Source organism: Sphaerodactylus townsendi, linkage group LG11 (genome assembly GCF_021028975.2).
Source record: "Sphaerodactylus townsendi isolate TG3544 linkage group LG11, MPM_Stown_v2.3, whole genome shotgun sequence".
In the NCBI taxonomy this organism is placed as follows: domain Eukaryota; kingdom Metazoa; phylum Chordata; class Lepidosauria; order Squamata; family Sphaerodactylidae; genus Sphaerodactylus; species Sphaerodactylus townsendi.
The window spans coordinates 71,036,066-71,108,154 of record NC_059435.1 but is presented as its reverse complement, the minus strand read 5'-3'; the positions used below and the strand labels follow the sequence as shown (position 1 = coordinate 71,108,154).

The window sequence follows — 72,089 nt, the reverse complement described above, 5'->3', positions numbered from 1 at the left end:
TCTCTGTGTGTGCCAATACGGGAGTTCCTCGCCTGATGCTCCTCGGGGACTTATAAATCTAGAGAAGACAGGATGTCTTGTACTTCACTCGCTGCCAAAGCCTAATTTGAACTCAAATTAGATAGGCATTACTAATGTATACAGTAACTCGAATTGATTAGCCAACTATTCGGAAGGGTTTGGCTCGAGCGAGGTGCCTCCTTTTTCCTCTGCGGCAGGGACGGGGTTGTTCGGGACGTGGCCTCAAGAGGGCCAGTTGTGGGGAGGACAAGAAATCCTCAGGTTTATTTTTAACGGCCAACGTTTACGACTGCGGTGGGGAGAACAAATGCCGCATTCTCCTATGTAGGGGATCGGTGTCCTCGCTTACTCCTTCCCCACAGAGGATTTGATGTAGTATTTGCTGCCATTGCGAAAAGGGAGAAGCGGCCTTCGCAAATATCTGGGGAGCTCCCATAGGCATGTGACAAAGAGCAATTTTCTGTGCTCGTGTGTAGGATTACACTCTGTTTTAAGCATAAGGAGTATAGTTTGGAGGGTCAAATAGCATATGTTGCATGGAAGGCCTTCCCACTGGGGCTGATGGGTCAGCCATAGTCCTCACTGTCTGGGTCGGAATTGCGTTGCTACGATTATCATAAGAACATAAGAACATAAGAACTAGCCTGCTGGATCAGACCAGAGTCCATCTAGTCCAGCATTCTGCTACTCGCAGTGGCCCACCAGGTGCCTTTGGGAGCTCACATGCAGGAGGTGAAAGCAATGGCCTTCTGCAGGTGCTGCTGCTCCTGAGCACCTGGTCTGCTAAGGCATTTGCAATCTGAGATCAAGGAGGATCAAGATTGGTAGCCATGCGCTGGTAACAGCCAGGCCAGATCACAAAAAAATATTTGGAAGATTATTTATTTATTTTATTTTATTTATATATTGGATTTTAAACCGCCCATCCCCGAAGGGCTCTGGGCGGCGTACAGCAAGCTGTCTGGTTTCCGGGCTGTATGGCCGTGTTCTAGCAGCATTCTCTCCTGACTGTCTTGACTCTAGTGTTTTTCAACACTGGCAGCCAAATTCTGTTCATTTTCATGGTTTCTTCCTTCCTGTTGAAGTGGTCCATGTGCTTGTGAATTTCAATGGCTTCTCTTCTTACTTTCCATTCCTACTATCAGATCCTCTGAAGATGCCAGCCACAGATGCAGGCGAAACGTCAGGAGAGAATGCTGCTACGACACGGCCACACAGCCCGGAAACCAGACAGCACCCCAGTGATTCCGGCCGTGAAAGCCTTCGACAATATATTTTGAAGATTGCTCAGAAATCTCGGCAGATCCAGAATACAGGGCCGGGCAGTTGATGGGAACCAGCGTGGTGTTCGTGTGAAATTGGATATTCTTCCCCAAGCAAGATGTTAGAAGGATCCTGAACAAAATGATAATCCAAAGTGTCAGCATGACTCATGCCATTCCTGAGGAAGTCTCCACATGCCCTTAGTACTGTGAGTCATGCCACAATAGCACTTTTCTTGGGGTTTTGTTACACGTGACGTTTTCCCCAGGTCTGGATGAACAAGGCCATGCCTTGATAAAAGTTTTTTCTCTGGAATTTTGATTGGGACCACAGCACATGGGGACCGGGAGAATAAGCCGTTCTTCTTGAGCCATTTTCCTGACATGGAACAGTTCTCAGTGGGCCTTACCATAGAGTATTGATAAATCCTAGAGCAGGGGTGTCAAAAATGCAGGCCAGGGGCTGAATCTTGCCCCTTGAGAGGGCTTATCAGGCCCATGAGCCAGCTGATACTGAGGCGGTTCCCCCTTACCCCCTCCCCCCGCTGCAGGCTCACCAGTCCTGTTCCCGATCTGGCCTCACAAGACTGCTGGGGGATTGACAGCCAAGGCAGTCCCCCTGCCCCACCCTGGGCATCTATGCAGAGGTGGGATCCAGCAGGTTCTCCCAGGTTCCCGAGAGTCGGTTACTAATTATTTGTGTGTGCCAAGAGGGGGTTACTAATTGGTGGTTTTGCCACGTGATTTTTGCCTTAGTTACGCCCCTCCTCTCAGCAGTAGCGCGCAGAACTTGAAGCAGTCTAGCAGGAGGTGCACCAGCGTGCGTGGCAGCCTGCACCTGCGTGCATTCGTTTCCCGCCCAAGGACCGGTGCAGCGGCTGCGTCCTAGCCACAGCCCCGCCCAGGAATGCCTGGCCACGCCCCTGTCGTGCCCCGCCCAGCCCTATTGGTGCTACACCACAGTTTGAATCCCACCGCCATGGGAACCTGTTACTAAAATTTTTGATCCCACCACTGCATCTATGTCTTATCCAGCCCTTGTAACAACCGAGTTCAACACCCCTTTCCTAGACTATCCACTGTCCCTTCCAGTTTTTACCAGAAGTGACATCAGCAAGCCAGCATGACACCTGTGCATGTCCTGTTCCTCGCCTCCCCATTTTTTTTCACCAGAACCTCAGGTGGGCAAAGCACCTGGATGCCAAGAGGTCTTCTGCTACGGCAGGAGACCGGGAATACCCGAACGAGTGTTTCTATTGTTGAACTGCTCTGACTCTTAAGAGGTTTCTCCCACTGTTCATCCAAATCTGCCTTTCAGTAAATTAAACCAATTAGACCTACCCTTGCCCTCTGCAGAGAACAAGCCCTTGACTCTCTTTGGGAGAACCAGCATGGTGTAGTGGTTAAGAGTGGTGGACTCTGATCTGGAGAACCGGGTTTGATTCCCCACTCCTCCACATGAGCAGCGGACTCTACTCTGGAGAACTGGATTTGATTCGCCACTCTTCCACGTGAAGCCCGCTGGGTGACCTTGAGCCAGTCACAGTTCTCTCAGAACTCTCTCAGCCCCACCTGGTGTCTGTTGTGATGAGAGGAAGGGAAGGAGTTTGTAAGCCACTTTGAGACTCCTTAAAGGTTGAGAAAAATGGGGTAGAAATCCAAACTACTACTCCTCTTCTTCATGACAGCCATTCGGGAATTTAAATAGTCCTTTCCCCCAATTCTTTTAAGCCAGAGGTGGCGAACCTATGGCACGGGTGCCAGAGGTGGCACTCAGAGCCCTCTCTGTGGGCATGCGCAAACAGAGTGCCCCCTCCCTCACACATTTAGGCTGGCCTGGGTCACTGGGCTCGATTATTAGCATTAAACCTAAGACTTAGTTTTGGAAAAGCAGTGTAGGTAACCCTGTTGAGCACTGTTAAATCCCACTGATTTTCATGCAAAGAACTAAAGCACGATCCTTTACCTGGGAGTAAGCTCGGTTGCTGGCAATGGGGCTTGCTTCTGAGTAAACCCTCCTAGGGTCGTGATTCACCCATTGGAAGAGTTGCACGGTTGTTTCAAAGCAAAGCCACCAACTACCACTAAGCTTACTCCCGAGTAACGCATGCCTTAGAGCCCACCGTTTTTTCTAAACTAAACGCTCAGTATTCAGGTTAAATTGCCGTGTTGGCACTTTGCGATAAATAAGTGGGTTTTGGGTTGCAATTTGGGCACTTGGTCTCGAAAAGGTTCGCCATCACTGCTTTAAGCCCTCCTCATAGGATTTGTTTTCCAGATGCCTGACAATCTCTGCTGCCGCCTTCTAAAGCTGCTCTAAGTGGGAATGACCACACCGACATCTGCCTCCTTCACGAGGCACGCTTCAGGAAGCTAACGTGTCTTCCAGCTTTTCTCTTCCAGCGGACAAGTTACCTGGAGCTTTGCTCACACAGTGGAGACGAATTTGCATAAATCATGACGGTTTGCATAATTTGCACAATTTGTTTCAAGGAGAGGAAAAAAAGTCTTTTTGAACAACGAATGCCAACGCTCCGGCTCAGAGTGTCTCGTTGGCTTTGCTGAGAGGGGCTCTCTGCCGCTGCCTGTTCTTCTGTGGAAAAACTCGTTTGTTTCGGCACGATTCCTGCACAAGAGGGAATGAAATTAGCCAGTCAACCTGCCTGATTTTGCCCCGGGCTCCCCTCTGCAGTCAGAGGTCTCTCTCTCTCTTGTCTCACTGTTCAAGCGCATCCATCTGGATGAAAACACCCTATGAGATCTGACCAGCACCTGCTGGCCCACTTCTCCCTTCCTGCTCAGAGCTAACCAGGTCAGATCAGTCCCACTTGCGCAGGTAAAGGCTTAGCAAGATGTCCCTAAAGCATAAAGTGGCTCTAGGGGTTTATAAAAGAAGAAGAAGAAGAAGAGGAGTTTGGATTTATTCCCCACCTTTCTCTCCTGTATGGAGACTCAAGGTGGCTTACAAGCTGCTTTCCCTTCCTCTCCCCACAACAGACATCTTGTGAGGTAGGTGGGGCCGAGAGAGCTCTGAGAGAACTGTGACCAGCCCAAGGTCGCCCAGCAGGAATGCAGGAGTGCGGAAACACATCTGGTTCACCAGATAAGCCTCTGCCACTCAGGTGGAAGAGTGGGGAATCAAACCCGGTTCTCCAGATTAGAAACTTATGCATGGGATAGAAAATGTTGACAGAGAGAAATTTTTCTCTCTTTCTCACAATACTAGAACCAGGGGGGCACACATTGAAAATGCTGGGGGGAAGAATTAGGACTAATAAAAGGAAACACTTCTTCACGCAACGTGTGATTGGTGTTTGGAATATGCTGCCTCAGGAGGTGGTGATGGCCACTAACCTGGATAGCTTTAAAGGGGGCTTGGATAGATTTATGCAGGAGAAGTCAATGTATGGCTACCAATCTTGATCCTCTTTGATCTGAGATTGCAAATGCCTTAACAGTCCAGGTGCTCGGGAGCAAAAGCTGCAGAAGGCCATTGCTTTCACCTCCTGCATGTGAGCTCCCAATGGCACCTGGTGGGCCACTGCGAGTAGCAGAGAGCTGGACTAGATGGACTCTGGTCTGATCCAGCTGGCTTGTTCTTATGTTCTTAGAATCCACCTGCCTTTACACAGTGCTGGCTCTCAGATGTTGCCACCTACATTCTTCCCAGCTTTATAATGGGCCAAGGCAAGGCATATGAACCTTTAGGAAGCCAGGTGATAAGCCCAGCCAGGAGCAGCACCGAACAATCCAAGGTTGGTTCCGATGCTCAGCGTGAGGCTGCCGATCACAACAGCCCCTGCGGGGTGTAGCTCAGCTTTAAATGTTGATCCTGGGTGATCACGTGCCTCACGGCTGCTCTGCCGCAGCTGCTTCAAATTGCTCCACGATGGAGCGGCCCCACAGAGAACATCCCCACCTCTGTGCACTGAAGTGTGGTGTACTGGTTAAGAGTGGCAAAACCTAATCTGGAGAACCAGGTTTGATTCCTGTTAGGACTTTACAAGTGCCTGTTTCATTCAGTCAAGTAAGAGTTAACTACGGCTGATTTTGCACAGGCAACACAAATAGGTTAGAGCAGGGGTCTATAACCTGTGGCTCTCCAGATGTTCATAGACTACAATTCCCATCAGCCCCTGCCAGCATGGCCAATAGGGTTGGGGTTAGGGTATGCTGGTAGGGGTTGATGGGAATTGTAGTCTATGAACATCTGGAGAGCCGCAGGTGGCAGGCCCCTGAGGAATCCGTATTGCCTATGCTACCATTTGTACGGTGGGTGCAGGGGCCATCTGGGATCGCTGGCATCTCGGTGTCAGAGGGCGGCATGGTTCACACAGGAAACAAGTTTCCACGTGGACCATGCACCCGAGAATACCCACCCACTCACTTACCGGCACAACATGGCGGCCGCCGAGAGAGTCCACTCTAATGGCGGCCGCCTGGGGAATCCACCACAATGGTGGATGGAAGGAGGTGGGAATCAAGTTCTTCCTGCTTGCCGTAGTTCACACGAGAAAGCAGGACGCAACTGAAACCCAGGTTGAAGGGGAAAAGTCGCTAATTTAGTGACTTTCATTTCACCCGGGTTCAGTCAAATATAACAGGTCAGAAGCATTTGGAGAGCAAGTTCTGTGGGAACTTCTCACCCATAATGCTTTTAAAAAGAGTCTGAACCCGTTATATTAGAGTCTGTTGCCCATGTAGAGGAGTGGGGAATCAAACCCAGTTCTCCAGATCAGAGTCCACCACTCTTAACCACTACACCACACTCACTCTCACCTTAGTAGAGCAAAGGTCTCGGAACGGGACTGTTCTAGGATTTCCATCTTAGCTTGCCAAGTGGTGGCGGGAGAGGGGGGGGGTCTGTTTGGCGGCACTAGTTCAGAGTTAGCGTGGTGTAGTAGTTAAGAGCAGGTGGATTCTAATCTGGAGAACCGGGTTTGATTCCCCACTCCTCCACCTGAGTGGTGAAGGTTTATCTGGTGAACCAGATGTGTTTCCACACTCCTACATTCCTTCTGGGAGACCTTGGGCCAGTCACAGTTCTCTCAGAACTCTCTCAGCCCCACCTGCCTCACCAGGTGTCTGTTGTGGGGAGAGGAAGGGAAAGGAGTTTGTAAGCTGCCTTGAATCTCCTTACAGGAGGGAAAGGTGGGGTGTAAATCCAAACTCTTCCACTTCTTCTTCTCAGTGACACCTGAGCCCATCCAACCGGATGTCCGGCTCTGAGGCGATATCCTTCTGCCATGTCCTCTCGAGTCCTGGATGCTGATATGACTTGGGCTTTGTAATCTCGAAGTGACTCAGCAAAATTGCTGGTTTACTGGAAAAACCACGCTTGAGGCCTTTCCAGGAAAGAAATGGTCTATTGAAAGTTGCTGCAGACATTAAGAGTCAGGTTACATGTAATGGCAGCGGGCCCGTGTCTTTAAACGTGCAAGGATGAGCTGGGGGAGGGGGAGGGGGAGGAGGGAAGAATTTAATTTAAACACAAAAAGGGACTTGAGGACAAGGAGAATCCTGCCATTCCCTCCGCACACGCCCTGCAGCTGTTTCTCCCCCAAGGGGTCCCCAGCCGTTTTCAGCCTGTGGGCACCTGTCGGAATCCGGCCACAAAGTAGTGAGCACAATCACATTTTCCTCCTGTAGGTCTGAGGTTGGAAGTTGAGGGTTAAAAAGGGGGCAGGAAAAGAAAGGCATTTTTTTGCATCCCTATTTATTGCACATCCCTATTTGTTGCACAGGGGCACAAACCTGTATTCACTTTGACCCGAGACACAAAGGCTAATTTCATTCTGGGGGGTCCCCAACCATTTTTATCCTGTGGACACCTATGGAATCGTGCCACAGAATGGTGGACACAATCACAAAATGCCTGCCTGAGGAGGAGGAGGAGGAGGAGGAGGAGGAGGAGGAGGAGGAGGAGGAGTTTGGATTTATATCCCCCCTTTCTCTCCTGTAGGAGACTCGAAGGGGCTGACAATCTTCTTGCCCTTTCCCCCTCACAACAAACACCCTGTAGGCAGGTGGGGCTGAGAGAGCTCCGAGAAGCTGTGACTAGCCCAAGGTCACCCAGCTGGCGTATGTGGGAGTGTACAGGCTAATCTGAATTCCCCAGAGAAGCCTCCACAGCTCAGGCAGCAGAGCTGGGAACCAGACCCAGTTCCTCCAGATTAGATACATGAGCTCTTAACCTCCTACGCCACTGCTGCTCCCTGACACAAAATGTCCAGAACTGAGGTTATACAGTGGTACCTCGAAAATTGCTGATAATCCATCCGTATTTCGAGGTACGCCGTTTGCGTGCACGCAACGGCGTTTGCGTACCTCAGAGGCCGCCAAAAATCGAGGCGGCCGACGATTTTCCATGGCGGAAATCGGTGCCTGACCATCGATTGTCGAAGGCACCGAATTTCGAGGTACTACTGTATTTAACTCTGATCGTAGCTGTTCATCCTTTCAGGCAGAGCGCTCTGCTCCACAGGATCTCTTCTGATCTGCAGAGCCAATCAGAAGTGTTGCTGGGAAAAGCTGCACCTGGCCCACTTTTTAAAAGCTTTGGATGGACACCAGGAATGGCGTTGGCAGGTGATGTATTCATACCACTCTAACCTTTCTCCAGGGCCAGCTGTACCCTAGAAAAGGGAGAGAAAGACTGTGCTTTTAGGGATAAATCAGACAGGTTACAAAATCTTTGTATTTCCCAGGGCGTGGGAACTCTCTGCAACTCCAGGCTAGGAATTTCCTGGAGATTTTGTGGGTGGAGTCTGGAGAGGGCAGGGTTTGGGAAGGGGCGGGACCTCTGCAGAGTATGATGCCATAGAACCCACCTTTCAAAGTGACCATTTTCTTCAGGTAAGTTGAACTCTTTCATCTGAGATCACTTGCAACTCTGGGAGATCTCCAGGTAGAGGCGGGGCGCTCACGGGGACATGTGGGGGTCACATGTCCCTGGGTGCATGCCAGCTGGTCAGGTGGGGGTGGAGAGTCGCCCCCCCCCACACACCCCTCCCCTTGGCCTAGCCTTGCCGGCTGAAGGAGCTGCCTGGTGGGGTGGGGCATGGGGGTGCCCAACCAGCTAATACTATTTCTCACAATACTAGAACCAGGGGGCATTCATTGAAAATGCTGGGGGGAAGGACTAATAAAAGGAAACACTTCTTCACGCAACGTGTGGTGGGTGTTTGGAATATGCTGCCACAGGAGGTGGTGATGGCCGCTAACCTGGATGGCTTTAAAAGGGGCTTGGACAGATTTATGGAGGAGAAGTCGATCTCTGGCTACCCATCTTGATCCTCTTTGATCTGAGATTGCAAATGCCTTAGCAGTCCAGGTGCTCGGGAGCAACGGCCACAGAAGGCCATTGCTTTCACATCCTGCACGTGAGCTCCCAAAGGCACCTGGTGGGCCAATGAGAGTAGCAGAGAGCTGGACTAGATGGACTCTGGTCTGATCCAGCTGGCTTGTTCTTATGTTCTTATGTTCTAAGTGGGGCAGAGGGTGGGGGGCTCCTGGAGCAGGTTTTGCTGCAGGCGCTATTTCCTCCCCTATGCCTCTGTCTCCAGGCCTCACCCAGAGGCTGGCACAGTTGTTAACAGGACCTGTGAGGGACACGAAGGCTTCATGGTTTGTAATGACACCTACACGTCACCAGGATGTCAGGAAGTCTGTGAATGGATTACCGGTGGAGCTTGAAGCATTTTTTTTTTGCCTGCCCAGTCTATGTCCCAAACAGGAAGTGAGCCAGGCTGGTCGAAAACATGGGGAAATCAACCAGAGCCGAGCCGAGCTGCCGGCAGTCTCTTATTTAATTTCTCCCACCCACGGCTTTCTTCTCTTATGAATGAGAGGTAGGCTGGCAACAGCTTGTGGGAGAGGGAGAGGCATTATTTCGTGAAGAAACAGAGTGAAGGGGAAAGGTTACACTCCACACCAGCTCTGTGGCATTGGCTTTTAGCAAACATTTTCATTGCTGGAAAGAAGAGGAAGAAGAAGAAGAAGAAGAAGAAGAAGAAGAAGATAATGTGACTTCTTGTGCAGACCCTTTTGCCTCCATTTGGATGACATCAGCCTTTTGCCTCTTGAGCTATGGTTGCTAGATCTCCCCGGGTCACAGACGGGGGTGTGGTGGGTAGGATTGCCAGATCCGGGTTAGGAAACTCCTGGAGATTCGGAGGTGGATCCTGGAGAGCAGGAGCGCACCTTCTAAAGATGGTGCCCCGGTGCATTGATCTGTGTGCCCCCCAACTACACATGAGAAGAAGAAGAAGAAGAAGAAGAAGAAGAAGAAGAGGAAGAGGAAGAGGAAGAGGAGGAAGAGGAGGAGGAGGAGGATGGATGTATACCCTGCTTTTCTGAACCATAAGCAGTGACATTGGCCTTCTCCCTTTCCCCCAGTCTGCTGTATTGCCTGCCTCTAGAACCTAATCTTGTCAGATCTCAGAAACTCAGCAGGGTCGACCCTGGTTAGTGCTTGGAGACCACAGAGGAAGTCCCGGGTCGCTATGCAGAGGCAGCCAATGACAAACCACCTCTGTCCTTCTCTTGCCTTGAAAACCCTACAGGGCGGCCTTTCCCACTACATCTGTCAGAGCCAAATGAATGGTCTTTGAACACGAGTGAAAGTGTTGCACCCCCCTTGTATCTAGATGGGCTCTAAGATGGCTTCTGATACTCACACAGCCCGGACTGCCACCATCAGCAGACACTTTGCCCCTCCTCTTTTGCCTCGAGGGTCTCCCTCTGGGACACTTGCACCTCTTCTGATAGCTACAGACCTCGAATAAGAAGGAGAGTTCGGATTCCCACCCCACCTTTCTCTCCTGCAAGTGGGGCCGAGAGAGCTTGGAGAGAACCGTGACTAGCCCAAGGTCACCAAACAGGCTTCATGTGGAGGAGCAGAGAAACAAATCCAGTTCACTAGGTAAGAATCTGCCACTCATACGGAGGAGAGGAAAATCAGAACTGATTGTATCCAGATTAGAGTCCACTGCTCATGTAGAGGAGTGGGGAATCAAACCTGGTTCTCCAGATTAGAGTCTACACCATGCTGGCTTGTCAATCTCTTGGGCGAGCGTGTGAGTCATTGTTATTTTTAGCCATTGCTTCGCATTTCTCAAATTCTTTGCGTAACAACAATCCTGGGTGCAAAAAGCTTATCTCCAATACCCAGTGATGCACAGGCAGCTCTGGCGATGTGTATGCTGTCAACATTCGACAAGGTCGAAGTGTGTTGCGAAATGATGGGCTTTTGTGCCTCCGGGATAACAAGGGTTCACCCTACCCCACCTTTACAGCGCATCCCCCTTTTGTGTTCCGTGAGCAGCGCTGAAGAAAACGACCTTGGGGAACTTTCAGGCTGTTTCTCCATCCTGCTTGGCTTCTTCCATCTCAAACTCTGAGGTCAAAGGTCGATTCCGCCCTTGAGTTATCGACCTAAGTTCGAGCTGCGTTCGACCGAAGTGCTCCGCACAACCACTGGGATCGACGTGGTTTTGTACCAGCTTCGCCCCGTGTAACGGTCCAATTTCCGACTCCAATTGGGAACGACTACTTTTTCAGGGAACCACGCTCGAACTCAGCTCGATTCCAATAAAGTGCGGAATCTCTGGTGCCAGGAGTCCCCCATTCAGCCAATCACAGCTGAGTGTTTCAGGCATGCGTACAGCTGGCCAATCACAAAACGGCACCTTCGTCCCTCCATTCCTGTGGCAGCTTTTTTAATAACATGTGTGGGGATAGACGGAACATGGCCGTAGAACAGTAGCCAATCAGAACGGAGCGGCAAAGAGGCACTGGATGATCCCGCCCACCGAGCTGGGATCAAGCTGGTTGCAGTGGGGAACAACAATGGCTTCAACCTAGGTCAGTACCCTTCTCAGGGAACTGGGTCGAACCTATTTTACTCATGTGCGGAATCGCCCAAAGTCAACCAGCACTGATGTTTTGACAGTTCGGCAATAGAGCAGAGCAGTCCTCCAACTGACAATTCTGGCAGCTACTATGTCAGACTACACAGGGAAGCCATCGACATCCACAACACTGGGGCAGTTTCAACCAAAAGGAAGAGTCTGAAAATCAACAAAACCTGGCTACCGGTACTAAAAACACCAACATCAAAAACCAGAGACATTCAAAGGAAATTGCAATTGATTTCCACCCAGACACGTGCTAATATGCCTCAAACCTCCCCGCCGACCAGTGAGGTGGACAAAACAAACACCCTACCATATAATCGCTCCACACTGCCATGGAGAGAAACACATGCTTCTGGAGATGCCAGCCATAGATGTGGGCAAAACGGTAGGAGCAAAAGACCACAGCCACATGGCTCAGAAAACCTACATCATCCAGTCCAATTCCTTAATGAGTCTCAAAAGCTAGGAGGAACAATTTTGGTAGAGTTATCCTTTCAGCAAAATGTGCATCCTCCATCTCTACAATATGTAGACAAAGGACTTATCCTTGAACAGGTGTGGTGGAAAATACCATCAAGTCGTGGCCAACTTATGGCAACCCTGTGTGGTTTTCAAGGCAAGAGAGGAACAGCAGTGTTTTGTCATTAGCTGCCCCTGGACTTCTTTAGTAGTCTCCCAAACAAGATTGGCCTGGCCTGGGCCATCCATCAGGGCAAAAGCCATGCAGAGGTTTTGCCATTGCCTGCCTTTTCGTAGTTCTTTGGTGGTCTCCCATTCAAGTTCTAACCAGGGCTGGTCTGCTTAGCTTCCAAGAGTTGACATTACTGGGCTATCCATGTCAGGGCAAAAGAAATACAAAGGTGTTTTGTCATTGCCTGCCTCTACATAGCAACTCTGGACTGCTTTGGTTGCCAAGGGGCATGAACTACTCTGCGGAGTCTTCCTTGGTGGTCTCCCATCCAAGATGTATGGTGACCCCAGCAAGGGGCTTTTAAGGCAAGGGAGAAGCAGAGGTGGTTTGCCATTGGCTGCCTCTGCAGAGCCTTCCTTGGTGGTCTCCCATCCAAGATGTATGGTAACCCCAGCAAGGGAAGCAGAGGTGGTATGCCCTTGCCTGCCTCTGCAGAGCCTTCCTTGGTGGTCTCCCATCCAAGATGTATGGTGACCCCAGCAAGGGAAGCAGAGGTGGGAAGCAGAGGTGGTTTGCCATTGCCTCATAAAGGGGAAGCAGAGGTGGGAAGCAAGGAGTGGTGCCATTGCCTGTCTGCAAGGGGAGTCTTCCTTGGTGAATACTCCCATCAGTCTTATGGTGGTGACCCCAGCAAGGGGCTTTTAAGGCAAGGGAGAGGCAGAGGTGGTTTGCCATTGCCTGTCTCTGCAGAGCCTTCCTTGGTGATCTCCTACCCGCCTGTTGGACCTGTTTAGCTTCTGAGCTCTGATGCAATTGGCCAAGTCAATTTAGGCTGCCCAGATCTACCCCTGCATCCTGCTCTTCCTCACAGGAGCTGAAGACTCTCTATGGGGCCTATTCTTTTCTTCACTGTGATCCACCAAAGAGCAACCTTTTGAGGAAAATGAGACTGAAAGCAGCTGGCTGAACATCACCCAGTGGGCTTGCCCAAAGAGTGGGGCCTGGACAAAGAAGATCCTCACACCTCACTTGACTAACTTTACTGTTGTTTGATTTCTACCCCACCCTACTGCAGCCAAAAGCCAGGCTCAGGGCAGCTAACAGCCTATCAATACACATTCATAGATCAATACCGCTGGGGGGCATTCATTGAAAATGCTGGGGGGAAGAATCAGGACTAACAAAAGGAAACACTTCTTCACGCAACGTGTGATTGGTGTTTGGAATATGCTGCCACAGGAGGTGGTGATGGCCACTAACCTGGATAGCTTTAAAAAGGGCTTGGACAGATTTATGGAGAAGTTGATCTATGGCCGTAGTGGCGAACCTTTGGCACTCCAGATGTTATGGACTACAATTTCCATCAGCCCCTGCCAGCATGGCCAATTGGGTACGATGGGGTGCGCCAGTCCTAGCATCTGGAGTGCTGCGCCACCACTGATCTATGGCTACCAATCTTGATCCTCCTTGATCTCAGATGGCAAATGCCTTAGCAGACCAGGTGCTCAGGAGCAGCAGCAGCAGAAGGCCATTGCTTTCGCATCCTGCACGTGAACTCCCAAAGGCACCTGGTGGGCCACTGCGAGTAGCAGAGAGCTGGACTAGATGGACTCTGGTCTGATCCAGCAGGCTAGTTCTTATGTTCTTATGTAGGAGTGCTGTGTGGTTTCCGGACTGTATGGCTGTGTTCTAGCAGCATTCTCGCCTGACGTTTCGCCTGCATCTGTGGCTGGCATCTTCAGAGGATCTGATAGACATCTGATAGACAGAGGATCTGATCTATCAGATCCTCTGAAGATGCCAGCCACAGATGCGAAGCTATGCTGCTAAATGACCGCGCAAGCTCGCTGCCTGATTCGACCGTGAAAGCCCGACAAGACATTGAAATACCATGCATTAGTTAATATAGCGGTAATGCTTGACCAGGCGAGATTAATCAATAGACTGTTAAAAATATAAACATAAGAAGATGAATGTTGCGTCATTCTCCATTCTGTTTCCTGAACTGGGGATATACCTAATAGCCGGCTACATTCGAGGTACCGGAAAGGGTGAAAGCGGGGGGGGAAGGACAACAAGGGAGGGCGGCACCAGTTTGGGGAAAAAGACATAAGGAGGGAAGGAAGGGGGAGTGGGAAAGAGGGAGGGAAGGCCAGGAAGTGGGCGATGCCAACTGGCATGCTGGAACGGGTCCGGAGGAGGGCAACCAAAATGGTCAAAGGTCTAGAATCCATGCCCTATATGAGGTGAGACTTTGGGAGCTGGGGATGTTTAGCTTGGTGAAGAGAAGGTTAAGAGGTGACATGATAGCCATGTTTAGATATTTGATGGGATGTCATGTTGGTGAGGGGCCAGGAGGAGCAATCGCTCAAAGGTGCGGAAAGGAGTTACACCTAAGCGTCAGAAACACTTCCGTAAATTGGAATGAACTACCTCGGAGTGTGCTGGAGTCCATCTACCCCACAGGTGTCAAACTGGTGGCCCTCCAGATGTTATGGACTACAGTTCCCATCATCCCCTGCCAGCATGATGCTGGCGGGGATGAAAACTTAGTCCGCATCAACAGCGGTTGTGCATATATTCTACCATTACAGAATCCTGGTGCTTGCTGGGGGTACAATGCCAGGACATTGTTGCACTGATGAAGGGTGTGTTTTGGGCCTCCTGGGCTCTTGTCTGTTTGCAACCACGGCATGCACAGAGGAGCAGTTGTGGCATCCCCACCCCCATGCCGAAGTCATGTACTGGGATTGCCAGCCTCCACCCGAGGCCTGGAGATCACCCAAAATTATAACCAATCTCCAGATGGCAGAGATCAGTCCCCCTGGAGGAGATGGCTGCTTTGGAGGGCGGACTCTGTGGCATTATACCCAGTGGTGGGATCCAAAAATTTTAGTAACAGGTTCCCATGGTGGTGGAATTCAAACTGTGGCGTAGTGCCAATGGGGCTGGAGACGCGATGGAAGTGGCCGGGCATTCGGCGAGGCATTCCTGGGGGGGGGCTGTAGCAGGATGCAGCGTAAGAGATCGCAAAGGCGGGGAAGCGAAGATACCCGCGCAGAGGCGCAGGCTGCCACCGCAGCAGTGCGCAACCTCCCTGCTAGACTGCTTCAAGTTCTGCGCGCTACTGCTGAGAGGAGGGGCGTAACTAAGGCAAAAATCACGTGCCAAAACCACCAATTAGTAACCCCCTCTCGGCACACACAAATAATTAGTAACCTACTCTCGGGAACCTGTGAGAACCTGCTGGATCCCACCTCTGATTATACCCTACTGAAGAAGAGTTTAGATTTTGCCACCCTGTGTTTCTCCGGCGTGGAGAGTCGAATTGACTTACAAACTCCTGATCTACTCCACAGCGGACACTGTGTGTGGGGTAGGTGGGGAGCTGAGAGTTCTGAGAAAACTGGTGGCCCTCCCCTCCTGCATGCCACCCCTCCTCCATCCCCTCCATCCCTTGCGCTGGCCCCCTCCCTCCCCTCCCCCTGCTAGGGTTGGGCTTCATGTGGAGGAACGGAGAAAACAAACCTGGTTAACCAGATCTGAGTCCCCCCTTTCCCCAAACCCTGGCTTCCCTGGTTTCTATTCCCTCCTAAACCTTCAGGAATGCCCAACTGGCAAAGCCTCTCAAGTTGCCCAGGGAGCTGCTGTTCGTTGACTCTTTTGTCAACGTCATGTTGCTTAGGTGGCTACATGGAAGTTTTAATGAAGCAAACAGTGGCTCTCTAAGGTGGCCTGTGGACATGAAAACATTGTAGGGTGGGGGGAGGCTACTGCCACCTCCCCCCAGTATGCTGTGGTTCCAAACAGAACAGAGATGGCGGATATCTGGGAGGCACAGAACTCCCAGTGCAATGGTGGCACAAAGTCCTTGTGCTGTTCTTCAAGAAGAAGAAGAAGAAGAAGAAGAAGAAGAAGAAGAAGAGAAGAGAAAAGAGAAAAGAAGAAAAGAGAGAAAAGAGAAAGAGAGAAAGAGAAAGAGAAGAGAGAAAGGAGTTTGGATTGCTAATCCCCTTCTCTCCTGCAGGAGACTCAAAGGGGCTTACAATCCTCCTTGCCCTTTCCCCCCCCCCCTCACAACAAGACCTTGTGAGGTGGGTGGGGCTGAGAGGCTCCGGCTGTGACTGGCCCAAGGTCACCCAGCTGGTGGAGTGTGGGGGGGTGCACAGGCTAATCCAGAAGTCCCCAGATAAGCCTCAGCTCAGGCAGAGCTGGGAATCAAACCCGGTTCCTCCAGATTAGATACATGAGCTCTTAACCTCCTACGCCACTGCTGCTCAAGCAACGTGGGAGGACTTTGCAATATGTAGACAGATCCTCAGAGCAAAGTCCCAAGGAGTTTTAAGAATGAGCTGCTCTGATATACTGGCTCTCCCATGTTCAGGAGCAATCTACCTCAAATTTCAGTCATATCATTCTCCTTTGGAACACCACATTGATCAGAGGTACGATTCTGCACGGAAAAACTGCAAGAATGAACAGCGTCAAGCCAACTTTGTTCTCTGGATTACAACCCTGCTCTCCACATACAACATTTCAGAACATTGACCCCAACCATAGAGGAATGAGAGGCAGAACGGCCTGCCGCATGCTGTTTGGTCCTGAGTTGGCTCAAATCCATCCCTGCGGTTCAGAGTCAGCGTCAGTGATGCTCATTTTCAAAAAAGATTTCTTTAAGAACATAAGAACAAGCCAGCTGGATCAGACCAGAGTCCATCTAGTCCAGCTCTCTGCTACCAGCAGTGGCCCACAGGTGCCTTTGGGGAGCTCACAGGCAGGGCGGTGAAAGCAATGGCCTTCTGCGTGTTGCTCCCGGCACCTGGTCTGCTAAAGGCATTTGCAATCAATCTGGAATAGGAGGATTCAAGATTGGTAGCCATACCGTCGACTTCTCCTCCCATAAATCTGTCAAGCCCCTTTTAAAGCGCTATCCAGGTTGGTGGCCATCACCACCTCCTGTGGCAGCATATTCCAAGCACCAATCTACGTTGTGTGAAGAAGTGTTCCTTTTATTAGTCTAATTCTTCCCCAACGGTTTCAATGAATGCCCCTGGTTTAGTGTTGTGAGAAAGAAATTTCTCTCTGTCAGCATTTTCTACCCAGCATGCATGTATTTATAGACTTCAATCACTTATCCCCTCAGACATCTCTCTCCAAACTAGAGTCCCCAAATGCTGCAGCCTCTCCTCATAGGGAAGGTGCTCCAGTCCCTCAATCATCCTTGTTGCCCTTCTCTGCACTTCTTCTATCTCTTTGATATCCTTTTTGATATTGATATTCAATATCCATTTCCTCCTCTTCGATCAGCTCAGATCGCGCAAACTCTGCTTCTGAAACGACGTGTGAATATTGCCTTTGTCTTGCCGGTCTCTGAGACAGCCAGTGGCATGGTTTTCATTCAGCTTTCTTGATGCAATTATTCTGGGACTCAAACAGCTCCACAAGCCCTAATTTTGTCCTCGCCAGGCGGGGAAGCACCTCGACGCAGCCGTTTGAAACGCACGACAGGGAACGCGCCCCGTTTCTCCACGACAGTGAACTAGACCATAGAGCGAGTTCCCGTGTGCCTTCCCATACTACTGCGTTGACTTAATCCGTCCAGGTGGACACCGGAGGTATTTTTAGACAAAGGCCCAAAAAGCATTGTTGGAGCAGTTCACAACAGAAACTGATGCAAGCGCCAGGCAGTCCATTAGTAATCAGTAGGTGGCTATTAGAAACTTGCCGAGAGCCGTCGCGTGGGTAAAGTTGATTAGACAGACCTGAATCAAAGAAGGCGCATTTGCTCCTTTCCTTCCCCGCTGATTGCTACACTTCTGCAGAGCGGAGGCTTTTCAGTCTTGGGGCGGAGGAGTCCATTCAAAAATAACATGTCAAAGAGTGCTGCTCGTCTCTCCAGCATAGTCAGAGCACTTTTGGCATACACACACACACACATATATATATATGCATATTCTCATGTACATTGCTAGGCAACAAACTATAATCACAGGAAGAACTCTAGGACGAAGCACGGCACGCTTAAGTATAGATGTGCAGCTCCCGCAGACTGTCTCTCTTACCCATCCCCAGGTCTTCAGCTGCAGCGGGATCAAGATCCTAGATTTAAACCCTGCTTTTCTCAACTATAAGAAGTCTCAAAGAGGCTTACAAAGTCCCTGCCTTCCTCTGCCTACTACAGACACTCTGTGAGGAAGGTGGAGCTGAGAGAGTTTGGAGAGAACTGTGCCTAGCCCAAGGATCGCCAGAACTGGCTTTCTGAAGCCTGAGTCCTTGACGCCAACTCAACAAAGACTACTGATACTGTATCTAGAGTCCGCTTATTGCTTACTGGACCAAGACCTAACACCCACTAAAGTTGGAAGCCTTCTTTCCACCCGAGGAAACTTCCGCCGATGGAAAACATTCTTCCACCAGTGGCCTCCTTGCTAGAGGAAAGTTCCTTAGGGTAGAAGAGTTCCACTGACACTGGGGCTCATTCCACACATGCAGAATAATGCACTTTCAAACTGCTTTCAGTGCTCTTTGGAACTGTGCGGAATAGCAAAATCCACTTGCAAACAGTTGTGAAAGTGGCTTGAAAACGCATTATTTTGCGTGTGCGGAAGGGGCCTGAGTTGTAGGAGACAAGGCCGGGAGTCTTTACCTGAGTACTGGTCTCACTTTTTTCTCACTGAATGTTTCTCTTTTAAAATTAACAATTAAAACAGACAGACAGGAGGATAAAAACAGCAATTGTGCAATAAACCACATCCTGGACTAGTCCTGGATTCCTTTGCTCAGCTCACTCGAGGCCACGGGCGACAAGTTACAACTCAGGAGCCCTCTGGCATTCATCAAAAAAAAAAAACCTCCACCCGAGGTTTATAGCCGGACGGATACCTGCCGTGGAGCAAGAACCGAAGCTTCGCCCAGAAGTCACCTCCTTTCCTCCCCTGCTAGATAAACAAATATATTGGGAAAGTTATTCTGAAAGAAGAGCACCCAAATGTCACCATATATTAATTTCACCAAACAGAGCAAAAAATACGCTCTCCGTGCATCAGGACTCTTACGGCGTTGCCCGCTGGCCAGTCGCTGTCAAAATGTAATTTCTGCACACCCAGCCCAAAATTGGACTGACTGAGAAAAGTTGGATGCCTCTCGAAGAAGACACGTTTGAAATCTCATGGTTCTAGAAAGGGAATTGGAAACATGATAAAAATTTCGCAAACCAGGTGCCGATGGAAGAAGGTGTCGTTCTGTAATGCCCGTAAGCCTTACAGCAAATTTGGTAAATTAGATGAGTTTAAGTCGGGACTCAAAAGGACTTGCATGGGTGAGGAACTCCCTCCTGTAACTCTTTTCTGGAGTCACCCCTAGCTTGGTTCTGCTTACTTGCCGTATCAAACAAATTCCACATTTCCTTCTCCCTCTCTGCATTTCCGCTGCCCCGGCAAAATGCCCCTCCCACCCTGTGGCATCCCACTATTCACTTCTCTCCAGACTGAAGATGAGCTATTGGTGAGCACCCTTGGGTTCGGTCAGTCAACCAGTTACAAAGCCGTCGAACAGTAGCATTGTCTAGCCCACATTTTACTAGCTTGTTATGGCAACCAAAATTCTACTGATACGCAGGTGGATTCTTTGCCACTTTGGCACATGGACAGATGTCGCAATGAATGTTTGAAGGGCAGGTTTTACTCATTTTTCCTTAACAAAGCTTTTTCCCTTGCAGACATGCAAGGGAAAGGGTCGGTTGTTCCTTGGGAGTGGGAGAACCCTTAATTTCAGTCATGGCCGGCATTATAGTTATTGATAAGCTTCAGGGCCAGGTTCTTAACAGAAGGTGCAGAACGAAGACCACAGCTGGCAAACAGAGTGTATGGAGACGAGTCAGAGTCCTTCAGATATGTAGGCCCCAGGCTTATCAAAGGGGCTTTGGGATCATACCCAGCTTTTGTCGCTGTTCTTTAAACAGCCAATGTCGGCTGTTTCCAAAATGGGCAGCATATGTTCCCTTTAATAGGGAATATCGGCTTCTTCAGATATTCAGGCTATCAGCATGGCCAATTGGCCAAATGGCCAATTGGCCATGCTGACAGAGGCTGATGGGAATTGTAGTTCCTGAACATCTGGAGAGCCGCAGGTTCCCTACCCCTGCCCTTGGCTAACCCCTGACAATAGGGTGCTGCATTCTCATCCAGCTGCAGTTTCGAGGTAGTCTTCAAGGGCAGCCCAACTTTAAGTAGGTTACAGTAGTCCAATCGCAAGGTTCCAAAATCATGGCTTAGTGTGTTCAGGCTGAACATTAATAATAAGGGCATGCTTAATCTTCCCAGAATGATGCAATTTTATTCCACATACTTTTAACAGATGATAATTTGTCCCCCTGACATTTCTTGATGAAACACGGGTCCTTTGACCTTTGAAAGCCTTAATTTTTATTAACTATTATTACCATTATTAATACTGCAAGCACGCTGTACTAACTTCTGAGCTTTCAAGTTTCTGGAGTTTGACATGCAGTAAATATCAGTCAGTCTCCGTAATCTTTGCTATCTTAAATGAAGTGTTCCAATTCTGAACAGTTTAAATAGCTTCCTAACGTGTCAAGATGAGACAGATGAAAGGTATTTTAAGGAAGGCATTTTAAGCTCTTAGTGGCCACGGGATAAGACTGCGCTATGACTTTCTCTCTCTCTCTCTCCCCCACCCCCGAATTTAAAATGGTGGTTTCGACAAATTCTTTTGTCTAAACCTTTTGTGACGATCTGTTTCATTTTCCAGCGGAACGATTAAAAAACACGCTTCTTCAGTTCAGTCATTACGTTCTTAACACAAAAGGCACCATGTTATTATTTTAAATGTATTAGATGTATTCTGCATTATACAACTCTGACAAGAGTAGAATATATTTTCTCCCAAGAGTTCACATCGGGATGCTTTCTCTACACAGGGTCGAAAAAGGAGAAAGGAACGCTTTCAGTGTTGTCCTAAGCTTGATGAGCTTGAACACCAAGGGGCTTTCCCAGTGCAACGGATAAACTTTATTTGAAAAACTTAAAACTTTCCCAGAAACAATTTCATTGAGTTGTCAGGAGGTAGCAGGACTCTTTTACAAAATTAAAAATGTCACTAGCTTCATTCAGCGGTTCCCAGCCTGGGGTATGCTTACCCCCACCCCTCCAAGCCAGAGTTTGGGGGTATGCAAAAAAAATACGTAAAGGGTTTGCTAATATGGGGGGTACAATTTTTGGGAAATGGGTTGCCAAGGGGTACAGGAGTGAAAAAAAAAGTTGGGCCGAGTTGAATTCGCAAATATCACTAGCCTACTCATTGGCCGTAAATAAATTATTGCATTGCATTGTATCACTTGCCTAGTGGAACAACCAAAACACTCGCATAATGAGAACAGTATTTAGGAGTATTATTTATATACAGTTATGCACATATACACTGGTTTCAGAAAACTATGACTTTTGGATAGCAACGTTATAATGAAGATCATTTGAGACTGTGCTGAGGAATAGAAAATTAATAGAAAAGTTACTGGAGAAGTTACTTTCTTTTATTTGTTTCTACATTTACAGTATCCTTAGAAGCAATTCTGAATAAACTGGTTTTCAAAAGGGGCACAGATCAATCAGTGTGGGCTCCATGGCTATCCTGTGCCATTGGGGATATTATAATTCTTGCGCCAAAGAACCAGACTTCTACTCCAAGATCTCTGTCACTGCAGAAACCTGACCCAAATTTTACAGCAGCAGAGTCAAACCTTTTTAAAACACACATACACAAACATTAACCAGTTTTCCCTTCTCTAGCTTCCATCGTTTTCTGTACCACTAATTCCTCTTCTTTCTTCTTGTAAACCTTCAAAAGATATTCATCCGGCTGGATCCCTTTCTCCTGTAGCTCTGACATGATCTTCCCCAACCTTTCTAGCGTCCGAGCGCTCTGCAGCTTCCGTGCGGTAATGTACAAAGTGAATTCTTCCAAGCTCATCAGTTTGCACGTGTCGATCTCACAGATATTCCTGACGTCCTTGTCTTTATTCACTTGCGGGAAGAAAACAAGGCCCGACATTTTCTCCAGCTCTTCAATGCCAACTTGGAATTCTGGCAGCTGATGATCAAAACTGATGGGATCGTTGGGTACGACGAAGGCCCCGAGCCCTAGAGGACTGGGGAACGCTGCGCTTCTCCTGGCGAGAATCACTTTGTACAGATGTGAAGGAACAGCCACGTCGTCTTTTCCAATTACCTGTCAGCAGAGCAGAGAGATTGAATCACTCAGACTCATACAAAACTAGGCCACAATCCTCCCACTTCCAGAGTTAATGCTTTCTATGTAAAGAGCTGAAAACTGAATTTGGAGATGCTCCCTTCCTCCTCCCAGGGAACCCTAGCAGACGGTGCTTCTCAAGCCTTTTAAAACAGAACTTGCTTCTAAACTGACTCAAGGTTTTGGAAGGCGTTTGCAAAGTCCCTTCGTGTTTCCCTCTGCTTTCACCCCACATCACATAAGTTAACAGTGAACCAAATTCACATTTCATGTTTCACTTTTAGAATTTTTAAATATTATAGCATCTGTGAAGAATTAAAAGCTTCTGAAAGAAAACAGCAAATCTCAGGCTGGTTTTAGAGAAGCCAAAGCCGTTACACCAACGTAAAACTGATTTACGTTTGTACCATATGTCTTGATGAAAGCGTTCTATCAGCTGCCAGTTAAACAGATGTTGGGCAAAGAAGCCTTTGATGGCTTTTGATGAAAAATTGCCCCACAACGTCTGATTACACAAGTCCCCTCTTGAGTCCTACACAACTTATTTGCCATCAAACCGATCAAAACAAACAGTTGTCCAATTGACTGTGATTGCGAGAACAGAAAATATTTACCGAAGAGAGATGGATTTTAATACACGGCACACACAATTGCGCAAGGGTACTGCGGGCTATTTAAAAACAAACATTTTAAAACCAACACCTCAAGGGCTTGTGATCCATACACACCCTCAGATTTAAGCCATATTAGACATTGACAGACGTGGATTCCATTTCGGGGATGCTCCATTCATCAGTTAAGCTGACAGTCTAAAAATCTTGTGGGTCTCAAACGTGGTACTCTACTTGTTCTGCAGAGCAACACAGCTACCCTCTGAAACTAGATCAAGTTGTGCACATGGATATAGAACAATGTAAAGAGAAAATGAATGCACACAGTGTGGTGTTGTGGTTAAGAGCGGTGGATTCTAATCTAAAGAACCAGATTTGATTCCCCACTGCTCCACATGAGTAGCAGAATCTTATCTGGCGAACTGGAGTTGTTTCCCCGCTCCTCCGCTTGAAGCCTGCTCGGTGACCTTGAGCTAGTCATGGTTCTCTCAAAACTCTTTCAGCCGCGCCTACCTGTTTGAAGGAACTGGCTGTCTCTATCTGTTGAATTATCACCTGTGAACTGGTGGGTGTCGACTCAGTATTCTTTTCCCCTTCAACAACTCCAGCTGTGAATGCTAATTAGCTGCTAACTCTGATTAGTGTGGCTGCTGCTTGGCATCAGATGAAATCCTCAAGAACAGCTGGGTTTGGTTAAACAGCAGGGGGAAGGGAGGTTGGGTTTCCCCTGGAATTGGTTTCTTTTCTGCTCCTTTTGCTTCTCCTTTTGCAAGGCCTTGTCGGATTCTGCTATTCGTTTTTTGTCGGACATGCTTTGAATCGTCGTTCCAATTGGACGAGGAAGCGTGTTGAATTTTCTTGAATAAATTTTGACTGCTCTAGAAGAAGAAGAAGGAGGAGGAAGAAGAAGAAGGAGGAAGAAGGAGGAAGAAGAAGGAGAAGGAGAAGGAGAAGGAGAAGGAGAAGGAGGAGAAGAAGAAGGAGAAGAAGAAGAAGAAGAAGAAGAAGAAGAAGAAGAAGAAGAAGAAGAAGAAGAAGAAGAGGAGGAGGAGGAGTTTGGATTTATATCCCCCCTTTCTCTCCTGCAGGAGACTCAAAGGGGCTTCCAATCTCCTTGCCCTTCCCCCCTCACAACAAACACCCTGTGAGGTGGGTGGGGCTGAGAGAGCTTCGTGAAGCTGTGACTAGCCCCAGGTCACCCAGCTGGCGTGTGTGGGAGCGCCCAGGCTAATCTGAATTCCCCAGAGAAGCCTCCACAACTCAAGCGGCAGAGCTGGGAATCGAACCCGGTTCCTCCAGATTAGATACGCGAGCTCTTAACCTACTGCGCCACTACAGGATCGGCGCCTGGACCCAGTGCTGGTGAGCGCAGCCTTCCAGAAACGGGTCCAAGGGAGAAGCCCTCAAGAGGTAAGGCGAGCTCATGCTCTTCTGAGCAAATTGAAATGCCCTCCGTCTGCCTGAGACCACGGAGACTGTGTGTCAGAGGGCAAACTAAGGCGAGGAGCAGATAGTCTGTGCACGATCTCACAGGATGTCCGTCGTGGGGAGAGGAAGGGAAGGAGTTGGCACACTGCTTTTGAGACTCCTTACAGTTGAGAAAAGTGGGACATAAAATCCAAACTCCTCTTCTTTTTCCTCTTAAGGGAGGATCAACATCACCCTGATTGGTTCCCACTGCCTGTTAAAAATTCACTCAGGTCAGTCTCTATGATGGCAGTCGAGTCTTGCAAGTCCGAATCCAGCATGGCCCTCTGAAGGTACAAGGGTGTCCTGCTCTTTCGGCATTACAGGACCTGTGTATATGTGTGTGTGAACCATGTGCAAATCTACAGAATTCTCAGACTCACAAAAACCGAGCCGTTATTTGCTCAGTGCTACAACGCCTTGGTGCACACGGCAAAGCTTCTGGATTCAGAGCAAAGGTGGCTACGGATTAATTCTTACAATCTTCCACATTACACGTGAGACTTCTGTATTTATAAGGGGAGGGGTAGCATCATTGCTTAGGAGAAGAGAATCCAGCTATTGACATACTGGCCAATGCAGCAGTAAGAAGTGTCCTGCTTCCATAACAAGAACTGAACTAAAACAAATTTTGTCAATTATAGTCATTTTTCAGGTAACTGATGTGCGTTGTTCCACAATGGCTCAGGCCAAGCAAACTGCACAGAAAAATTAATTATATATATATATATATACACACACACACACACACACACACACATATATATATACATATATATACACACACACACACACACATACACACACACACACACACATATATATATACATATACACACACACACACATATACATATATATATATACACACACACACATATATATACATATATACACACACACACACACACACACACATATATACATATATACACACACACACACACACACATATATACATATATACACACACACACATATACACACACACACATATATATATATACATACACACACACACACACACACACACATACATACATACATTTTAAAAACCAGTCTGTTAACAATTTATGTCTGTATATGTTTGAAAGCCCTGTCTCCATCCTACAAAAATGATAACACGAACCGTGGAATAACTGATGCCCCACCGCCACCTAGTGGAAGAAGGAAATGCGCTCTTCAGTGCTCGCACATCAATCTCTATTATTTAGCCCTGACACACATTTCTCTCCCCACTTGCCTACAAAACACCGAGCGCATATGCCCTTATTGTGACTGAACAGAAACCATCTGAGCGCTACCCAAGCGCACGTCGCCTTTGATTTGTGATTGTCTATCCGCATGCAAAGAATGATCTTTAAAGAGCTGGTGGGAGCTGAAGCCACAACTCGTTCCTTCTAGAGAGCGGCGGCGGCCCTTTGATGGTATCAATGGCATGCTGTGATTAAAAACTAGCACACATTAAGGAAAATGCAGCACTATTTGGTGCAACTCAGTGGCTCATCGTGCTCTAAGAGGCAGACTGGAGTTTGGCTGGGGTTAAGCAACTGAACAGCATGTTAAGATTCCTGTTTCACAAGAACTTGGATTGTTTGGGTGGGGGTCTTAGCTTGTTTCAGAAATCCTGGACCCAGACAGAAATGATCTGCATCTATCTTATCTATCGTATCTATCTTTTCTTTCTTTCTTTCTTTCTTTCTTTCTTTCTTTCTTTCTTTCTTTCTTAGTCAACCGCCCCAGAAGGGCTCAGGGTAACGTACAGCGAAGTTCAAAAGACACCTTAGTTCTTTCAGCTATATGTCATTTTCAACGCACTTTAACCCTGAAGTAGAAAATCGTGTCACTTAAGGTTTCTGCAACTTATGTGTGAGCCCTGGCATGCTTTCCTTTTCATTTCCTCTATTTTTTTCTTTACCTATCACAAGTACCAGAGACTGCAGCAAAATAGGTGGCTTCAAAGATGTCATTCTGCAGAAGTTGCCTTCTTTCTGTCATGAACTAAGCATATTAATAACAGATAAAATATCTGATTCACAAATATTGCACACAACCAGCCCCTGTGCCCCATTCTCCCCATGAATATTTCAATGACTGCTGTATCACAGGGTTGGAATTGGCAAGGCATCTGCAGGATCAAAAGGTGTGTTCCTCGGTCATTCTTATTCTGAATTTAACTGTCCTTATTTGTGAACAAGAGGATGATGAAACCTCATTTATTAGCTTCAAAATAGACTTTTTATTCTCTTTAAATGACTTTCTCTCTCTCGATCAACAGCTCTGAGATGTTTGGGATTCCTAGCCTATTTGAATCCTTGCTTCGCATCTCTGCTCCAAACCAATCCACATCTCAGCCTAACCAAGGGTGTAACATTGAGATGTATCTGAACTTCTGATTATCCACATATCCCGGATATTCTGATAGGTTATTAGGAGACACAAGGCTTCATTTATCCAGTCTCCTATACAAAAAGATTCTACATTTACGACAAATCAAAAACCAGCCGGAGTTTTTCATTTCTACCACAGGCAAAATAAACTGGCATTTTCTGAAGTATGTATATTCCATATAAATATTCTGATCAGTAAATCAGGGGATTTAAATGGCAGTGGATGTATCATTCTGCATTTTAAAAGGTGAGTTTCAAGAGATCTTCCCCAGGCCTGGTATTTATTTGCTTGTATTCTTCTAAGTAAACACAGGGCGCTTATGTGTGGGGGCTCTCCCATTCACTTCAATGGAAGGAACCGATTTGCAAATACACAAAAATGTGTAGGTGCGCTTGTTCTCACCACATGTTCTCACCACATAAATGAGAGCAGCATCTTCCATACAGAGACTCTTGGTCGGGGTGTCCCCAGAGGTGGGATCCAGCAGGTTCTCACCGGTTCCCGAGAGTAGGTTATTAATTATTTGTGTGTGCCGAGAGGGGGTTACTAATTGGTGATTTTGCCACGTGATTTTTGCCTTAGTTAGGGGTCCTCTCAGCAGTAGCGCGCAGAACTTGAAGCAGTCTAGCAGGAGGTGCACCGGCGTGCGTGGCAGCCTGCGCCTGCGTGCATTCGTTTCCTGCCCAAAGACCGGTGCAGCGGCTGCGTCCTTGCCACAGCCCCGCCCAGGAATGCCCTGCCCCTGGAATGCCCGGCCACGCCCCATCATGCCCCGCCCAGCCCCATTGGCGCTACGCCACAGTTTGAATCCCACCACCATGGAAACCTGTTACTAATTTTTTTGGATCCCACCACTGGGTGTCCCACTTGGGGCTGATGGGAATCATAGTCTATGAACAGCTGGAGGTCCACAGCGGGACACCTCTGCTCTACACCTTCTGTGAGTATTGAGAGGTACTTATGCAAGGGTTTCTAGTTCTACCCTCAAAAAGCAAGACAGAAAGACAATGGGATATGGATGCACACAAGGCCAGGGCCTGTGACAAGTCAAGGACCTGTGACAAATGAAGAAATTCTTTCCCAGAATCACTGAAGCCACCTCCGGTTGCCATAAAAATCAAGGTCCCCTCCTACATTCTTGAGGATTAGAAATAGGTTCCTTTAGGATACAGATAAGCGCAGTTCTCAAGAGTCCACTTTCCATGTTGGAAACCATATCCTGAGATTGGCCGAATAAGAACAGCCATGAAGACAACCAGCACGCCAGCCTGTTCTTTGTTGACAATGTTGGCAGGTATATCTGTAGTTTGTAGGCACTCAGCATAACATTAAAGGTCCAAACTGCTCAGCCTAAAAAGGAGTGGTAGGTTTCGAAGTGAAAGCAGAAGAGTGCGGCTGGCTTCCAAGTCCACGTCACAGGCAGTTCAAACAGCCGGTCAAGCCCCGAACATGACAGGCAACAGACCCGTTCTATCTGCCGCACCTGCTTTTATCCACCTGCTTTGAGAACATGAAAAGACAACCACAGAGGAGCAGTTTTATGTAGCTGCCATTCTCTACTTTGGCAAACTGTTTCATGGAGCCGGAAGGAAGAGGCTGGAGCCCAGCTGCCCGGCTCTCTGGTTTGAGATACACGGTGCTTTTTCAACCAAGAAAGTGGGAGTAGAGTAATATAATCACAGAGTTGGAAGGGACCCCAGGGGCCATCCAGTCCAACCCCCTTGCTATGCAGGAACACACAACCAAAGCTCTCCCGACTTATGTTCATCCAGCCTCCATTTAAAACCTCCAAAGAAGGAGACTCCAACACCCTCTGAGGTAGTGCATTCCACTGTCGAACAGCACTGACAGTCAGAAAGTTCTTCCTAATGTTTAGGTGGAATCTCTTTTCCTGCATCTTGAATCCATTATTCTGTATCAAAGCCTCTGACTAGCAGAAAAAAAGCTTGCTCCCTCTTCGACATGGCATCCCTTAATATATTTTAACATAGGTATCATGTCCCCCCTTAACCTCCTCTTCTCCAGACTAAACATACCCAACTCCTGAAGTCTCTCCTCGTAGGGCATGGATTCCCAGACCTTTTACCATTTTGGTTGCCCTCCTCTGAATACATTCCAGCTTGTAAACAGCCTTAAATTGTGGTGCCCAGAACTGAACAGAGAACTTTAGTTCTGAGGCAGTTAAGGAAGTGACGCCACATGGTCTTCAGTTCATACAGCTGAGAAAGGCACAGTCCTTTTTGTCTGCGGTGCAGTGTGTAGAAAAAGAAAATCCTGGTTTTGTGCATCAGGGCTGCAACAATACGCTGCTTGCAACTACCTTATAAAGACTCATGAAACTGCCTTACACTGTGTCAGAGCTAGGCCACCGATTAGACTGATATGTAGGCTGAATGGAGCAGAGATGAACAGAATGAATTCAAACAAGACAGGAATGCCAAACGGTTCAGGTTTGTAGACTTCACAAGAGAGAAAGACAAGAAGTCTTTTAAAGCTAATAAAGATCGATAGGTTTCCACGGGAAAGGTACAGGAGAAAAGCCAAGGTGGTTTCAAAGGTGCTAGAAAGCAGAGAACAAGGTTGATGAACAGAGCACCATACTATAAAAAAGGGGTAGATGTCTTTTCTCTCCCACAGAGCAGCAGAGACTATGGGAAGAGAGATACATACAGCTAAGGACCAGAGACAATGTGAAGAGAGAGAAAAACATCATATAGTGAAGTCAAAATGGCCGTAATTGTGATGGTTTGTGGTTCAAAGCTCCTCTCGCTCATCAACTCACTGGGAGATTTTATGATGATCGAATCACTAGGTTTATCTTCTCTGCAGCCTCCGTCCTGCCACTCCACGGCAGCAATAACAAGTCTTCCTTACAGGTGTGTTGAAACACACAGAGAAACCACGTGATTACTCAGACCCTCTTCTCCTGCATTAAATACTGTGGAGGTGTAAAGGGTAAAAATCGTGGCCGCCCCCTCCCCACACTAGAGGAACACGACACCCGACTGTAGGAGCTGTCGGATAGGAGGGTTCCTTCAATTGCCGCTAAATTGTACTTCTTTACACGCCTGTCAGACGCTGGGGCTGCTGTGGTTGTGAGCAACCTACTTCTTCCTGGAGCAGTAACTCCCTTTTCAGCCGCGTCTCTCTGAAATCGGCTGAGAATTTATTCCACGTTCTGGTTCCGTTCCGGCTCTGCTTCTTGCTTTGAACACACAACTATTTCCATTTTGTAGCTCGCCCAATTAAAATAACTGCAGCAACTTAGTGGATCAATGAAGAGAGGGGGAAAGCCAATCTCTTATGACAGATAAGTTTGTAAAGCAAATAATTACAATACTTGGGAAACAGGACTGCGTCTGCTTATCAGCGCCACTGCCAATTATTGGTCGTGCGCATGGAACAAAGGTTAAGTGTAATTGGTTCTCCCTCTTCTGCTGCTCCTGCGGGTATCTGGGGCTGATCGGGTTTAATTTATTTGGTGATGTATTAAAAAGAACAAGCTGTCAATTCACTGCCAGTTCATGGTGACCCCATCCACAGGGCTTTCTAGGCAAGAGATCATAGAATCATAGAGTTGGAAGAGACCCCAGGGGCCATCAAGTCTAATCCCCTGCAAAAAGGAACACATAATTCAAGCACTCCTGACAGGTGGCCATCCAGCCTCTCTTTAAAAACCTCCAAAGAAGGAGACTCTACCACACTCCGAGGCAGTGCATTCCACTGTCGAACAGCCCTTGCTGTCAGGAAGTTTTTCCCTGATGGTTAGGTGGAATCTCTTTCCCTTCACCTTGAACCCATGACTCCTGGTCCTAGTCTCTGGAGCAGCAGAAAACAAGCTTGCTCCCTCACCAACAGGACATCCCTTCAAATATCTAAACATGGTGGTCACGTCACTTAACCTTCACTTCTCCAGACTACACATCCCCAGCTCCCTAAGTGTCTCCTCGTAGGGCACGGACTCCAGATGTTTTACCATTCTGGTTGCCCTCCTCTGGACCTGTTCCAGCTTGTCAATATCCTTCTTGAAGTGTGGTGCCCAGAACTGTACACAATATTCCAGGTGACTTGTCTCTGCTGGTGACCTTGCCCCTCTAAAGCAACCCTAGTCTTTCTTGGTCGTCTCCCGTCCACGTACTGACCGTGGCTCTATTTTTCAAAAGGTTCTCTTTAATGCGGTGGTAGGGGAAGAGTAGACAGGCCGTTCTGGATGACCCCTTTTCCGCCGTCCCTTTTCTAACTAAGAAAACTTGGGTGCCCTCGCCAGCAATCCAACCAGTAAGACAAAGCAGCTCTGCAAAGGCCAGAGTGATGAAAAGAAATTCAATACTGGCCTGGCTGATATTAGCAAAACATACAGGGGACTGAGACAGGCAAAGTTAGCCTGTGCATCAACATGGGGTCTCAGTTTATCAATAACAAAGAGTAGACAGATAGGAGTGCGGAGTTATGCTCTATTGAGAATTCTTTCCCCCTAACCATATACCCTGCAGAGCGGTCCCAGAATTCTGAGTTCCTATATTTAGTGCAGAGTGAATGAGAGAGGGCAGGGTTTTGGCTAAGATACTGTCCACTCTTTCAGCCCTGTGGCCTTTTATCTGCAGAATGTTGCAAGGTTTTGTTCTCTATACTTTTAACATCAGGGGTCTTCAGCCTTTTAGAAACTGTGGGCCTGTTTGGAATTCTGACCCAGGGTGGTGGCCATGACCATAAAATGGCTGCGGCAACTGGCAGCACTAGTCACAAAATGGCTGCTGCAGGAGGGCAAGCCAACCACAAAATGTGGGCATAATCGCACAATGGCTGCCATAATAGGCAGATCCAAAGGAGGCGGAGCCAACCACAATATATCTGGGCTCAAGGTTATACATAACATCACCAATCCCAGCAGAAACTCTGTTTAACAGGATGCCTTTTAATCTGAACAGCCTATCAGAAGCTTTGCTGGACAAAAGCTCCACCTAGCCCCACCTATTTCCTAAAAGTTTTTAGGCAAGCACCAGGAAAGGTGTTGGCAGGCATCACTGCAGCTAAGATACTGTCCACTCTTTCAGCCCTGTGGCCTTTTATCTGCAGAATGTTGCAAGGTTTTGTTCTCTATACTTTTAACATCAGGGGTCTTCAGCCTTTTAGAAACTGTGGGCCTGTTTGGAATTCTGACCCAGGGTGGTGGCCATGACCATAAAATGGCTGCGGCAACTGGCAGCACTAGTCACAAAATGGCTGCTGCAGGAGGGCAAGCCAACCACAAAATGTGGGCATAATCGCACAATGGCTGCCATAATAGGCAGATCCAAAGGAGGCGGAGCCAACCACAATATATCTGGGCTCAAGGTTATACATAACATCACCAATCCCAGCAGAAACTCTGTTTAACAGGATGCCTTTTAATCTGAACAGCCTATCAGAAGCTTTGCTGGACAAAAGCTCCACCTAGCCCCACCTATTTCCTAAAAGTTTTTAGGCAAGCACCAGGAAAGGTGTTGGCAGGCATCACTGCAGCTAAGATACTGTCCACTCTTTCAGCCCTGTGGCCTTTTATCTGCAGAATGTTGCAAGGTTTTGTTCTCTATACTTTTAACATCAGGGGTCTTCAGCCTTTTAGAAACTGTGGGCCTGTTTGGAATTCTGACCCAGGGTGGTGGCCATGACCATAAAATGGCTGCGGCAACTGGCAGCACTAGTCACAAAATGGCTGCTGCAGGAGGCGGATCCAACCACAAAATGTGGGGATAATCGCACAATGGCTGCCATAATAGGCAGATCCAAAGGAGGCGGAGCCAACCACAATACATCTGGGCTCAAGGTTATACATAACATCACCAATCCCAGCAGAAACTCTGTTTAACAGGATGCCTTTTAATCTGAACAGCCTATCAGAAGCTTTGCTGGACAAAAGCTCCACCTAGCCCCACCTATTTCCTAAAAGTTTTTAGGCAAGCACCAGGAAAGGTGTTGGCAGGCATCACTGCAGCTACAGACACCGAAACAGTTGGCATATATGATAAGTGGACTCAGTCCGAAATGTTGGCATTGTGGGGATAAAAATGCAATATCTACCCATAGGTGGCATATTGGATTGTACAATAATAGAACAAAGAAAGAGAAAGCTATTCAAACTCATGATCAGAGCGGCCCATGCAGTAATAGCATTGGGGTAGAAGGACAAAAAAATCTGGACAATGCAGAAATGGTTGGAATATATATGGGAGCAAATACAATTAGAAATTTTTGACATTAATGTCGAGAAACCAAATATGGCAAGAAAAACAAAAAGACGTGAAGTAGATATGGACGGAATTCAAAGACTGGCTAAATGAAATTGGAATTACAGAAGAAAACTGGATAAGAAGATTAAAAAGAATGGACCTGCTGCTGCACATCTAAAGAAGAAAAGAAGAGGGGGGAGGGGGAAAAGGGGGGAAAAGGATATGGAGGATGAAATATAAGATGTACAATATAAATCTGTAACAATCCAAAATATCAATAAAATTATATATATATAAAAAAACCTCTGGAGTGGTCACCTAGATAGGTCAGTTTGTGGTCAGCAGTATACAGAGGCAGGACTTGATGGGGTCAACAAACTGAAACTTGATCCAGGTAAGATGGGGGTACTCTTGGTCAGAAACATAACTAACCTTGGGATGGGCGCTGTACCTTCACTGAATGAAGTAGGACTCCTCCATGAAATCTCAGGACCACAGCTGGGAGGCACTCCTGAACCCCCCCCCCCCCCGTTACTCCCAACTGGGAGGGGCTTCTTGAACCAGACTTAGCCGTTCACAAGCTGCACCCTTTCCGAGACTGGGAGGAGGACCTGGAAACCACTTAATGCTGCATTCTTACCACAAAAGTGTATTTTGAAACTTCTGTAATTCATTTGAGAGCTCAGTTTTTTTGGAGAGAAAAGGAAGATATAAATGTATCTAATACTTGAAATGCTTATTTTTCTGTTGCAGTTATGCTCCAAAACAAAGCCACCCTCTCAAAACGAACATTTACTTGGGGCCCAAAGAGTGGTGGAAGAATTCTAACTAAGTGGAACAGCGTACAGACGGCACACAGAAAATCCTAGTTTCAACCACTGCCATCCCCAGTTAAACGGCCATGAGCATTTATTTAGAATATTTCTATTTATTTAATTATTCCATTTATTAACTTCATTCCCAACACATTTTTCTTTGCAAAGGGAACCTAAAGTGGCCTTTACTCTTCCCCTCTCCTCCAGTTTATTCTTTCCCTGCAAGGCAGGCTCAGCTGAGAACATGCGACTGACCCAAGGTCACCCAGGAAGCTATTCCATAGCTCCGAAAAATCTTGCCCCAAAGCACAATGACAGAATAATAAATTCATGGGAAACAATTAAAAATTATTAATAAAATCCCAACAATAAACATCTTTAACAATACAGCATTGATCAATAAAAAAGTTACACAAAAATTTACAGACAACAGGTAAACTGTGGAGAGAGTATTAAGATAACAAATTGAAGTAAAAATGGTTTATCACATGCCTAGAAACTAATAATAATAATAATAAGAGTTTGGATTTATATCCCCCCTTTCTCTCCTGCAGGAGACTCAAAGGGGCTGACAATCTCCTTGCCCTTCCCCCCTCGCAACAAACACCCTATGAGGTAGGTGGGGCTGAGAGAGCTCCGAGAAGCTGTGACTAGCCCAAGGTCACCCAGCTGGCGTGTGTGGGAGTGTACAGGCTAGTCTGAATTCCCCAGATAAGCCTCCATAGCTCAGGCGGAAGAGCTGGGAATCAAACCCGGTTCCTCCAGATTAGATACACGAGCTCTTAACCTCCTACGCCACTGCTGCTCCAGAAGGTAGGAATCAAGTGAACGTTGGGGGAGGGAGCAATCTACAACTGGGGGAGCCTCCACAGATAAAGGCATGTTCCTAGCAAGTGTTGGAAAGAAGTTGACTTTATTATTTATTTATTTATTGAATTTTTACCCTGCCCATCCCCAAAGGGCTCAGGGCAGCCATACAACATCATAAAACCACAGTTACAAAATCGTAGAACCACAATTAAAACAACAACAAAATCCTAACACTATAAACACTACTACAATATAATGGCAAATTAAACAACCAAAATGGCGACTTCAACCCAAATTCAACCCTTGGGAGGCCAATAAAGATGGATATCAGCCTGGCTGGTCTCCAGAAAAAGCCCGGCGGAATAGATCAGACACAACGCCAGCTTTCATGGATTAATTTAGTAGAAGAAGAAGAAGAAGAAGAAGAAGAAGAAGAAGAAGAAGAAGAAGAAGAGGAGGAGGAGGAGGAGGAGGAGGAGGAGGAGGAGGAGGAGGAGGAGGAGACTCAAAGGGGCTGACAATCTCCTTGCCCTTCCCCCCTCACAACAAACACCTTGTGAGGTAGGTGGGGCTGAGAGAGCTCCGAGAAGCTGTGACTAGCCCAAGGTCACCCAGCTGGCGTGTGTGGGAGTGTACAGGCTAATCTGAATTCCCTAGATAAGCCTCCACAGCTCAGGCGGCAGAGCTGGGAATCAAACCCGGTTCCTCCAGATTAGATACATGAGCTCTTAACCTCCTACGCCACTGCTGCTTTAATTTACCAATTAAAAGTTGAAGCCCTGGTTACATTTCACACAGATTTAAAAATTCACAGCATTATTTCTACAAGTATGCAAGCTAACATCAAGTTTGTTTAATTAACACAATATATGCCAGTTATAAAATGTGGGTGTCTAAGGGGTCACCTGCGGCTGTGGAAGATACGGGCGAAGAACACCAGACTATTGAAAAGAATTAAGTTTGGTTATATAAAACCCCTCCAGGTCAAAGAGATAAATGGTGTCACCAACAACAACCGAAGAAAGGTGAAAAGCCACGGAGAAACTTATCCTTCTGACCTTGGAAAGAAAACTCATTTGTACCAAGCCTTTTCTTAAAATTGAAGAGCCGGAGCATGACAGCCTGGCATTCTTCCCCAAGATAAAGCATTTTTAGCATTTTAGCCACAGTACGCTGCAATATCTGATAACCCTTCTCTGCAAAGGGTGACCTGAAAAAGACAAATAAAGAGCAATGCCTTAACAGAGAGAGTTTCGCTATCTTTCCAAGAGCAGAAATGAAGAAAGGGACGAAACGTGCCGTGGTCTTAACGGTGCCGGGGCCCTCTAGCGACTGGACAGTGCAACGCGGTTACAGTAAACAAAGTCAGAGGAAAGCACGGGGCTTTTGTCACAGTGAGCTCTGCCTCAGAGATGGCAATTACCTGGGATTCCCGCAGGATACGGTCAATAGAAATCAAACTCCATCATGACTGAGCTGCTAGCACACATTATCCAGCCGTGCACCGGTCTCCTTGCTTCCGAAGTATTATCAGATACATCACAACAGCAACCACGGAAATGCTCTCTGTGCCGCGGTAACCCTTTCCTTTCGCAGGCAGCTTCAGAATCCCAGAGCGGTTTTTCATTATTTTTACTTATGTTATTTATAGTCGGACCATGCCACTAGGGCTGGAGGTGGATCACACAGAAGGAGTCGATACAGTCAACAGGATGGGGCATTTCCCCTTCCCCCCCCCCCTTTTACACTCTGGGCCCCTTAATACTTAGGGGGCCCTCTGCCCCATTATTTGTATCTTCCCAGGGTAGGTTCATGAAGTTTTATGCTGGATGCCAATGTAATTTTGTTAATCTGCTGCTTTAATGGGGTTTTAATATGATTGTTGTTTTACTGTGTTGTTCACCACCCAGAGCCCTTCGGGGGAGGGGCAGTATACAAAATCAATTATAAATAAATAAATAAATAAATAAATAAATAAATAAATAAATAAATAAATAAATAAATAAATAAATAAATAAATAAATTCAGTAAACAATAAGACGGGAATTGGGTTGCAGAATTAACCAGAAATCTTTTAAAAAAAACAACAAACCAACCCAGAATGGAAGCAAAGCATAACAGTTACCGTGGCCTATTAAATGTTGCAAAATTATACAGCAGGATCCAACTTACAGAAACCTATATGCAGCAGAATAGATCACAGTCTCTACTAATTTGTCCAAGTAACTCTTGACAATCATTCTGCTTCATTTTGTAATTTTGCACAGTGCTACCCTATTGCTTATATAAAAATCCTCTCTTGGATATTTCAGTTTTGCACAGAAGCATAGAGTTGGAAGAGACCACGAGAGCCAACTCTCTAATCGGTCCAAGTCATTTTGAATTCTGACCCTGTCCTCTGGGGTATTAGCTCCAGGCTAAACATACCCAGATCTCTAACCTGCTCCTTGTAGGGCATGGAGTCCAGAACTTTTACCATGTGGGTTGCCTCTTCTGGACCCGTTCCAGGTTTGAGAAAAGCCAGGAGAGAGGAGGCCTTCCTGACCTCAGGCAGACCATTCCACGAGGCAGGGGCCACAACGGAGAAGGCAGGTGCAGGAGCAGTTCAATTCAATTCAATTCAATAAGCCTTTATTGGCATATACACGATAGTATAAAAATACAATTCCAGTTATAAAGTGAATAGTAAAAAACTTCGAGTTTGTCATACATTCAGTTTACAAACTTCTGACAAAAACTTTGCCACTATAAGGCAACAATGAAAATCCTGACAATTTAAAAGCATAACTACTTTATCTGATTCAGTATAATCAATCATAGAGTCTATAGCTTGGGATAACAGGCTGGATCAGAGTTCTTGGTATAATAAGCAGTTCAGGAGAATGTGTGGGATGGAATCCAGCTGTCCTAGGCTACAGGTACAGAAGGAGCAGTTGTTGATTATGCCTATTTGCAGGCTGGCATCCACAGAAGAGCGAAGCTGTCACAGTGAAGCTCAGGGGAGAGCCAGCCTGGGAAAATAGTTTTATACCCCTTCAACTTCAAAGGAGTTACCCAGCCCTAAGATGCACCCTAAGAAATGCCTGAGGTCCATCTGGTCCCGTGCTCAATTCTCAAGTTGGGTGGGTGTCCCGGTGTTTTTCAAATCTATGCGAATGGCGAGAAATCATCATTTCCAAAGTGGAACAAAGGCCTCAGTTTCCAGCATCCATTGATAATCAAAAGCAATTACGATAATGATGATTTCCAGTAATAATGCAGCTAAATGAAAATCCCAGAGGGTCGCCGTAAAATTGGCTGCGACAAACGGAATGCTGAAAGGAAATGAAATAAAGGACCGGTCTTTTGCCCAGTATTATGAAGACAGTATCTGATTGAGAGCCAGTGGGTTGCAGCGGTTACAACTTCGATTTCCACTCAGCCCTGAGGTTACCTAGGAGAACTTTGGGCAAAGTTGATCTTAGCCAAAGATGGAGGAGACGAGAACTATGTGATCCAAGTTCAGCTGCTTGAAGGATACAAATGTGCTATACGGTCTCAAAAAAAGGTGACAGTAGGATTGTGTATCCCTCCGTCACAAAACTCAACATGCTGGACCTCCTTTGTGATGGAATGCTCTGCCTGGGTCCTAGTGCCTACCAGTTTGCAAAAGGCTATTGGTGATCATTGTTCGATGAACTATAAATGCTCTTGAATCAAAGTACTGTGTTCAATAATGCACAAAATAATGGTTTTGATAACAGCAATGCATAGAAACGGTGATAATTCTCATATTGGTTTGGGATTACATTATAATGCGGAAGCATACAATTTTCTCCACCACTGAACCTCAAATGACTGTACTAACCTCTTTATCTGAGACAGAGTATAGGTGGATCCTCATTAGGAAGTGGAAAGGACAGCATTAATATTTTTTCCCGTCTTCTTTGTTTTGAGACAGCTTTCCCTTCAGTGTATGAAAACTTCAAATATTTTAGGATAAGTTTTAAAATATGTAAGTTGCATTCACAATAACCCCGTGGCACAGAGTGGTTAAGCTGCAGTACTGCAGTCAAAGCTCTGCTAACAACCTAATTTGATCCCAGTGGAAGTTGGTTTCTGGTAGCCGACTTAAGGTTGACTCAGCCTTCCATCCTTTCGAGGTCGGTGCAATGAGTACCCAGCTTGCTGGAGGTAAAGTGTAGATGACTGGGGAAGGCAATGGCAAACCACCCCATAAACAAAGTCTGCCTAGTAAACATTGTGATATGACATCACCCCATGAGTAAGTAACCACCCAATGCTTTACGTTTTTTAAGTGGCACTAATTCTGTATTAATGCTGTTGCTTCTTTCCTTCAGAGGCAGCTCTTTTTAAATATGACAGTCTTTAAAAAAAAGACAATTCACCTTCTGACCTTTTATGGTGTCCTAGTCGCCCATTTTTAGGAGTGGTTGGGGTAGGAGTTTTTATAATGTTTTATGGCTTTAGAATTGGGTTTTATAGGGATTTTATTATTGTTGTTGGAAGGAGCTTATTATGGTTTTTACTGTAACCCACCCTCAGACCTTTATAAAGGCCAGGAAATCAATCAATCAAAATAAATAAATAAATAAATAAATAAATAAATAAATAAATAAATAAATAAATAAATAAATAAATAAAGTGAAGGATCTACCTCATGTCATTCACATGTTCTTAATGCCAGACTGCAATACCACGCTGTAAAAACAGCTAAAAAGATGGAACCCCTAAGTTAAAAGCCTAGCTAGAGAGAAATGGTTTGGCCTGGTGCCTAAAGGATAGGAAAGCAAGTATAAAGCATGCTTCAGGGAGGGGTCATTCATAAAACCATAGAGTTGGAAGAGACCCAAAAGGCCATTCAATCCAACCCCCTGCAATGCAGGGACAGACAATCAAAGCACTCCTGACAGATGGCCATACAACCTCTCTTTAAAAACCTCCAAAGGAGGAGACTCCTCCACACTCCGAGTGCATCCCACTGTTGAACAGCCCTGACTGTTAGGAAGTTTTTCCTGATGTTTAGGTGGAATTTCTTTTCCTTCACCTTGAATCCATTAGTCCTTGTCCTAATCTCTGGAGCAGCAGAAAACAAGCTTGCTCCCTCACCAACATGACATCCCTTCAAATATCTAAACATGGCTATCGTGTCACCTCTTAACCTTCTCTTCAAACTAAACATCCCCAGCCCCCCAAGTCTCTCCTCTTAGGGGGAAGTGCCACAACTGAGAAATCCATGCCTCTGTTCCCCAATAGTAGTCTGACGCTCTTAACCACTAAACCATGCTGGGTCAATACCAACCATCCACAGGGGTATCACATTTTTACAGCTTCGTGAATTGGCTAATTCAACATAATTTGGCACTGAAAGACAAGCATAACTGAATAGCTCTAATTAAATAACAGGGCAGGAGATATTAATTAATGTGTGTGCTTAATAAGCTAATCCAAAACCTCTTACATCCAGGCTCGCTACGTTACAAAAACTCATTACATTCATAACAACGGAAAGCCCCTCATTTGAAGGGTAGAGGTAGCAATAGAAGAAGGTGCCCACAGAGGCTGCAGAATTTCCTTTTCTTATACGTGGCTTGTTCTGTTGACTTTAAAGCTTTCAGGAGAGAGAAAGAAAGAGGCGAAGGGGACAGATGCAGAGAATGGAGGCAACCTCTGGCTGACCCCAGGGGAAAAACAAGCAATCTGATCCTTGATGAGTGGGGAAATCTAATCCAGGGGACCAGTTTTTAGCAGAAAATTTGTTTTTTCTTCAATGTACCCTTCATGTGGTTGGGATGAAAGCACAGATTTGGCTGGCATACCAGAAGCCAGATATCATAGCAGCAGGGTGTCATCAAGACAGATATTTACCAAGCAAAATGGACATGATAAAAATAACTTAATGGTGCCTTTCCAAGCCAAATGGAAATGTGAGGATCAGCCTTCAGATTTTATAGCAGACGAATCTTTAACAGAAACCTGCCTCTGCCCGTCTTCTGAACTGTGTTGTAGATGGTGGTAGGAAATACCATTAAGTCACAGTCGATGACAGCAGCATGGCTAACCTCGAGACCAAGTAGTCCAAATTGCAACCCAAAACCCACTTATTTATCGCAAAGTGCCAACACGGCAATGTAACCTGAATACTGAGGTTTTAGTTTAGAAAAAATGGTTGGCTCCGAGGCGCACGTTACTCGGGAGTAAGCTTGGTGAAGCAACCGTGCAACGCTTCGAATGGGTGAATCACGACCCTAGGAGGGTTTACTCAGAAGCAAGCCCCATTGCCAGTAACCGAGCTTACTCCCAGGTAAAGGATCATGCCCAGGCTAGGCTAGATGTGTGTGCGGGGGGGGGGGTGATTTTCCACCCCCCCCCATTATGAACTCTGTGCACGCGTGCCCATAGAATGGGCTCTGAGTGCCACCTCTGGCACCCGTGCCATAGGTTCGCCATCACTGATTTATAGTGACCCTGTAGGGTTTTCAAGGTAAGAAACAAACAGAAGTGGTTTGCCATGGCCTGTCTCTGTGTAGCAATTCTTGCAAACCCAACTTACCTTCCAAGATCTATCAGGTTAGGCTGGGTCACCCAACTGCTTACAGAGAATGGACCATATAAAGAAGAAGAGTTTGGATTTATATCCCACCTTTCTCTCCTGTCAGGAGACTCAAGGCGGCTTACAAGCTCCTTTCCCTTCCTCTCCCCACAACAGTCACCTTGTGAGGTAGGTGGGGCTGAGAGAGTTCAGAGGGAACTGTGACTAGCCCAAGATCACCCAGCAGGAATGTAGGAGTGTGGAAGCACATCTGGTTCACCAGATAAGCCTCTGCCACTCAGATGGAGGAGAGGGAATCAAACCCAGTTCTCCAGATTAGAATCCACCTGCTCTTAACGATTACACCTCGTCAGTTTTCAATCCTATTATCTTTATTAAACACTTTCTCTTGATGCAATTTCTTCCCTTTTTTGTTGATTAAACATGGGTAGCTAAAACGTGACAGGTTGTCCCTACTGTGGCAACTGCTGGCGACAAAGTTCTAAAGAATGCATTTCAGTCTGCGTTCAATTTGAGTGTTGTGTAGGAGGAAAACTGACTGTGAAATGATACATTTCGAAACAAAAATCTGCTAGGGGACAAAAGTCACTAAACTGACATTCTCGGGAGAACAGCAGAGTACAAAATATGATGCTGTCATTTTGATTTGCCCTGGACAAAGATGGAGATTGCGTCTGCAGCTCCAGTGACACAGAACAGATTCCTCCTGCTGGCATTTTATTGTACATTTCCGGACATATATTTATATTTCTTAAATTATCAACTTGTGTTTGCAACAAAGGCCATTCCCAAGGCAGACCATGGCCCTTTCCCCACTTACCTTAAGCCCCGCGCTACTCTCCTCAAGTAGCGCGGGGTCCCCCGGTACTCCCCACTACAGGGGTGGCGACAACGCAGCCGCCCCGACACTGCCGCTCTCGCGCCCCCTCAGCGTGCGGCATCCCTGGCACTCCTCCAAACAGCACCTTTTGATGACCCCGTGCAGAGCACAGGGTCGTGAGGACACCCGGACGCGTACCAGAGATGTCGCGCGCGGAGAGTAGCGCGCAGCAAAGGGCAGCAGAGGTAAGTGGGGAAAGGGCCAAAGTGACAGAGTGTGGCCTGGCTTATACTAAATTTGTTAAGGCTATGGGTGCTTTCGGAAACTTCAGAAAGGACATCACTGCAAAATGGCTGCTGGGGCAGGTAATTGTTAAATCATTACTACAGGAGGATGGCTGGCTCATTGGCTCAGATTTTGCTTCAGTTTCCCAAGGAAAGGGAGGGTGTTTTGATTCTATCCCCAAAATTCCTTCAAGACAGCTATTGTCAGGGGTAGGATACAAGGGATTGTGTCACCCCAATGCTGAAAGATCAGGACTTGGTGCCTGTTTGTTTCCAGGCATAACTCCAAGTGCCTTGAATGGCTCCGAGTCAGAGTTCTCAAAAGACTGTCTCCTTTCATATTGTCAGGCCTACAAGTTAATGTAGAATAGAATTACAGAATCACAGAGTTGGAAGGAACCACAAGGGCCATCCAGTCCAACCCTCTGCCACACAGGAATACACAAAGCACTCCTGACGGATGGCCATCCAACCTCTGTTTGAAAACCTCCAAAGGAGACTCCACCACATTTTGAGGCAGCGTATTCTACTGTCGAACAGCCCTTCTTCCTAAAGTTCAGGTGGAATCTCTTTTCCTGCAACTTGAATTCATTACCCCTTGTCCTAGTCTCTGGAGCAACGGAAAACAAGCTTGCTCCCTCTTCAACATGACATCCCTTCAAACATTTAAACATGGCTATCATGTCACCCCATTAACCTTCTCTTCTCCAAACTAAACTAACCTAGCTCCCTCAGCCACTCCTCATAGATCATGGAATCCAGACCTTTTACCATTCTGGTTGCCCTCCTTGTAATAACTACTTCGCCTCTCTTTTTGTTTGTACATATATACTAGAAATTTCCTAAACCAATGAAACGGTCTCTTCAATGACTAGAGCTACTGCCTTCTCCCGCATACACTCCCAAGACAAATCCTAAGAATCTAACAACAGGAATTCTTAACAAAATCCAAAAGGTCTTCATTCCAAGAAAGTTTTAGAGGGTATCCTACATTCAAGCCCAGTAGCACCTGAGGGACAAACAACATTTTCAGGCAATAAACATCCAAATTCCCTTTATCAGATCCTGGTATCAGAGGAAAGACGTTTGACTCTTGAAACCTGATACCTTCAAAATCTTATTGGTCATTATGGTGTTACTGGACTCCAACTGACCCGTTCCAAATAATACATTCATTCCTAATTCTCCGAGTGCAAGACCTTACCTGATAGATGACTCTTTTCTTCCCATCCTCATCACTCTGAGGTAACGTCAAAGGTCCCGACACAATCCACACGTCTTCAAATCTCTCTGTCAGTTCGCGGCAATACATTTCCATTCTGAAAAATATTCCAAACAGACAATGTAAATATAAGGACTGGACAGTGGTGAGGAAAAAAACATAACAATCCCAGGAATGAAGAAGAAGAAGAAGAAGAAGAAGAAGAAGAAGAAGAAGAAGAAGAAGAAGAAGAAGAAGAAGAAGAAGAAGAAGAAGAAGAAGAAGAAGAAGAGGAGGAGGAGGAGGAGGAGGAGGAGGAGGAGGAGGAGTTTGGATTTATATCCCCCCTTTCTCTCCTGTAGGAGACTCAAAGGGGATGACAATCTCCTTGCCCTTCCCCCCTCACAACAAACACCCTGTGAGGTGGGTGGGGCTGAGAGAGCTCTGAGAAGCTGTGACTAGCCCAAGGTCACCCAGCTGGCATGTGTGGGAGTGTACAAGCTAATCTGAATTCCCCAGATAAGCCTCCACAGCTCAGGCGGCAGAGCGGAGAATCAAACCCGGTTCCTCCAGATTAGATAAACGAGCTCTTAACCTCCTACGCCACTGCTGCTCCAGAAGGACATATAGGCATTTTGTACAAAGCAAGCCTGTTTTCCTATGTTCATTACATTTCGTTTAATGGAGAAACACAAGCCATACATTAGTAGAGAAGTTACTTTTGTCTGTGTAGTACATTTGTACAGCCTTCCTTCAAGAAGCTCAGAATGGCTTACATTATTCCTCCTTCCTCATCTTCTTCTCACAACACTCCTGCTGGGAAGGTTAGACTCTCCAACGTCACCTAAAGAAGCTTCATAGCGGAGTGGGGAGTTAAAATGGGCAGTGCAATCCAAAGGGAATTGGAGTTTTGCAGCTCCTGGGACCAGCACCACAGTGCCGCCTCCTAAAGGATTTCAAGCAGCGCAGGAAGCAACAAAACCGGCAAGTTCCTCTGGCCGACATGAAAATCCCTACTTCACTCGGGTGCTTCTTGCTCATATTAGAAGAAGAGAAGAAGAAGAGTTTGGATTTATATCCCCCCTTTCTCTCCTTAGGAGACTCAAAGGGGCTTACAATCTCCTTGCCCTTCACCCTCACAACAAACACCCTGTGAGGTAGTTTGCTTCAAACAAACACCTCAGTGCGCATCATTTCTGGCGCTGCTGAAAACGGCACCTTTTTATGACCCCGTGCAGAGCGCAGGGCAGTGGGGAAGCCGGGAAACACAATCCCCGCGCTGAAAAGGTCCACGCTGGATGAAACCGACGTCATTTTTAAAAGTGGGGAAACGGCCATTCTGTACAAAGTGAGAATATCCTTGCTATGTCTTACTCTCAGAGAATATCCTTGCTATGCCCCGGCCTTACTCTCAGACTTCTATACAAGTAGGTGGTCGAAGTTAAGAAGAAGAGTTTGGATTTATATCCCCCCTTTCTCTCCTGTAGGAGACTCCAAGGGGCTTACAATCTCCTTGTCCTTCCCCCCTCACAACAAACACCCTGTGAGGTAGGTGGGGCTGAGAGAGCTCCGAGAAGCTGTGACTAGCCCAAGGTCACCCAGCTGGCGTGTGTGGGAGTGTACAGGCTAATCTGAATTCCCCAGATAAGCCTCCACAGCTCAGGCGGCAGAGCTGAGAATCAAACCCGGTTCCTCCAGATTAGATACACGAGCTCTTAACCTCCTACGCCACTGCTGCTCCGTATTAATGTTTTGGGTTACATTTCGGAGGAGTTATCAGCAGAGATTATTATTATTATTATTATTATTATTATTTATTAGGTTTATAAACCGCCCTCCCCCGAAGGGCTCAGGGCGGTGAACAGTATAAAGAGCACCATCAATTAAAATACAATGTAATATAAATAAGGATGGCTCCGGTAAAAATAAACCTTACTCTGTTTAAAATGCAGCATTAATACTCTAAAGCCGGATGGCTCCTAATATCATTACTGCCCTACAGAAGTCACAGAGTGGGTTTTATAGGTCTTCAGCAAAAAAGAAACAGGAAGGGAGGAGGAGGGAGGAGGAGTGGCGGAGGGAGGGAGGGGAGGGAGGGAGGGGCCCCTATCAACGGGCTAGTCTCCCCAAAGGCCCGGGTGGAACAGCCTGTCTTGCAGGCCCTGCGTGAACTTCAGCAAGGTCCCGCAGGGCCCGGACAGGCTGGAGAGGGTAGAGCTGCTTCCACCAGGCTGGGGCCAGCGCTGTAAAGGCTCGGCCCGGGTGGGGGCCAGCCGTATCAGGGAGGGGCAAGGGATCACCAGTAGATTGGCCTCTCTGCCTAACGCAGGAGACCGGTTCCTCGGGACACATATGGGGTCAGACGGTCCCGTAGGTACGGAGGCCCCAGGCCGCGTAAGGCCTTAAAGGTTAGCACCAGCACCTTGAAAATGATTCGGTATTCAATTGGCAACCAGTGCAAGCGGCGTAGCATGGGTGTAATATGCTCTCCCATGGCACCTCCCACAAGCATGCGTGCCGCTGCATTCTGGACCATCTTTAATCTCCGAATCAGACGCAAGGGAAGGCCTGCGTAGAGCGAGTTGCAATAGTCCATCTATATCTTGTTGTCATATCTTAAATGACTGGATATGACAAGACAACACTTTATTGGAACCGTGGTCATCTGTGGGAAATGTATGCTCAGTCTGCACCTGGCCAAACGTGTGAAAGTGGGAATATCTGCAAAAGAGTGGGAAGACGCAGACTCGCTCACCAAAGCCACTGCTGAATTAACAGAAGCCATTATCGTGCCGCGCACTCTGCTTGAAGCAAACTAATTTTATTCCTGTGGCAGTGTGTGTCTAATTAATTGAATTTTATTCCGTTTCACTGGATTTATGCTTTAAATTGTTATCCACCCACAACCTTCAGGCTGGGAAAAAATTATAAATATAAATAAATATATGAACGCTGTAGGGATGTCTACACAGCCAGGCTTAAGATTCCCGCCGCTGAACCTCCTGCTGCATAAACAAGTTTCTGGATAAATCACCTGAAGAGCAATTAAATTTGTGCCCACTCTCTCCTCCCCTTTAGCTCTGCCTACTTTATTCCTTTTCCTCTGATCTCTGTTTTCCAACCCTGATTTTTATTTCGAGATGAATTGCAAAGAAAAGGCTGTGCACTGGCAAATGATTAGATTTCCAAGTTAAACCAGACCTGATGTTATACACCAGTTTGTTCCAAGCCAGAGTTCCACGTTGTCGTCCTTTGGTGTGCTCAGCAGTCGCTGTTGTGGTCATGCAACTATCACACCCACACACAAGCAGCTGGGGACAGAGCTGCACTTCTGAAAAACAGATTTGCCTCTTGGGAATGCCCTGGGACTCTTCTCAGAGTTTCTGGGGTGTAAGTCGAAGGGCTGCACCAGGGGCGGTCCCAGCCTGAAAACCCAGTGGAAGACGAATAAAGTCGGTTCCACCCCCAGGAATGCCCCTGGCCTGTCCCCGGCATGCTCTGCTACGCTAGGGCAGCCTCCGAGTGGTGGGCCCTTCCACGTATGGGTGCCACCGAGCAGTATGGTGCCCGCCTGTCAGCAGGCTTGCTAGTCCATTTCATCCCCTCTCCCCTATTTGGATGGGGCTATAAGTGTGTTAAGCCAGCACCACTGGTTCCCAGCTTGTTTCCGAGCTCAATTCAGTCTGCTGGGTTTTGACTTTACAAGCGCTTAACACAGTGTTTACCAACCTTTTCGATATCACGGTACCCTTGACCTCACTCTTCATATCTCACGGTACCCCTGCCATCCCCCCCACCTTCCCCTCCCAGTGCCCCTGCTTGCACCACCCCCACCTTCCCCTCCCAGGATGAAGGGAAGAACTGGGGGGGAGGGGGCAGGAAGTGGCTGCTGACCTTGTGCCAGGCCCTGTCCTTGCTGGCACCGGCAGGAGACACCACAAAAGTGAGGGGGGGGGGGTTAGCATTGCCACGGTACCCCTGGAACAAGATCACGGTACCCCAGAGTACCACAGAACCCTGGTTGAAAATCACTGGCTTAACAGTTTGGGTCCAAAATGCCTCTAGGCTGCCTTCCACCAAGATTGTCCAGGGTAGCTCTGCTGTGGGAGCCCATCCTGACAGAGGTTCATTAAGCGGGACCTGCATAAAGCCACCTTTGCAGCTATCTCCACACTTTGGAATTCCCTCTTCCTGGAGTTTCATATAGCCTGCATACTGAAAGCTATTTAGCGTCATTCCTAGAGACTTTTAATAAGCATTTTAACCTTGGGTTTTCAGATTTGCTTAGCTGCTGTTTTGATAACGGTTATATCATATTTGCTTATTTTATGTTTAGTCAGCTGCTGTGTATATTTTATTTACTTACTGAAAAATGCATACACTAGCTGTCTCCCAGACACCTCAAAACCTAAGGAAGGTGAGAATGTTTTTCCTGGAATAGCAGTGTTAAAATGCTCTAAGTAAATAAATATTAAAACGTAACAATGAGTTGATTTTTTGCATTGTAGTAAGTTGATCTAGCGACCACATACCTGTTCCAGAATCCGGCATTATTCTCATAATTTTGAGGTACGATGTTGGAGAGATAAAATGTTTCTGCCATGGCTTTCTGCAAATCAAAGAGAGTTGTAACAGCTTAAACACTCTTAAGTAAGCAAAATTGAATATCCAAATATTAGCATGTTACATGTTTGAGGAACATGCTAGTCCATTCACACACAAGACAACAATAGTACATTCTAAGATCTTAAAATTCAGTCCCCCTTCTTACAACATATGCTTGGTACGTTTTTACCCATCATAATGTGATTTTTTAAAAAAAGAAATTCTTTCCCTTGCCATTCAAAGACACAAAGAACTAGAAATTAAGCAAGGGTCCTACTGGAGAGTATTTGTTATCTCCTGCTGGTGCCATATGGCCTCGTGACCAACCACTCCCAACGTAGTCTTCATTCATGGCACTGAAGAGTGGAGGGATGCCAGGATCCGGTCTAAATTTACAGTGTTTCCTGTCTGCATTGCCTGAGGAACAGTACAGAAGAGGGGTTATACAAGGGTATTTTAACAACACATTGATTAGAAACCAGTACTCAAAGCAACTTGCAAGAGGACAAAACAAACGAGAATGCCGAGATGTACGCTCATTTCACACAAAGCATTTTGCCAGGCTTCTGGCAGCTGGCCCTCATTCTGTACAAAGCGAGAATATCCTTGCTATGCCCCTGCCTTCCTCTCAGACTTCTATACAAGTAAGTGGTCGAAGTTAAGAAGAAGAAGAGTTTGGATTTATATCCCCTCCCCCTTTCTCTCCTGTAGGAGACTCAAAGGGGCTTACAATCTCCTTGTCCTTCCCCCCTCACAACAAACACCCTGTGAGGTAGGTAGGGCTGAGAGAGCTCCGAAAAGCTGTGGCTAGCCCAAGGTCACCCAGCTGGCATGTGTGGGAGTGCACAGGCTAATCTGAATTCTCCAGATAAGCCTCCACAGCTCAAGCGGCAGAGCGGGGAATCAAACCCAGTTCCTCCAGATTAGAATGCACCTGCTCTTAACCACTATGCCACTGCTGACTTTGGGGGGGGGGGGTAAGACCTGTTGAAATCACTGGGACTTCTGAGTAAATTTGCATATGGTCACATGTGAGCAGCCTGGGCTGTGTACCGTGATGGCCTCCATTCCAATCTCATCTCTTTTTGGAAAATAACATATTTCAGCTCTCTTCTGTTGCTTGGAAGGGACCAGGCCTCTAGATGAACATAAGAACACAAGAACAAGCCAGCTGGATCAGAGCAGAGTCCATTTAGTCCAGCTCTCTGCTACTCGCAGTGGCCCACCAGGTGCCATTGGGAGCTCACATGCAGGATGTGAAAGCAATGGCCTTCTGCGGCTGTTGCTCCCGAGCACCTGGTCTGTTAGGGCATTTGCAATCTCAGATCAAAGAGGATCAAGATTGGTAGCCATAAATCGACTTCTCCTCCATAAATCTGTCCAAGCCCCTTTTAAAGTTATCCAGGTTAGTGGCCATCACCACCTCCTGTGGCAGCATATTCCAAACACCAATCACATAATGCTAGTGAAGAAGGCAAGTTTCCTTTTATTAGTCCTAATTCTTCCCCCCAGCATTTTCAATGGATGCCCCCTGGTTCTAGTATTGTGAGAAAGAGAGAAAAATTTCTCTCTGTCAACATTTTCAACCCCATGCGTAATTTTATAGACTTCAATCATATCCCCCCTCAGACGTCTCCTCTCCAAACTAAAGAGTCCCAAACGCTGCAGCCTCTCCTCATAGGGAAGGTGCTCCAGTCCCTCAATCATCCTCGTTGCCCTTCTCTGCACTTTTTCTATCTCTTCAATATCCTTTTTGAGATGTGGCGACCAGAACTGAACACAGTACTCCAATAGATGGTTGCACCAGGAACTGCTAGATATACAAAGGTAAACTCTATTTTCTTTAGCAAATAGACCCTGTCTCCCATGTCTCATGTACTAGATTACAGCACTGAAGCGCCTTCCCTATCTCATCTAGAATTACCTCATGTGCGTGGAGCATTTATGCCTGCTCGATTGAATATTCTTCCTTCCGCTGTTTTACACGGTAGATACAAGAGAATTCCTCTGTGACAGGTGCTGTGAGGAACACGAACATTTAACCCATCTGTTATTGTAGTTTCAAGTTTTACTGGGAGACGAGGAATGTATTTATCAGACCTATGTTGCGCAATATTCAGAGTTTTTCTGATCAGCAGTTGGCAGTATACCTTCTGTCGGGTAGAAACTCTTCTATTACCCACTAATCTGGAGAACCGGGTTTGATTCCCTCTAATCTGGAGAACCGGGTTTGATTTCCTGCTCTGTCACTTGAGCTGTGGAGGCTTAACTGGTGAATCAGATAAGCTTGTGCACTCCAACACATGCCAGCTGGGTGATCTTGAGCTAGTCAGTTCTTCAGAGCTCTCTCAGCCCCACCCACCTCACACAGTGTCTGGTAAGGGGAGGGAAGGGAAAGGAGATTGTAAGCCCCTTTGAGTCTCCTTACAGGAGAGAAAGGGGGGATATAAATCCAACTCTTCTTCTATTACTACTAAATGGGCAGATATCTGTTAACGGCAATAAGGATTTGTGAAAAGGTTGTGTGTGCCTTTTGATAAAGTTATTGATAGCTTTTTAAAAATGCTTTTATATACTGCTTGGCTTTGTATGTAACGTTGTTTTAGTGGATTTTATCAACTCGTGAATCTTCTCCCTTCTTAAAAAACATTTTTATAACTGTGGTGTGACAGATGCCTAACCAAAGGGACGATGACAATAATGAAAAGTGAGAATGCGCTCAGTAGACACATGGGTGACTAGTCACAATGAGCAAGTTGTCTTCCAGGGAAGCCCAATCTCCAGTACTGTTGCTTTTTGGCAAAGGTTCCCCAATAAGCTTTTGTAAAATCTGACGGTTCCCCTGAGCAACCTGAAAATGACTCCAGTGATGACACGAGGCAGGTTGAGGACACACAAAAAACTAGATATCGGAGGGGTGGTTCATCCGAGGATTCTTGTACAAGAGAACCTGGCTGTTTCATGACAGCAAAGCATGCAGTCAAAGGAACCAAGCTACAACCTGCTCCCGCCTTATTTTCCACTGTCTGCTTACCCCTGATCTTTAGCCTTGCTGGCATTGAAAAAGAGGACGAGTTTGGCTTTATATCCCCTCTTTCTCTGATGCAAGGAGACTCAACGGGGCTTTATATCCCCTCTTTCTCTGATGCAAGGAGACTCAATGGGAGCAGCAGTGGCGTAGGAGGTTAAGAGCTTGTGTATCCAATCTGGGGGAACCGGGTTTGATTCCCAGCTCTGCCGCCTGAGCTGTGGAGGCTTCTCTGGGGAATTCAGATTAGCCTGTCCACTCCCCCACACGCCAGCTGGGTGACCTTGGGCTAGTCACAGCTTCTCGGAGCTCTCTCAGCCCCACCCACCTCACAGGGTGTTTGTTGTGAAGAGGGAAGGGCAAGGAGATTGTAAGCCCCTTTGAGTCTCCTGCAGGAGAGAAAGGGGGGATATAAATCCAAACTCTTCTCTTCTTACAAACTCCAGTGTGGCGTGGTGGTTAAGAGCAGGTTTGAACAAAATTGAGAATGTTGCCCATTAAATCTTTCTGATGTGGATACTAGAATTTTCTACTTAATGGCGAAATTAGGTGCGACAGAACCCACTGGTCAGACCTGAGGCTGTCACCACATCAAGCTTGGCCCCAGATGATCACTGAAACACTGGGACAGATCTTGAGATCTATGGCCACCGTTCATGCTTGTGAAGTACCTCTAATACACAAAGGAACAAATGACAGCACAGCACAAATGGCATTCACTTACCCACTGTCTTGAGTTTGGAGATATGTTCAATCACCCACCTAGGGACCCGTTTTGCTTGGTCGTAAGACAGCACGTGGTTGGTGTAATATCTGTTCTGTGTTCCATCCACAGGAAATCCATACTTTCCCAGCACAGATTCTGTGGCTGGTTCTAAGAGAGAAAACAAATTCAAAGTAAGAATCTAAGAACAGCCCTGCTGGATCCGACTACTGGTCCACTGAGTCCAGCATTCTGTCTCACCAGGTTTCTCTGGAGATCCAACAAGACATAGGCTCATTCCGCACATGCAGAATAATGCACTTTCAAACTGCTTTCAGTGCTCTTTAAAGCTGTGCGGAATAGCAAAATCCACTTGCAAACATTTGTGAAAGTGGTTTGAAAACGCATTATTTTGCATGTGCGGAAGGGGCCATAGAGTAGAGACCTTTCCCTGTTGTTCCAAATGCCAGGGTGCCACCATATTTCTAAGTGCCCAAGCAGTGCGTGCATGAAAATTATAAATAAATGAAACAGGGTATAACAGATCATACATGATTAATGTGTTGGATTGGAATCCAATGTGTAGGGCTATCAAATTTCTTTTTCTGGTAGGAAGAAATCCAACAGCTGTAACTTTTTCTGGAGTACAATTGGAAGCTTGCCAGCTTCCAGAAGCATCTAGCCCAGGGATCCCCAACATATTGCCCACTGATGTAACGGGCAACCACTTTTCCTGGTGCCCACCAAGTCTTTTTAGAAAGAGGGTGGGGCCAAGTGGGAGTTTTGCCCAGCAAGGCTTCTGAGTGGCCCCTGGAAATCTGATTGACTGAACAGATTTTTAAAAATATTAAGAACATAAGAACAAGCCAGCTGGATCAGACCAGAGTCCATCTAGTCCAGCTCTCTGCTACTCGCAGTAGCCCACCAGGTGCCTTTGGGAGCTCATGTGCAGGATGTGAAAGCAAAAGCCTTCTGCTGCTGCTGCTCCTGAGTACCTGGTCTGCTAAGGCATTTGCAATCTGAGATCAAGGAGGATCAAGATTGGGAGCTATAGATCGACTTCTCCTCCATAAATCTGTCCAAGCCCCTTTTAAAGCTATCCAGGTTAGTGGCCATCACCACCTCCTGTGGCAGCATATTCCAAACACCAATCACACGTTGCGTGAAGAAGTGTTTCCTTTTATTAATCCTTATTCGGCCCCTTATTCGTCCCCTTTTATTAGTCCTTATTCGCTTGATTTGCAGGAAGCGAGTGAATGAAGGGCGGAGTGAGGAAGACAACCTGGTTCTCCAGATTAGAGTCCACTGCTCATGGGGAGGAGAGGAGAATCAAACTCAGTTCTCTGGGTTAGAGACTGTAGCTCTTAACCACTCCACCACACTGGCAAGGTTTTCCTCGTGGCTTGCAAAGTGAGGGTTGCGGCTTCCTTTATCGAAGGCACAGCGAAAGAAAAACACTGTGACCTTAAGAGATCACCCAAACACAGATAATTTTGAAAGAGAAAGCTTTATCAGGACTCCCTCCATTTATCATGTCCCCGCATCCAATGGCGTTCAGCGTTTGAAAGTGGGAAATAGGCAAGGCGCTGCATACTGTAACCTTTCGCCCACCACTTCAGATTGATTTTTATGATAACTGTAATACAAATACACTTAAGCACTATAAAATGAAAAATATGATACTGCTAGCAATTAACTACTGTTGTGATAAAGCCAGGGGAAACCACTTTCTCAATACAGTGCTGATTGATTTTCATTGTGTGTGGGGAGAACGAAGGTGGAGGTTATTTTTAATTCAATTGGTATTTAACTATTTATGAACCAGCCGTAGGTTGCTTTGCCTGATTTTGGGGCCACAGTAAAAGGTTTTCATTGTGCTTTTTTAAAAAAAAGTGCCATTATTTTGCAAACAAGGGCAAGAGCAGGTTAAAAGTTATTTTAATAACATTAAAAACAGAAAGAAATATAAAGAAGAAAAGGGGGAAAACATCCACTCTATTCTGTTATGCACAATTATTTCAGTGTATTTGGTAAAAAAATAACTTCTCCAACTCCTGAGAGGCTAAAATGCCATTTTAATGCAAGGTGTAATAACAATAATGGTTTTTTTTTTAATCTTTAGAAATTGTCAAGAGATTTTTCAGTTTTGGAAGGAGTGTTAACTTTTAATTTATTAGTTTTACACAACAAACATCGGAAAAATTAAGAGGATATTAGAAATGAGTATAATTAAGCTATCCCAAGTTCCAAAATTTTCAAACACTTCCGTGATATTTTTTTCCCACTGGTCCACAACTACAATTTTGCTTTTATGTACACTGAAATTTCTTCCTATTGTTTTATAGGTACAACTGATTTACAAAATTTCCCTCCACACCTATAGCAAGGTCACTCGGATGAGAACTGGGCATATCCCTCTCTATAGGTCAGCAACTACACACTTCTACTATTCTTGAAGAAGTGGCTCTCATATTTTTAAAAAAATGTATTTTATTCATTTAAAACACTTTGCGCCACCCAATCAGAGACCCCAAGGACATTAAAACATTAGAAAATGACCTCTCACTTGTCCACCCAGTTCATATATAAACCGTGGTTCCTCACACAGTCTCACTCAATCTTAAATGAAGCAGGATCAGAAAACAGTAGCTGGAAAAGTGAAGTGGAAATAGCAAGGCGAGGAACAGGTAAGGATTCAATGCTCCCTTCTGCCTCGTACCTTTCACCATCAATATAAAATACCCTCTGAATTATATGTAAATGTTAAGGAGAAGAGGAGGAGGTGGAGTTTGAATTTATACCCCACCTTTCTCTCTGGTAAGGAGACTCAAGGTGGCTTACAAGCTCCTTTCCCTTCCTCTCTCCACAACTACCTGGTGAGGAAGGTGGGGCTGAGAGAGTTCTCAGAGAACTGTGACTAGACTAAGGTCACCCAGCAAGAATGTGGGAGTGCGGAAACACATCTGGTTCACCAGATAAGCCTCTGCTACTCAGGTGGAGGAGTGGGGAATCAAACCCAGTTCTCCAGATTAGAATCCACCTGCTCTTAACCACTACACCACACATGGTTAGAATATGTCTCCCACCTAGGGCAAGTGCTGTTGGAGTGAGCAGTTCAGCAGGTCCGACATTATTATTGGTATTTTATCATTTTTATCTTATGTTGTAGCCTGCCCTGAGACCTGTGGATACAGGGCAGATTAAAAAGACATACAAACAAACAATGAAATAAATAAATTGTGAGAGGTGCTGTATCAGTTTAATTGCACTATCTCTTTGAATGGGATGCCCCTCTCTTTGTCCTAACCTGGAAGCTCCCCTCTGACCCCTCCTCTGTCTGTGTTCATAGTTCTTACTACTCTCCACATTGCTTTTCATGCAGTCACAGGTATCTACAGGTCTCTCCTGTAGAAACAATACCTACTACTCCCATACACATGATGCCGGATCAGCTGGCCATTGTGAAAGGGGAGGTACTCTTTGGATTAGGTTTATCTCTCTTCCTTTCAATTGCAACCTGAATATGAACTGAATCTACTGAGATAAATGTAAGTTTTACTTTTTGCAATACACTTCTTGAGGTATTTATTTATTGCACTCAATATCATGCTTCTTTGACTGGACAAACTCTGCTATATTAACCAAATATCCTGATAGGTATACAGGCCAAAAGACCCACAGAATACTGCCTGTTGACCACCTATAATTTGACCATGGCCAAATACTCCATAAAGCTCAGGATGCTGTGATGTATGCAGAAAGAGATGTGCATTTATTTCATCATGGTGTCATAAAATGGACAAGAGGAAAATGATGTAAGCCGCTTGGGTTACCCACTGGGAAGAAAGGTAGGGCATAAATGATATATATAACTATGTTGTAAATAACTATGTCAAAGACAAGAGATAGGGATTTCCTTTTCCTGCTCAGATTTTCCTACTTTTTTTGTACTGAACTACCTTGCTATCACCATAACGTCTCTAAACAGGAATGGTTTTCTGTCTACTCAGACAAATTCTTAAAAAATTGTAATGATTCTGCTGACCCTGAGGTTTTGCAATAAAAGCTCAAGAGAAGAACCGTTCAGTGAATTGTTCACATACATGACCTGAAATTATTAAGTGTTATATTTCATTACATTTTTATTAAGGTGAATTGCCTTCTTTTACAATAATAGCTTACTCAATCTTATGCAAGCACAATGAAAAACAATTATTGTACGACATCGGAAACCAACCTTTCTTTCAGTGTGGACCTCAACGTGGCACTCATGGGGTTCCTAACCAGGCACTGACCATCCACACCTGTTTAGTTTCAACAAGGTTACTGTCATCCCACCATGGGACTACAACAACAGTAATTATTTGCATTTATTTACTGCTTTAGAATGCCAAAGAGATTCACACACTTCATCTCAATAATCCTTGCAACAATGCATGACAGACTGCAATATCATCGCGGCCCAGTGGTGGGATCCAGCAGGTTCTCACAGGTTCCCGAGAGTAGGTTACTAATTATTTGTGTGTGCCGAGAGGGGGTTACTAATGGGTGATTTTGCCACATGATTTTGGCCTTAGTTACGCCCCTCCTCTCAGCAGTAGTGCGCAGAACTTGAAGCAGTCTAACAGGAGGTGCACCGGCGTGCATGGCAGCCTGCGCCTGTGTGAATTCGTTTCCCGCCCAAGGACCGGCGCAGTGGCTGCGTCCTTGCCACAGCCCCACCCAGGAATGCCCCGCCCCAGAATGCCCGACCACACCCCCATTGTGCTACGCACAGCCCCATTGGCGCTACGCCACAGTTTGAATCCCACCACCATGGGAACCTGTTACTAACATTTTTGGATCCCACCACTGTCATTGCCATGTAGGATGGAGGCTGAGAGAGAAATAGGTTTGTTTCTGGCCATTCAGCGATCGTGGGAGATGAGATTGGAATGGAGGCCATCACCATACACAGCTCAAGCTGCTGACATGTGACCATATGCAAATTTACTCAGAAATCCCAGTGATTTCAACAGGTCTAACCCCCCAAGTCAGCATGGTGTAGTGGTTAAGAGCAGGTGTACTCTAATCTAGAGGAACCGGGTTTAATTCCCCGCTCTGCCACTTGAGCTGGAGAGGCTTATCTGGTGAACTAGATTAGCTTGTGCAGTCCAACACATGCCAGCTGGGTGACCTTGGGCTAATCACAATTCTTCAGAGCTCTCTCAGCCCCACCCACCTCACAGGGTGTTTGTTGGGGCGGGCGGGGGGAGAAAGGAGATTGTAAATCCCTTTCGAGTCTCCTTACAGGAAAGAAAGGGGGATATAAATCCAAACTCTTCTTCCCTCTCCCTTAACTTCCCCCTTTTCTCCTCTCCTCTGTACCATCTCTCAATGAAATGCTGAAATGTGTTCCTAACTAATTTTAAAAGCTTTACGATCTGCAGGTCTTATTACAATGATTGCACTTTATAGCACTGTCAGCTCCTCTGAGCCCACTTGTGGGCAGAGCAGCATACAAATGTAACAAAACAAAACAAGACGGGTAGAAGCACTTTTAATCTGCCCAGACAATCACAAGCCCTGCTGGGGGGAAGGGGGGGGACCCATTTAGCCCCACTCACTTTCTAAAAGCATTTGGAGGGCGCCAGGAAAGACATTGGTGGGGACCCCCCTGCACCACGTTGGGGACCCCCCTGTCCCAAACTCTTCCCAGTGCTCCAAAGCCCATGCATCTGTGCTCTAAGCCCTTAGCTGCTCCTCTGAAGCGAGTTACTAGCCCTGACAAGTGGACTGCAGCCCTTTCTGTGGGCGGGGACTTTTTAGCTACTTCCCCTCGACTCTTCTCCACTTCAGAGGGAAGCCCCCTCGCCCGACCGCCCCGCCCCCGTTTCAGCCTCTGCGCATGCGCACCCCCGAGGCTTACCCTCTCCCCTGGGCTCGGAAGGGCTGCCTGGGGGCGGGGGGTCTTCCCGGAGCCGCGCGGCGACCAGCCCGGAGGCCGCGACGCCCAGGGCCGCCCCGCACACAAAGCCGCCCCAGAAGCGGCTGCGGGCGAGCCGGGACCGCAGGGGCTCCGCCATCATCCCCCCAGCGGGCCTGGAGGAGGGAGGGAAGGAAGGAAGCGAGGGCAGCCGAGCGCCGCCTTCTTTCTCCTCAGGGTCGTCGTCGTCGTCGTGGCCCCGCCCATTTGGGGAGTGAGGGGGGAAAAGGGCGCGAAAACGTTTCCCTCACAGACTTTTGAAGGTCCGTTTCTAAGGTCCAGCGCTGTCTGTGGCGACTGGAGGCAGGGCCTTTCCTGTCACAGCTCCCCTCATATAGGGGATACCTTCATTTGTGACCCGTTTCACTATCCTCAGGTGCCAGAGAAAGATGGCTTGGCTCCTTTCTGGCTGCTGTTGACTGATGTTTCATAGAATCATCGAGTTGGAAGGGACCCCCAAGGGTCATCCAGTCCAACCCCCTGCCATGCAGGAACGCACAATCAAATAACTCCCGACTTATTTATTTATTTAATTTATTATTAATTTTATATACCGCCCTCCCCCTGAGGGTTCAGGGCGGTTCACAACAAGGTTAAAACATACATTAAAACATAATTTAAATATTAATTACATAAAAACAGAACCCATTTAAAAATGTGGATGGCGTCTGGCTACCCCCCCCCTCCCCCCCTTGTGCCTCTGTTTAAACGCCTCCAAAGAAGGAGACTCCACCACTCTCCGAGGCAGCGAATCCCACTGTCGAACAGCCCTGACAGTCAGAAAGTTCTTCCTAATGTTTAGGTCCTCTTTTCCTGCACCTTGAATCCTCTTTTCCTGCACCTTGAACCTATTACTCCATGTCCTAGCCTCTGGAGCAGCAGAAGACAAGCTTGCTCCCTCTTCTACATGACATCCCTTCAAATATTTAAACATAGCTATCATATCTCCCCTTAACCTTCGCTTCTCCAAACTAAACATCCCCAGCTCCCGAAATCTCTCCTCGTAGGGCATGGATTCCAGACCTTTGACCATTTTGGTTGCCCTCCTCTGGACCCGTTCCAGCTTGTCAATATCCTTTTTAAAGTGTGGTGCTCAGAATTGAACACAGTATTCTAGGTCAGGTCTGACCAATGCAGAGTAGAGTGATCAGACCTCACTTTGAGTACTGTTTGGTTCCCCCCCGCCCCCATCACCCTGTCTACTCCTAATTCTGTTTTGCCTTGATATTGCATTTTTTAAAGTCTTGATTCATTATTGTAACCATGTTACAGGTTTAAATAGAAGGGGGGTGGACTGTTTAAATAAATAGCATTTGTAAGTATGAATTGTTTGTTTAAGCCATGCCTTTTCCAAAAAACACATCTAACATGTGTCTCACCAAAGGCTTAGACTAGTGTTTCCCAACCTTTTCGAGGTCAGGGTACCCTTGACCTCACTCTTTATATCTCACGGTACCTCTGCTGCCACCCTCCACTTTCCCCTCCCATTGCCCCTGCTTGCCACACACCCCACCTTCCCCTCCCAGGGTGAAGGGTAGCACTGGGGGGGGGGGGGTGGCTGCTGACCTTGTGGCAGGCCCTGCCCCATGGGCCAGCTCCATGTCCTTACTGGCGCCGGTGGGAGACACCACAAAAATGAGGGGGGCGGGCGGTAGTGTTGCTGCGGTACCCCTGGGACATGCTCACGGCACACCTCAGGGTACCAGGGAACCCTGGTTGAGAATGGCTGGCTTAGACCCAGAATTTGTTTTCAGCGCCTTAAAATGCTGTGCACCATTAAAAATGCCTTGGGTAGCTCAGATTATCATTTGAGTGAAATGTCTCTGAATGTCTGAAGTAAACCTTACAACTGAACAACTGGAGCTTTTGTCTACATCTTTGGACTTAAAGAGGACCTCAGAGTAGGTCAGACTCCGAAGGGAAAAGGATGTTTGCAAAATCTCCTTGGTATCCTATATCTGTTTTCTTTCATCACTTATCTCTTCTGTTTCAGGTGGGAGATCTATTAATTGTCTTTATGTAGCTGGCATATAGTATCTATTCTGGACTGTGGAGTGAGAACAAGCCAAATCCTTTTTAAATTAGCAGGGCAAGATTTATGGTGCAAATATTTTCCCTCCAGGTGAGTTCTGTATGCAATCCATAACCATTAAAATTAATGGGGGATTTCACATTAACTTCGCAGAACACAGTCTCAGTGAAAACGAAAATATATGATGGTGGTTGACTGTAGGGTTAAGTGACAGGTCATCTCTTGAATGAGGGTGGGGTTTGGGATGGGGAGGGACTTCAGCAGGGTAGGCCATAGGGTCCTCCCCCCATAGCCATTTCCTGATTGGTCTCTCTTGTTAAGATTAGTTGCAATTCCAGGATATCTCCAGGCCATACCTAGACTTACCTCTGAAAATCATAAAGACAGACAGCAATTGTAATTTATTGTTTATTTTAATGTACAAAAAAAGATAACTTTGAAATAGTTATTTCTAGTCCTCCCCCCCCCCCCCTATTTGTTGGAGTGAAGCTGTTTCAACACAGGGCAAAAATACTACATTCATACTGGTTTATTCAGGTACCCTGTGCTCAGCTGAAGCAACAGTACCCAACCTTGGCAGATCTAATTTCAAACATGAGATTCATTTCTAAAATACCACAGTAAAAAGGAACAAAGATCCCTTGCAAATGTAGGAAGTATGATACAATGTCTCAGAACACTTTCATTTCATAACTGCAGTACAGTGGATGTCTTCTTTAGGCCATCTTACATATGTATATATATATATTTATATATATAATATATATAAAAATCAGCACACTTTTTCAATCAAAAAGGGGTTACAGCAAATGAGCTCAACTCTGTATACTTTTTTTTCTTTTAACTGGATACTTAGCATAAGTTTTGTTAACTCAGTAGTACAATCTATGTCTGGTCTACCATTTTTTTTAAATAGCTACAGGAGTGAAATATAACCCACAACATTTACATTTCACATATCTTAGTATACAAACAGTACATTGGAATCTGAGCCAAGGACCAAGAATCTTTTAAATTATTTCACCATCTGAGAGAGCTTTCTGCATTTAGCATGTACCCAAACTGGTTTCTTGCACCACAATGTCTTGAGTTCACGGAGAATTTAACATGAAACTCTTGCAGAAAGCTGGTTACTGCAAACTCCTATTTATGCCTTCTATGTACAAGTTAAGGAACACAGCTTGAACATGACATAGCTATTCATCCTAAAACTGATATGAATATCTCACTATTCTAGAACTGTTTCAGGACTTTACTTCAAATTTTCTTGTACAAAGCGTACCATTTAGAAGTAGCTGATAAAACAATGTCCAAAAAGAGGGTTTTTGATTTTTGTTACTGGCAAAACATTTCTTTTTTTTCCTGAATTTCGTTCTGTGCTGTGTTGTTTAACTGTAACCATCTGATGGTTTTAACAATGCAGAAAGCTCCTCCCACAAGAACAGACGGACTGTACTTAAGTCAACTTTACAGCAGAAAACTCACCAAACTTAAGGACTCAATGTGACAATTATTCACAGGTGAAATAAACTGTAGGCCTTTGCTTCCCAGTCTGTATGTATGAGGGATGTGGGTCATAACAAATTCAACAGGAGATAAGATTGGTGAGATGAACGCCACAGTGCTGTGCAAATTTAGGGAATATAACTAGAGACCAAGAAGCATATTCTGACGTCTGCAGGGACCATTCTCCTTAAAACATCATGATATCACAGGGACCATCGTCTTAAAATATCATGGCACCACAGGACAGAGGAGAGATGTCGTCCTGTGAAGTCACCAAGAGCTTCACAACTATTCAGAAAACAGCTGATGTTTCACAAAAGAGGAGCTAATGGGAAGGGAAAACTGACCTCCAACTAAGCCTCAACAGAAAGGTCACTCATGGTATAACTACCATGAAGTCGGTTGACGTAGGTTTATTTTGCTATATCAGGTGCCAGGAATAAAAGTGACTGAACTTTTTAAAAATCCAGTTTTTCCCTCGGATCATCATAAAGCGATCCATCTTAACATGTAGTGCATAAGAGCTTCCACTGTCCCCGTTCCACAAATACGAAAGCGCCAGGAGGAATATGCAAGAAACAACCGCTACGCATCACTGATGGCACAGTGTGAAATCTCAGCTAGGAAGAAGTCATCCTTCATGTTTGGACTGTAATATTCACTGAATAAGGTGTTCTAATATGGTCCCTTTAAAAAAAAATTCAAACCAAGGATCTCCTTTTTGCTGTATGATTACATCCCTGTCTATTACTGCATCCTTGTAGTTTTTCCCAAATAACAAATGAACAAAAACATCCAAATTAGTTTTAAAAATGCACTCCGTTTGCTTTTCAGAAAATGTGACAGTGCTCAAAATTGCTGCATGAAGGGAAAGATCAGCCTCCATTAAGGTTAGGGGCCCAGAAAATAGCCTTGTGCTCTTACTTGGGAAATGACCCTTTCTGTAAATGATCATGTCGACCCTTCGCCCCTATTTTGCTTTGCCAGAAGTTCAAAGTGACGTTGACCAGATCATCATAAAATCTCTCAACAAAACACTGAAAATATATATAAAAAAATGAAACATCCAACTATCAGTGAAAGGAAGCACTTTTTTTCAGTTAACACCTTCTCGCTGTACATACATCCAACACGATGCTATAAGAGAGCTTGCCAAAGAAGCTCTTTTGGTTTAATCTTTGAAACAAAACACACAAGCATTTTTAAATTATTACTTAACTTCAGTCCTTGGGGTTCAATTTCCACATATATATTATATATATAAAAACACCCATGTTGTGTAGCATGGTTCCTTTTCTGCATATGTTACAGTCTTGCAGTACAAAGAAGAATCCAGAGAACAACACTGTTTTAACGTGACATTTGAGGTAACTGGTTCTTGAAATACCTGGACTACGGACTGCATCCAGAAATAACAACTGGGTAATGAAAGCATTCCCACCCACCCACGCACTGAAACAAAAAGTTAAAAACCTAAGAGTTTACAGCAGTTGCTTTGCATGAAAATAAAAGAAGGCACAAACAATTAAGTGTTCAACTTCAGAACAGAGGGACCTAAATAATAACTTCTCTAGAGAAATGTGCTTTTGCAAAATGAATATATTTAGGACTAAAGGGCGCAGAATCCAGAATGAGTTTTTTTTTTAAAAAAAAATGAAGTAAAAGAGTGCTAAGAAAGCAGAATGACAACGCTGTTTTAGGAAATGCACAGGGACCCTTTTTAATGATAGACCAGTGGATGCTGACGTAGGTTATGCTCATTGCTTAAGCAACTGGAGCACCAGAGGAGCCCAGAAGCACATAAGGGGACTTCTGAGCATCAGACCCAGAGCACTTTGTGACTGAAGCACTTTGTTACACGGGAGAAGACAAGTTCAGCTTGGCAAGGGGTCTCAAAATGGCCCGCAGAGCATACTCATCTCTCACGAAAAAGGACAATATGGAAAAAAACCCACCACTTCTTCAACTTCCTACTGCTCTACAGGCCTGGTGACATTTGCAAGGGAAGTATTCATAGGCCTGGCCCCACTGCGTGTAGGGCTGTGTTTCAGGCTGCACAAAGAAGTGGATTCCCTGGCTGAAGATTCTGAGCAAGAGGGCCCTATTCACCTTGGAACTCCACGTTTACCCGAACAAGGGCTCTTGACTCGGGTAGTTTGTCAGCACATGTCTGAACCCACAACAGCCTAGTTCAGACATGATGCTTCCTGATCTCCTAATGGTGGACTTAGCCTGCTGCAGCAATAACAAGTAGGCTGTAGCCCACAAAAGCGTAGGCTGGAGAAAAAAATATTAGTCTTCAAAATGCAACAAGATCCCTGGGTATTTTTGTCTCCTTAAGCATAGTTGAGAGTGGGAATGCTCACTGGCCTGCAAGATCTCTCCTGCTTCTACATTAGTCCCCTTTCAGTGTTCATTGTTAACTATGGTGTGGCATTACATCTGCACCAAGCTACGGTTAGCTTTAACCAAGGTTTGCAAATCAATTCCCTGCTTTTCAAGCTCTTTTCAAGCTAACAATACTATGTAGAAATTATATTGCACTATAGTTAACAATGAAAATGTGAATTGACACAGAAGGCAGAGGAAGGGACCCTATGGATTTACAAGATGCTCCTAAACACAGTTAGGAGATTAGGAACATCCCACAGATTTGCCTGCTCCTAGTCTCTTAACCATGGTCACAAATGTCACAATCACAATTGAGAAACGGGACAACCTAAATCCAATGTGCTATTTTAAAGATCTACTCATTCCTTTCAAAGGGATGATTAATCAGAGCATTGCAAGACTGGTAAAACCACACATGAATGCAAAGTTTTCAGCACCTTTTCATTTACTATATAGTTTCAAATGTGTGAGAGACACACTGGCATTATCTGAAATGCAAAACAGAAAGAAACGTCCTTTACACTACCAACTGAGTTTTTGTTCAGGGGGGAAAAAAGTTAGCCTCAATAAGCCAATTAACCCCAATTTGCAAATGTCAGCTCATTTCAGAAGGAGGAAAAGAAATATTAGGGGCTGTTGCCAACAGAATGCTAACAAATACACTCCCTACAGATCATATTGTCAATGCAAGACGTGCTCAGTGTAAAAGCCATTCCTAAATTTGCAAAAAGAATCCAATTTTTTACAAGATTTCTGTAGATATTTAGTAGGGCAGACTCCACACGTCATCAAAGAACACATTCAAATATGTTTTCTACAACGAATTTGTATGTTTGCAAGAGAATATTAGGATCGCCATGCAAAAGCAGTCAAGCTTCTATTGTGGAAGGGACTTAATACCCACCGCAGTTCCCAAAGCTTGCTGCAGTTCAGGAGTTTGGGCCAAATGTCAGTGTAATGGACAGTTAATTTTAAAAAATTATTATTTTGCTGAAGGTACAGCATGTTTTTTTTCTTTTTCCCTGCAGAAACATATGAGCCTTTACAAAAATAATTTGTGGTATAAAAAACAATTGTCACACAATGTAGAATTTTTACTCTTAACATGTCACATATATATGTGTGTGTGGTGTGTGTGTGTAAAAAAGTCAAATGTTATTTTCCCCTCTATTTATATAGACAATATTTTATTTTAAAAAATATATAGATCTCTAAATGACATTATGCAACACTAATGGACAGGATCGGACACTTCCTTCCCAACTTTGCAAGCGAAATGCTCTTAGGAGAGAACTGCAGAGGCATTAGGACCATGCTTTTCAACCGCGGGAGCATCCTGCAGAATTTGAATTTCTTACGGCCCAATTTAGAGAGGGGGGAGGCAGTTGTGGAGACAGTGGGGCCCTAAGCCAGCGGATTTGCCCTTCCTGGGACACTTACCCCAGCAGAGGGGCAAATTCGCTGGCTGGTGGCTGATGTGGCCCTCCGTGGAGGCCAGATGTGGCACGCAGCGCCCTGTCAGCACCTCTGCGTCCTGCCAGCCTAGCAAGGGCGTTTCAGAGGCGTGGCTGGGGTGGAGCTGACCTTAGTCGGCTTCCACCTTGGCTTTGTCTCCCGGGACACTGGTGTCCAGGACACGGGCTTACACCACCCTTTCGAGTGGCATAAGGCCCAACGGAGGGCTTTTTGCCAGCAGGGAGGGGTTTTTTTGTATTTTGCCTCCCCACACTGCCAACAAGCCATTTGGAGGTGGCAGGGCAGCAACACAGCGGTGTCAACCCTGGCTGCCCCAGGGCTCTGGATTGGGCTGCCCGCTTTATAAATCGGAGAACAGGAAACAGGCTACCAGGAGGGGTAAATGGATGTAGAGATTACATAATATCCGTACTGCCAATTAAGAGCCCAGCCTTGCAGCGGAGGTTAATGTATACAGCAGAAGTTAATTCTGCATTTACACCGAGCGCATGCATTTGGCTTGATGTGAACAAACCTGTCACACGCTTGATGCAGATGCTCTGTTTGGGTTCCAAGAGAGCAGAGGTTGCCTCGTACTCTTCAACATTAAAGAATACATACAGGAAAGGATGTTGTGGGTTTTCCGGGTTGTGTAGCCGTGTTCCAGTAGTATTTTCTCCTGATGTTTTGCCTGCATCTGTGCCTGACATCTTCAGAAGACCTGGTGTCACTGGTGTTTACTGCTGCTAACAAAAATGTGCCAGGAACTTTAGATCTTTTTGTTACAAATTACTGGTACATCTGCGGAACTAAAATACAAGCCCAGATCAAAGAGAATGTCAAGCCAGGTGTTATGCAGGCAAACCATTTGCTCATGCACTTCCTCTTCTCTCTACAGGCCATGATCCAATCCCCCTGAGATGGGTTTTGACCAGATTAACTTAGCATAAGATCGCGCTGTTAATGTGTTCCTCAACAGCAACTGCAGTTTGTTGTTGTATCCACACCTGCAAACCACTGTATACAGTACAGTGGAAGGGAACAATGCCCAAGCATGCAGCTCAGTCACCTGTTCCCGACCTGTGTTTTGACATTATATATGAATCAATGCAATGAGGAATGGGGAAGGCTGAATAAAATTAAATGTGACTTTTTAGCAGATGAATTTTTTTCAGAATTAACACAGAGGCTGATTTATATGTAGGCAGTAGATAAACCAAGCCATATTGGTGGGGGGAAAAACCTCTTATGCATGGCTACTGCCTTCTGTATTCTGTATTCTGGAGCCAATTGAGAGTTAGGAACACTGAAAGCTAACAATGTGGACTGTGAACTCTTTCAACAGAGAAGGAAATTTGCTCAGACTCCACCATTAGCTAGCTGAGAAAGTCATTTTGATAGAGTTTTAGCACAGTTCAGCATCATCTGCTTGCAAACATACTGATCAGAAACATGGAAACATGGTCACCACATCTCAAAAAGGATATTGAAGAGATAGAAAAAGTGCAGAGAAGGGCAACGAGGATGATTGAGGGACTGGAGCACCTTCCTTATGAGGAGAGGCTGCAGCGTTTGGGACTCTTTAGTTTGGAGAGGAGACGTCTGAGGGGGGATATGATTGAAGTCTATAAAATTATGCATGGGGTAGAAAATGTTGACAGAGAGACATTTTTTCTCTCTTTCTCACCATGTCACTAGCAACCAAGAGGGGCATTCATTGAAAATGCTGGGGGAAGAATTAGAAAGACCTCGTAATAAAAGTGAAACATTTTCCTTCACGCAACGTGTGATTTGAGTGTTTTGGAATATATTTGCCACAAAAGGAGGTGAGTGACGGCCATTAACCCTGGATAGCCTTTAAAAGGAGCTATTGGATAGCTTTATGGAGGAGAAGTCGATCTTTGGCTACCAACCTGGATCCTCCTTGATCTGAGATTGCAAATGCCTTAGCAGACCAGGTGCTCGGGAGCAGCAGCAGCAGGCCATTGCTTTCACATCCTTCACGTGAGCTCCCAAAGGCACCTGGTGGGCCACTGCGAGTAGCAGAATGCTGGACTAGATGGACTCTGGTCTGATCCAGCAGGCTCTTTCTTATGTTCTTAAACCAATGGCCCCAGCTGTATAGCTACACTGACAATAGAACATGCCAAGTTTCTTTGCATAACAAAATGATCTGTAGGATCTGTAAGCAAGGAGAGGCAACTCGTATTAGATCACACCAAGGTTTGTTTTGCATAATAAAATGATCTGCAAGAATCTGTGAGGAAGGAGAGGCTACCGGCAACTGCAAGATAGCCGGCATTCAGTGGGGAATTGGTAGAAGACGTTTTAACACAACCAAGAATAACGTGTGGGTGTTTCTCTTCCCACCCCTTGCAAAGGGAAGGTTGAGCGCACTCTCTAGAACTCATATGGCACTTTCATTACATACTTTTAAAGCTTGTTAAAGAAACCACAGGGTTGTGTCGGTTGTTAAGAGAAGAACAAAGGCAACTGCTGTAACAAGTCCAGTTTAGAAATTGCATCAACAACACCACAAGAAGGGGGTCATGTACTTAGAAGCAACAGAACTATTACAGTAATTAAAAGACCGCACATCTTTCCCCGCCATCCACATTGACGAAGATATATCACCGTCGGTATATTTGACTCTTTAATCGTTCTGTTTCATTTCAGCCCCCAAAAAGCTTGACAGCACCCCTCTTTCCAGCATCCTCTTTTCAACATCAATCACAAAGATGAAGTCATGTATGTTTTCATCAAGCGTTAGAATATCCCTAAGTGAAGTTTGTACAGTTTGGGACCTGCCAAACCCAATGAAGTCTGCCAGCACGTGTGGGGGTCTTGAAAACACCCCCCCCCTTTCATTAAATTAAATTACTTAATTAATTCAGCCAATCTCCAGCCAGTTCTGAATACACTAAATTCACTCCACGTGCCAAATTGAAGTCCTGAACTGATCCCTCCAAAAAGTCAATCCTGAAAATGTAGTTTCATCCCAATGTTGGAACACAGTAGAAAGAGGGAAGGCTGGCCTTTGCCTGATAATTTAGAAGCATCTTTTTTTTTTTTAACCTCTAATGAAGCTATGGACCAGGAAAGGCCAATTAGAATGCAAATTTACATTCTGACATACTGTCAGGAGTCATGAACTCCTGGTTAATCAGAAAAAGACCTTGGCCTGCAGTTATCACCCATAAACATTTGATAGGGCGGAATATCCTGAGATTCATCATCCTCAATTCTACCTGCATTTAAGATATTTTCTTGAAATTCATCCTTCGTGTGCATGGATTTTCTTCTGGAGATTGAGGACTGGAGTGAAAGAGGCGAAGGTCCTCATAGCTGCTTTAATGTTCCAAAGCAACCACGGCTTTGGATGTTCCAAAGAAGTTACTGAAGGGGAATTGCAAGTGACCTCAGCTTCTCAATGCTTTTGAATCGCGCCTGAAATGAAGGAGATGCCGATTTCCCCAGGACATGAATGGAATGTGTTTTGGGGAGGGGCGGGGTGGGAAGGGAAGGCATCTTTTGTCCTTTTGGACCGGGTCTGGAAGTATTCAGAGGAGTGCTTCTCTGGGACCTTTTTAAAAAGACCTAGCATGACTATAATGGTATCATCAACTGGGACCCCTAGCTTAAAAGTAATTCATGCATGCACCCTCAGCAAAGTAACTCTGTCTTGGGGTTTGCAGCACTATGATCAGGGGACTTCTGCATCCCAGGGTTTCTTTCACACACAGCCAGACTTGGTTTAAGGATGCCCATTTTACATGAGAAGTGGGGAAACTGACAGAGTTATTACTTTCCACCTTTTAAAACCAGGAAATAAAAAATAAGGTCAAGCCCCCTGGTGCAAAAGAAGGTAAATATTTTTTATTATTCAGTTAAATTTCCAAAATTCTTGCATTTCTTCCTCCAGTGGCTATTTGCTATTGATTTTTTTAACTCTTTTGGGGAAATCACCGCAAGGCTAACAGAATCCCCTGAAGAAGCTTCTTGGTGAATCAGAGGGAATTTTGGAGATTTAACTGAGTAATAAAAATATGTTTACCTTGTTCTTCACCATTGGTTTTGGCCTTCTTTTTAAAAATCTCCTGTGACTGGTATAATCCTTTTATTTCACCCTCAAAAGAACCATGCAAATGGCTGTTGTGGGTTTTCCAGGCTGTGCAGCTGTGGTCTGGCACCAACAGCCAGTTGATTCCCGCTGTGAATGCCTTTGACAAACCATGCCAATCTTCCGTCTTCAACCAAATTTGTAAAAGTTAGTTTGTTCCTTTTCCTTCATCTGTCTTGAAACTCCACCCGCCCACCCACCCACCCCTTTCTTCCCTTTTGGGTAAGAAAAGCTAAAGACAGAGAAAATAAGGATGCAACGTTCTGTATAAACATGCATGATTAATAATAGCCATTTATATATTAACTTTTAAAAGGCAATTTCCAAGAACAATTCTTTTAAAAATGGTTGGCCATGTTGGCTAAATGGAACCTTCATATTTAGAGGCAGTTCACCTTTGAATACCAATGGGTAGTGGAGGGATAAACGACAAAGAAAGGCTTCCCAGGGGCATCAGGCTGGCCACTGTGTGAAATGGGAGGCTGGATTGGATGCACCCTTAAGCTGATCCGGCTTGCTGCTTACTTTGCTACAATCATGAAGGGTATAATTCGCTATATTCAAGAGTAGCTTGTTTAAGCCATTTAGCAAGTTGATGTCTGATTTAGAACAATTATTTTCCAATCAGCCTGGTAGCTAATAAGGTGACATGGCACACCCTCTGTTTTCGCTTCCTGAAGCCGACCCATTTTCATGATATCAGAACTTCTGCTGTCCTCCTCTAGTGAACGGAGCAGTGCTTCCCAACGGCACCTGACTGGGGCACCACCCGGGTCATGCTCTACTTGTGAGTTCACTATTCATTCCAAGGAACTCTGTGTCAAGGAAGAAATCTGACATTCGTTGTTTTGTTGGGACACATTTATCGGGGCTGTGGCTGTTGGTTGACACGAATGGTGCCAAAATTTACTCCTAGACAAAGGAGGGCGTGAGTCGCTCGCATCTCTTTGGAATGGTTTCTTTTGAACATCAAAAGCGATTCCCTGCTGCCTTCTGAAGGCAAAAGGTAGCTTGTTCAGGAACATCTAATCCAGAGGTATCCAACTCTGGCCCTTCAGATGTTCATGGACTACAGTTCCCATCAGCCCCTGCTGCCGTGGCCACCCCTGATCAAATCCAACACAACCAGCCCCACTGCACAGGCTCTAACTTTTCTGCATGTTACTGAATGGTGCGCCCACTCAGATGCAAATCTCCAAGACTTGGGCCTGCCTCCTGACGTCATGGCCATGCTCCCTCCCAATGCGATGTTCTTCACTATAAAATCTAGACTTTTTGAATTAGAACATCAGGAATTGACGGCTGATGCAAAAAAATTCTGTTCTCCCCTCTCCCTTGGCGTCCCATACAGCCGCCTAGGTGTGGCCAGATGTTTGTTCGCTCTTTCCAACCCGGAGCACCAATGTGCCATCACTTTGGCCGCTTTGAGTGATGAAAGAGGCTCCAAAACACCCCATAGCGAACGTTTTTGCAGCTGCGTGCTGAAAACTGCAGAAACTGTACATTATGTTCTGTATTACTGCCCCCTTCGTAACAGGGCCAGAACAAAGTTCCTCTCAACCTTAATGTTGGGCTTAAAATGCTGAACAGATGAGCAGAAGACCGTTTATCTTTTAAACAACAAATCCAGGGATGCTTTGGAGCAAACAGCCAGGTTTTTATGCACGGTTATACACAAACGATCTTAATCTTGCTCTGCGTTTTATCTTTTAATTTTTGTATTGACTTTAAATCTTTTTAACTTATGCCATTAAAGGTTATCTAAAAACAACCACCACCAACCTGTGATCTCCTCTCTCCTTCCCCAATAATATCCCCTTTTTATGTTTGTCAAGAAACTCTCGGCAATTCTATATTACAGACTACTACATCCTAATGCCAGGAGGCCATATGAGGGGAAGGCTTTGGGCTAAATCCAGCAGGCCTCGACTTCTGTTCTTATCTACTCCAGAAGAGTCCAACCTCAGTTGGCAGAATTACTTTGGAGTGGAGGTGCTGGCCTTTGCATGTTTCTTAGAGGATTCTTTTTAATCGGCATTAACCGTGGATAATTTTATCAATCAAAGGGATGACGGAGTTTCAACAAAACAAAATGGGAAGAAAGATAAAAGGAATCCTTGACGGGTTACAAAAGATTCCTTTGTTCTGCTTTGCCGGAAAAACGTGCTGAAATCTGTCAACAAAAACAACTTTCTTTTGTAGATTGATGTTGTACTCAGGGGACAAGAGAAAGATTTCAAGAGAAAATGATGTGTCGATCTTTTACTAAAACTGCTTGTGCCCCCGCTGCCCCCACAAATAACAGAATAGAAACAGCCTTCAAAAACTAGAGAGAATAATGCCCAGGGAACCTTCTACAGGCAATTATTCTAAAACCGTTTACACGTATTTACAATGATGCTTTATAAAACAAAACAAAACGGTAGAACTTCCTAAAAGATTTTGGAATTGTTTTTTTTTCTTTTCCTTCTTTTTTTTTTAAAAAACCTCCCTTGTCAAAAAAGCCAACTTACATTAAAATATACGTACCACGAGACAACACAACTAACAAAATATATAATAAAACTCATACAAGTAGAAAATTCTGAGGTATTTCTGGTTTGAGGTGGTCTGTGGTCGTGAAGTTTTCCCGCAACTTTTTAAAAATAAGTTCGAACCTCGGAAGCCACGTAATGCGTTATGTGTGTTCTATTTTTTTTTCCTTTAAAAAACCATTGCATGTTTTGCAAGTTAAAAAAATATTTAAATGTTGAAATCGGCAGCATTAGGAACATTCACTGACTAGAGCGAGTTTATGGCATAAGAGAATTAATGGTATTTTGGAATATGTACCACTGTGAGGACAAAAGAGTTGGGTGACAGAGTTCAGAGAAAGAAGAATTTTTGTAAATACTGAATTTCAGCGGAGGCTGTAGTCATAGGCAATATTTAACCCACGGCCAACAGTGAGACTTACTTCTGAGTAAACATACAAAAGTTCAGGCTGTGATGATTATCAGACAGGTAAACTCCATTACAAATACGAA

The 72,089-nt window shown here is 45.8% G+C and overlaps 2 protein-coding genes across 2 annotated transcripts in view; both read right to left on the bottom strand.

The window, feature by feature from the left end:
• Positions 1–21,223: 21,223 nt before the first annotated feature.
• EXOG (exo/endonuclease G) lies at positions 21,224–57,762 on the bottom strand. Its single transcript, XM_048510277.1, has 6 exons — positions 57,503–57,762; positions 51,616–51,765; positions 48,141–48,280; positions 47,791–47,867; positions 43,262–43,376; positions 21,224–22,076 (listed from the first exon to the last, which is right to left on the bottom strand). Exons 1-6 carry the CDS (start codon positions 57,660–57,662, stop codon positions 21,615–21,617), a joined length of 1,104 nt encoding a protein of 367 aa, XP_048366234.1. The 5' UTR covers positions 57,663–57,762; the 3' UTR covers positions 21,224–21,614.
• A 9,678-nt stretch (positions 57,763–67,440) lies between these two features.
• Positions 67,441–72,089, bottom strand: part of ACVR2B (activin A receptor type 2B) — a 168,288-nt gene continuing 163,639 nt past the window's right edge. Inside the window, exon 9 of the mRNA XM_048510500.1 lies at positions 67,441–72,089. This exon is cut by the window's right edge and continues 2,068 nt beyond it. The gene's annotated coding sequence lies outside the window, so the exon portion shown is untranslated.

Bases quoted from the DNA above. Each gene is read 5' to 3' on its own strand.
- EXOG (XM_048510277.1), bottom strand. From the start codon at position 57,662: ATGATGGCGGAGCCCCTGCGGTCCCGGCTCGCCCGCAGCCGCTTCTGG. The intron at 43,377-47,790 runs GTATGTGGTCGC...AATATTTTTCAG, and splicing joins AATGCCGGATTCTGGAACAG to AATGGAAATGTATTGCCGCG. The intron at 22,077-43,261 runs GTAAGGTCTTGC...CTCTGCTGACAG, and splicing joins AGAAAAGAGTCATCTATCAG to GTAATTGGAAAAGACGACGT.